Raw genomic sequence first — 57,463 nt, 5'->3', positions numbered from 1 at the left:
CTTTTACTATAAATCACTTAATCTGAGCAATATAATAATATGACTATAAACACTCCTATGTATGTACTTCTCTGACACACATGCCTTCTAGTCCAGCCTCATAAAATGTGATGATGATTTGAAATTTTGCAAGTTTATCACATTTTTTTCCCCACTCTGGAGAGGGGAAAAGTGATTTCCTTGATCTGTGCTTGTCAGATTATTGCTGTGCTGGGTTACACCACTTTTCCAGCTTTCCAGGCAGCTTCAAGCACCTTGAAAAAGAGCTATCCATCATCAGGAAAGATAAATTAATGTCTGAAGGCTGACAGACTCGTGTTTCCTCAGCATTCAGAGTTATCCAAGAGATTAATGTACAGAGATATTTATAAAGATATGTCACTGACATATTTTATGAAAATCCTTTCGCTAGGATTTTTCTCCTGAGAAGCTGAGCAGCCTCAGAAAAGAAATGTAAACAATAATTATCTGATGGCTGTGGAATGTGGTTTGGAAGTTGCTTCCAACAGGTTCATCTTTGATTGGTCTCATGTGAATTGTTTCTACTTGATGACCAATCACAGGTCCAGCTGTGTTGGGACTCTGGTCAGTCGCAGGATTTTATTATTCATTCTTTTGCTGGCCTTCTGATTTCTCCTTTCTCTTTCTTTAGTATAGTTTTAGTCTATAATATAACGTAACGTAACGTAACGTAACATAACATAACATAACATAACATAACATAACATAATATAATATAACATAACATAATATAACATAATATAATATAATATATGTATTATATAATATAATACAATACAATGCAATGCAATACAATACAATGCAATGCAATGCAATGCAATGCAATACAATACAATACAATGCAATACAATACAATTAATATATCAGCCTTTTGAAACACGGAGTCAAGATTCTCACCTCTTCCCTCATCCTGGGGACCCACAAACATGGCCACAAAGATATTTATAATATTTAAGATATTTATAGCACCCAAAGCCAGTGCATTGGTCAGGCATTCACTCACTGATGGGTTGCCCATGCCAAGCGTCCTGAGCTGACCACAGCTGGTGGGGTGAAGTGGCACAGCTGGAGCAGGGCAGATGGGCAGTGCAGACACTTCCTGTGTCATGGAACTCCATGGTGTTGCAGGAGGCTCCTGCATTCACATCTCCTATTCCACTGAGTTTCCCCTCTTTTGAAACGCGCCGCAGCTGCTGCGCAGATCCCCTCCATCACCCAGTGACACATATTTGTGCACGTGCCATAAGGAGTTTCTCTTTCTTGCTCAGCCAGGACAGGCAGGAAGTGATAAGGGCTGCTTTAGTTACAGAGATGCACTCTGCAGCAGGCATGCAGCTCGAAACTCTCAGATAAATGGGGGTTTAAAGTCCTTATCTAAGATGCTCCAAGGAACCGCCATAATAAAGATAATAAATTCCAGAAATAATAATTATTAGCAGAATTCAAGGAGCCTGACCTCAATCCCATGTTGGGTTTATAATTTCATTATTTTTTCTGACTTTGATAGAGCTGCTTCCCTCTGAAACTGGAAGTGTAATCAGAGACAGGGGCCAAATCTTTTGGTCTCCTTATTTATAACTGAGCTGCTCTGAAAGGTCGTATGGGCCCATGGTGATGCTATTCAAACTAAAAAGCAGGTGAGATTTTAGATCAAAGCAGCATTTGCCAAAGTCAGCCACTTCAAATCCTTCTGTGTGGAGTGGCAGGCTGGAGAATTTTACAGGAACACACTCCCTAATGGTTTTTTATGACACCTTTTTCCAAAGACTGAAATGCTGAGAACAGTTTCTAGCATGGTTTCCCGCTCCCATCGCTAAAAGCTATAATTGAACAAATAAAATACCTGACTCTGAAAACACCAGACTTCAATTAAGCTCAAGTCAAAGTGTTTATTGGAACATCATCCCTAAAATCTATTTTAAAGTCACCTGGACACTGAGTTTAATGACCATCTTAGTTGCTGTGTTTGTAGTGTTGTTATTATTGATGCTGCTGCTTCCCTTTAATGGAAAACAAGGCCAAAGGAGGGAATATATCCATGCTTCTCCAAGGAAGAATTAAATCTCTGACCCATGGCAGGGTGAGCCCTGTCCCAAAGAATGTCACACCCAGGCTCTTCCTGAGGATGCAGGGACATGCTGAGAACTCTGAGACAGGGAGTTCTGCTCAAAGCCAATGGCAAACATAGCCACAAAAACAAATTAATAACCACATGACTGCTTAATGTATGTATAAGACACACCTCAATGTTTGTCTGGCTTTGGTCAAGAAGAACTTGGATTTATTAAGAAATTTCCTTTTCTCCAGGGTCTGTAATCATTTTCCAGGTCAGTGCTGCTGACCTGGAAAAATATCTAGTCCTTTCAAGAGAAAAAAAAGACAAATAATCAGTAATTTAGGTCATTTTTTGTAGGAAAAAACCTTCCCATGCCAGGGCAGTTTAGGCATGAAATAACTCTTCTAAAACCAAGATCAAAGTGATTAATGGCAAAACATATTCTATTTGTCACTTCTCTCCAAACTGATTTTTCTAAAGCACTGTGAGCTTTGCCATGGATATCAAGAAGATCAGAATTCAGCCCTCTCCTTCTTAAACAGCATTTATAAGTGGCTTTTTTAGAAGGCAAACACATGTAACCATGCCAGTCCCTAATCTCTTTGAGCACAGAATGTGTTCATTTCCTTGGCAGATAAAATTGCTGTAAAAACCATTTCTTGCAGGGAAGACAGAACAGAGGTTCTGTTGGCTGTCAAATGTTAGTCCAAGCATTCACTATTTATAGACCCATTCAGAAAATCAGACTTCTTAGTGCAGCAAATTATGTCCCGCTCTTGAACTCCAAGGAAAATTCATGAGCCTCCATTTGCTCTCTTATTTCTTATTCCCAGGAAGTACAAGGCTGTCTTGTCACAAGGCTATTTAAACTGTTTGAAAAACATTTTTTTTATAAAAAATTACATATATTGCTTTGTCTGAAGTAGATCATACCACTGTTTGGTGTTCTCCTGGGGAAATGGAAGAGCTTGGAGTGAGCCTTGGAGAAAGCCAGCCCTCCTTCACCAGCAGTGTGACCTGACATGTCTCATGTCAGAAGTGACAGTGACAGCATGGGAGGATCACAAAGAGCTTTATCCTTCAGCTCCTTCCCTTCTTACTGACATGAATGGCTCAATTCACAGGGTTATTCAAAGGTGGAAATGCTAAAGCCTTTCCAAAAGCCTTCTCTTCATCATCAGCATTTTGTGCTTCAGCCAAAAATACCACCCTATACTCAGATTTGCTTTGAAAACACTTGCAGTTTTTGGCTGGCAAGTGTATTTGGACCATCCATTAAGCTTCAGTGAAATCCAGGCAGCCAGTGCTCTCCTGAGAGTTTGGATGCTTGTGTGAGACACAAACAGCCTAAAACCATGTGCATTATCAAGCTGGTGAGCAGAAGGATTCATACACAACCGAATTCCCCAAACTCCCAAATTCCTTTGGCAGCAACAGCTCCTATTACTTTCCACAAGAAAAGTGTAAAGAGGGGAAAATATTAGAAAGTGAGTGTCTGGTACCCACAGTGAGAACCCCAGCCTGCAGCTCTGGTTCTGTTTCTCAGATCCTTTGCCACGTGTGACAGAAGGCAGCGAGCGGGTGGCTGTCCCCCACAGGGCACAGATCAGAGCACGATGACAGTCTGCAGAGCGCAGCAGATCAAGGAGCTCTCTTCCAGCAGCACATCAAGAACACTGGCAATTTTATCTGCTGGTTTTGTGGTGTTCTCTCACTCCGTTTTCCTGTTCACACAGGGGTTTGTGGAAGCAGATAATGTAATGAATCAGTGTTGGTAGCATCGTTACCCTGATTTCTCATCAGTGGATGCTTAACATGGAAATTCATTTTTCACTGTTGAATTTCTACTCTTTTCTTCTTGCTTCCCTTTCCCTTCTTGCCCATTGCTTTCCTTTTCCTCTGGATTTTTGTGCATCCTGAAAATGCACAGACATAAAGTTTTATGCACAAGATCAGTGTTGGAAGGATTCTGCCCTCAGCCAGACACTGAGAGCTTCATCAGTTTGAAAAAGCCTAAACTAACCTCAAAAGAACTACATTCTATCTACTCAGAGACTGATTTTTTAACTCAAAGAAGAAAAAAAAAAAGAGAATAAAAAAGCTCAGATTCACATGCAAACCCATAAGCACACAAGCTAAGTAACATTTGTTCAAGCACTTCCTAAAACTCTCTGATGAAAACCACGTGCAGACAATCAATTATTGGCACATACAAGCAATGCATTCATGGACTCCATTGCTCATGAAGGTTTGCACTTCGACCTCAGACTGCTATCCTAAAAATATTGGCTTCATATATGAGAGATCTGCTGTCTTCACATAGCTATGATTTGCTATGTGAGTGATGGAGAAAATTCCTCGTATTTCCACTGCTATCTGTGCCTGTGTACTTTAAGAAACAATTGAAATTTATCCTGAGCAACTTCATCTCCCTTGCTCTGTATGTAAATGCAGGCTGCCATGTCAGATGGCTTGAAAAATATTTTTTCTACATATGAGTGGTGCATAAGGTGAGGAAGAAATGGAAATATAGCCCAGCTAAATACTTAAAGTTGGACTTAGAATATAGCATGTCCTGGCAGAACATGCTGAATACAGCCTGTGGAGTTGCTTATTAATAGTAATAACAACAACAACAAAATATTGTTGTTACTTATATATAAGAATAATAAATTTTCAGAGTGTTTCATTTATGAAAGCCAGGTTAAATTATAAGACCCATCCTCCTAGGTTCACAAAACACTCAGATTGCATGCAACAGCCACACATGCTCCATTTGATGCTCCCTGTGGTCTGGAAATTAGGATCACAAGATATGCTGGGAACCTGGAAGCAATGGGGACTGCAGGGACTGCTCCCAGCTGGAGTCCCAGCCTTGGCCCGTGCTGGGCCTGCCACCACACATGCAATTAGCATTCATTATATGGCAGTGTTTTTGTGATGTGGGTGCATCTCCACCTGGAACAAGTTGAAAAAGCATAAAAGCCATCAAAGTGTTATCAGATGTTATCAAAATGGAGCCCACTAAAATCTGGACTACATCTGAATTACTGGAACACAGATGACAAGTCCTACATCCCATTAAGAATTTCCTGAGTTCTCAGAATTACTGCTCGTGCAAAAGATGCTTGTGAACAAAATGTCATCCTTTGAATGACAGAGCAGAGGATGAGAGGAATGTTTCATTAATGGCTTTTCAATCCAGACCCTGTATCTTCTTTCTGACACTGTTTTATCTCTCTTAATCAAGGAGGATTCCTTGCACAGACTTTCTGCCCTGCTGTGGCTGCTGGTGGTGAGACCTGTGCTGGAGCCCATCACCCATGACCACTGTGCTGGTTTAAGAAGGGCTCTCCAGCCAAGCTGGCTGCACAAACCTTCCCAAGCCACAGCAACCAGCCCCCACTGTATTTTCAGTCTCAGGCATCTCTTCACCATATTTATGTCTACACAGAAAATGGCTTTTTCCTCCACTGCTGCTGTCATTTCCTAACCCTCCTGCCCAAAGATTATTTTCCACCCCTTCCACTCATTCCTATGGTTGTTTCCCTGTGATTCCCAGAGCAGGGATACCCTGCCCTCTGCTCCTAAGTGCTCGTGACAGCTGCCATCTTGGCCCAATCAAGGGTGATTGATCCAGCATCCTTCAGCATCAAGTGCATTTGATCTGTAAAGCTCTCCAGCTGGGGCTGTAATAACTCATATCCGCTGTGGGTTACACATCAAGCAGCTCCTTCCCCATCAGTCACGTCTTTCCTGATAGAAGAGTTCTTCAATGAAGCCCCTCACATCTAATCTGCCATCTCATGCAGATCCTGATGGGGAAAATTTATGAAAAGCAATATTTTGTACTGCTTTGAAGCAAACAAAGCTGGTCTCCATGTCAATTTTGTTGGATAAAAACTTCTGTGGGCAGAGACTCTAAATTCTTCCAGGACTTAGTCCATGATAAGAACAGTCAAATCATAAATATTTATGCACTAAATGAGCCATTAGTCACTACTTTGTTTCATTTTCATTAGCTGTGACTATATTTACTGTATTTACATTCAGATCCTGCTCTGCAGTGTCACTGTCAGCCCAAAGCTGCTGCTCTGCCATCTGGAAACTGGTTCCCAACTCTGGGTAAGAGAACCAGGACTGGGTATTCCTGTTTGTGGGATCACTGTTCCAGTACACCTGAACAGAAGACATAAATACATTTTTATTCCTGACAATGCAATGTGTGTCCAACTCTCCACCCTCCTTTAAGTTCATGACACAAGTCAAATGACCACTTTACTTTTACTGCAGACTGGTTGTGTGGTGTTGCCTAAATCACAGTTTTTGGTGATATGTTTTGCACAATCAGACTGGACTGGTTTGCCTACCTGGCACACAAATATGAAACTAAATATCTATTTAGGCATTAGGTTTGCTGAGTGGCTTTTTAGCTCTGTAGCAATGTGTTTCTATGCATTCCAGGCATGGAAATCAGGCCAGAGCAGGATGGACAGAATACCTCCTGTCTCTGAGGGATAGCAGGTTGCAAAGGAAGAAAACAAGAACAGCAAAATCTGTAGAGAGGGTTCTCCTCATCTCCCAGTTTAGAATTCAGTGATCATCAAGCCAGAATTATTATCTTTGGATTTAATTGTTTTTAATGTTTTTCTTTCATGGTTTTGTCCCATCTCTCATTGATCTAATGAGAACTTTTAATTGCCACATCCTCCCATGACAAGGAATAGCTATGGCTTAATTATATCTTGTGTGAAGCACCATTTTCTCTTCTTTCTGTTTCTTTTCTTAAGCCTGTCACATGTGGGATTCATTTGTCAGCCCCAGCTCTCACAATGAGAGATGTTTGAAAATCATTCCATCATTCCTTGTTCCCCTTCTCTGAGCCCTTGTAATGTTACACATCTCTCCATCAGACTCTCACCTCTTTCCAGACTAGAGATCTCCTGTACATGTCCTGTATGGAAGTTGTTTCCTATCTTTGTTCATCCTTCACCCTTACCCTATAAATTTTTTCCAAATTTACATATCCTTTGGGAGGTGGAGCACCAGAGTTGTGCACAATATTCAACAGTCAGGTGCCTTATTGGTTTATAGAGGGTAATGTTTATGTGATTTGTTCCATCTCCTAATAAATCAGTTTTTATCCCCCTTAACTGACAGGTTCTATAGGAAAGAAAGCTGTTTACTGCCATCCCTTGGCCATAACTAGAATGATTTGGTGCAGAATCTCTATTGTAAATCCAGCCAAAATTCCCTAAATCCATAAAGTAAATGGGAAGGTATTAAGGTACTGTGCCATTGAGAAATATACAGGGCATAAATTCAGGATTAACTGGTCTCCATAAATGAGATTCCACTGATACGACAGAAACAAATTAAATTACATACAGACCAGTTATTAAAAATATTGACAGGTTTAGAATATCACAAGGAAAACCTTGAGGGGCAGGAAGTGCAGTTATCTGATCCATGCAAATCCTTTCATTGATTTCTGAGAACTCTGACATGGTACCAAAGCTCTACACTGATTTTAATCTGAAGACACAAAATTAAGTAATATGGGAATACTGATATGAATAGAGGGACTTTCTATGTAAGGCCAAAATCACAGCAAACATGACAGAGTTAACTGAAGTTTCTTCCAGCTTCTGCATTTTTTATTTTTATTCTTATAAAACACTTCTCTATTTACTATCAGTCATTATATATATCTTGGATATCATTAATGCTTAATTGTATCTAATTATTAATAAGGATTGAATACATATTGCCACATACATGGAGTGCAACAGACATAAGATGGCATGTAAATATTCTGAAAATCTCAGCTTCAACTGGTAAATTTGCTAATGGAGAATATTGTACATTCTGTAAATAATCAAGCATTTTTTATTATCTAGAGATCTTCACACTTAGTGGGCAAGCATGTCATCATAAGTTAAATGTGGTTAATTAAAGTTAGTGATTTCTTTTATATGAATTATATATTTTTATTCTAAATTATTGGTTTTAATGAGAAGCTATTATTGATAATTCAAATTATTAATAATATAAGCAACATCCTGAAGAAAAAAATTATATTCTCATCTTAATGTGCTCCAAAATTCTATAATTAGAGGTCCTCCCCACATCCCAGTGAAACAGGTGGGTCAGGGAGCTCCCAGAGGTGGAGCAGAGTGAAATGGGGGTGAGGAGTGGGGATCTCTGGGTTGGTGTTCGGCACAGGCTCCTGTGACAGCAGTGACATGGAGCATCACTCCAGGGCTGCAGCCACCCCAGGGCTGCTGTGCCTTCCCCAGACACCACCAGGGAGCAGAACCTGCCCTGAGCACCTCGGGAGCTGGGCCCTGTGGGACACACATTGACTCGAGCACAGACACCCTGAGCCATGGTGGAGCAGGAGTGCTTCCAGCTCTGAACAGATGAGCAATTCTCTGACTGGTTTCTGGACAGGTGGCAGAGATGGGGAAATGTGGTGTCCTTCCTTTCCATGGGACATTTCCCTGAGCTGTGCCAGGTGTGATGTTTGCCACACTCTGCAGCTGGGTCCACACCTCTCCCCCCAGCTCTCTCTGGTGACGAGCAGGGTGTCACAGTCAGGACAGACAGACACAGCCCGGCTGCAGAGAAGGTGGCGGGACAGGACCTTCCAGGAGATCTGGGTCTTGCTTGGACGAGTACTGAAAACAAAATTCCTGAATTTGCTTGCAGTGGGAGAAGGGACAGAAAGGCTGCAGAAAGTCAGAGCTTTGCACAATATGTCAGGGAGAACTGTCAAGGAGAGCCTTCACCTTCCTCATCAGGCAGCATCTGTGATTATTCAGGAGAAGAGTCCCCTTTGCAAAGTCTACCCTGGAGATACCTTCACCAGGTGCCTCCAGAAGTGTTCAGCCATTTCACAGTCATTTCTCAGAGGAAATCAGATTAAAATATGGCACCTGCCAGCCCAAGGCAGAAATGTACAGAAACAATTCCATCTCTTTGCAGTGGCTAGTGCTGACAAGTGAAGGAGAAATGACTGCTCTTATTTTGGATATATTTTCTTTGAAGGCATATTTTTCTCTGCACAAAATGAAATCACCTTTTTATACAGGACAATTAAACGGTCTTGGCCCAGCTTAAAAGCAATGAAGACAATTTCCATGCCAATTATAATGTAGAGGGAAAAAAACAAGAAAAACTTGGGATGCTCTAACTTTGTATCTCCAAATCCAATAGTGGTCAAAGTGATAAAGCAGAAATAAAAGGCTTCCTGAAAATCCATTTTTTTTTCCCATTTTGGAAGAATAGCAGCAGCACAGGAGATGTACACAAAGATAACGAGCACCATCAACACAATGGGCACATCTAATTTTTCTAACTCTTTTCCTATTTTGTCAAAATTCTTGATTACTCTCGACACAGTCTTTTCCCTGGCTAGTTCAGGACATGAACTCCATCTCTCCATGCTTTTATTTCTTGCTGGTTGGGTGTTTTCATTCTCCCTGGCAATTAACATTTCAAAAAGTTCCACGTTGCGGTATTTGACCTGTTTCACACCTGACTGACTTCTCAGCACTTCCATAATGGCCAGGGGCTCGTTGATGACTATTTTAGACTGTTCCCTGGATTTCAGTTCATTCCTTTTGCTGCATGTGGATCCAGAACAGAGTTTAGAGGCAAGAATTTTTGACTGCAGTTTCCTGAACTCGTTGTAGGACTTGGATAAGACAGTTGCAAGGATGTCTCCCATGTCTGTCAGGACCAAGAACATCAGGGGGATCCCAAATAAAGCATACAACATACAGAGACACTTCCCATTCCGTGTCACAGGATAGGTATTGCCATAACCTTGAACAAGAATAAGAAGGGGATGAGAAGAGAAAGAGAGAGATGTGATACATAAAATTGGTAGCAGAAGATATGCCTTTTCCCTAAATCCAGTTTGGGTGTTTATATTTCCTTCCTCTAACATACTGGATATGAAACTCAAGCTGTAAATAATTTTCCATTATAGTGGGAGAAAATTTGGTATTATAGTAACTGTATTAAATTTTATCAACCATTTTTCTCTTAATCCTTCAGAAGACATTGAGTATTCCTTCTCTCCTTTCAAAGACCATTTTTTCCTAGAGGAACTTCTAGGCCAAGTACTTAGCCTGTCAGATTATCATCTCATATGTTGAGGTATGGTTTCCCTCATTTTCTTCATCCATGCATGTTTTCACTTGTGGCTGCCTCAGCCTTTGGTCTGAACCCAGCCTCAGTCCCTGCTTTGCTGTGAGGCACTGAAATATCATTTATTCTTGGTCACTCTCTTCCCCGCAGGCAAACTGGGAAACTCTCAAAGCACTTGGGAAAGATTATTGTCATTATTGCACAAAGTGATCTTATTTACTCTTTTTAAAATTGATTTCTGTGCATTAAAAATACCTAGTGCAGTTTCCAGGCTTAAAAGTTATCCTGAGCCTAAATTTAGCTATGCAAAAATCTTTCCCAGCTGAGCCACTAGGCAGCCTCCCCAGGCAGCAAAGAGATCCAGTTCAGTCCATCAAACTTCAGACTAGATGACTCAATTCTCCCAGAAAATTCAAGGTAGATAATTTGATTCTATCCCAAGGTGATTTATCAGTTCCTGATTCTACAAATAACAAACCCGCTGCAATGGAAATAGCCACCTATTCCATCTATTAACAGCAAATGTTCCGGGCTTCCTACTGATCCCAAAATTCAGGTCAAAATTGAGGAAGCTGCATTAATACTCAGTGCTCTGAAGGCAAAAAGTACTGGCAGCTTAGAAATCAATTTGTTGGGTTGGTGTGTATGGGGATATTTGTCAAGTCCCACGTTAATGGAGGAGGGTAAATACGCCCGTGGAAGACATTTCCCACAATATGCCTTTTCATCAGCTTGCTGAAGTCAAAGCTTTCTGATAAAACACTCCCTTTCAAAAGTCCTTGGCTGCTGTGTTTGTTCCAGGAAATATTCACAGGGCTGAGGATTTTGGTCTCATCCCCAGTGCATCTCTGGCCACCCAGACTTTTGTCTTTAACTGCAAGAAGCTGAGCTTGAGCAGTCACCCAAAAGATGAGAGTGTGAGGTTTGAGCTGTGACACAGCCCACAAGGGCTCTGGGTGAGCTCTCACACTGTTCCTTGTGTAGGATAAGCTCTTTTTAAGGTTTTTCTCTTACAGTAGGATGCATCCCCATGCTGGGATCTTGAGCACATCCTCCTGCAGTGGAGAAATGTCTTTGCAATTTGATACAATGCTGTGGGAATATTTCCCATCCAGCTTTGATTATGACAAATTTGGATAGACAGTGCCTGTACTTGCCAGCATTTGAGAAAGATTAACAAAGGGATAAAAGTAGCTTTGGGAATGAGCATGAGGAGTTGTATTTAGCAATGCAGAGGGAGCCAAAATCAGAGCAGATGTTTCTATTTGATTTAGGTCCTCCTTTGAAATATGAAGTCAGACTGAAAGATTTCAAAGGTGTGACTTAAACACTATCATGTGCTGTTAACCCAGAGAAATGTGAACACGGTGGTTAATTACAGAACCACAGATTAACAAAGCTGAATTAGACATAAGTAACTGAGAAGCAATTGAAAAACAATATAAGTATTATGAATTCCCTTTTCCAGAGAAGAAAACATTACCCAAGAGGACACACAACAGTGGGAAGGATAAGGTTTGAGACTGAAATATGGATATTTCTTTTTATTTCAATAGCTCTGTGAACATCATATAGGAATTCATATTATAGTATATATGTAATGATGCAGTTAATTAGTGTGTACCATCACTAATCACTAAATTGTGACTTGTTTCTGTGACTCAGCTATGTCTCTGCAGTCTGTGTTTGCAGAGCCACTTGCAGACTCAACAGCAATATTCAGGGGAAAAATTCAAAGAGATTTGGGCTTTGGGTTTAGTAGGGGTGGGTTTGTTTGTTTGTTTGCTTGTTTAGGGTGGTTTTAATTCTCTGGAAGAAATTCATTAGAGAAAGCAGCAACAGGAATTTATTCTGAAGGGTGTTACTTTACCTCTGTACTTACCCACAGTTGTGAATACTGTGCAGCAAAAAAAGAGAGACCCAAAGAAATTCCATCTTTCTTTTGGGTTGATAAACCAGACTGGGTCAGCTGTGTTCAAAAGCTGATGGATGTCGCGGATAAACGTCTCATTTTCTGTCAGGTTATCTGTCCAGTTATCTGTCACAGTCACAGCAGGAGGCACAGTGAGTGTTTGCAGACCACCACCCAGGGAGCAGCCTGCCTGCAACCCCAGTCAAATATACTGCAGCTGAGAATTTGCTCATATTGTCTTAAAAATATAAAAATATTCCCCTTCTCACCCTCCCCTTTCAAGCCCCTCACCCCCACCTCTGAGAAAATCAGGTGGGTTCAGTGGCTTTGGTGAAAAAAAGTACAGGGAAAAAAAACATAAAGAAGCAGGACTGAGTAACCAGCTTCCAGCCTGAATGTCCTGTTTCATTTTGGACTTCCCAGGAGATTAGTCTACTTTTGACCCAGAGGCGCCAAGAAATGTGGGGTCAACACAGGGAACCACTATGAACCACTTGGATGTCACTGCCCAGTGCCCTGCTGTGAATCCTGCTACCCTTCTTCCTCCTCCCCGTGGCTGGGCTTTGCTGGAAAGGACATTATTTACATTATTTAATTGCCCAAAACTGATCACTGTGTCAGCACAGCTACCTGAGTGAAACTCCAAGCCTATGTACAAGCCCCATCACAAATCCAGGAGGATTTCTGACCCTTCTTTTCTCCTCTACTCCCTCCAATCACTGGGTCTGGGGTGCAGAACTGCACCTGTCTCCCTCTGAGCATCCCATCACCAGAGGGCTGGCAGGGAAGCTCAGAGCAGGGAAGAGGCAGCTGGAAAAACTTTCTGAGAGAGAGGATTCAACTCCAGCAAACTGCAGGAAATACCACAGGAATGTCAGCTGCTCGTTAAGAACCTGGCAAAAAGGGAGAACACAGGCATCTCAGGGAAATCTGTCTAGGCAGGAACACAAGGACTGGGAAGCTTGCAGTCAAAAATCACAGCTAAAGAAGACACCAGCAGTGTCATTAGCTAGGCAGAGTGAAAATCCTGTTTGCAGGATAAGCTGCTAGTATTTTGAAGAATGTCTTAAAAAGCAAAAAAAAAACTCATTCAAAAAGCAAAGTAATTAATAGCTCCCTGTGCAGATAAGTCATTTTGAAATTCCAGTACATACCTGGTAACTTTCTGGCGAGGCACATCAGCTTCTGCAGAAATGTTCTGTATTCTTCACTTACTGTGACCTTCCGGGTACTTTCAATGTGGGAAAACATGAGAGCCCCAAGAAAAGCATAGATGACAAGAGACACAATGAAGCAGGCATGAGGAAACACTGCCCAAAATATTTTTTTACATGTTGTTTTACCTTGCAGAGGTTGTGATGTTGTTGCCATCCTAAGCTCCTCTTTTATTTTTTTTTTAATATATAATTTTGTGCAGAAGACACAGCTTTTAGAAAGGAAGATAAGAACGTAAAAGCTTTTGCAGCCAAGAAAAGCTTCTCCTGTGAAAACAAGGATTGTTCTGCCTCAGGCTTTCGGATCACATGTCTTTATAAGTGAAGATTGCGCTACAGTCCCCATGGAAAAGCAGCACAAACCCTGAAATACTTCTCAGTAGATGCCACGCCACTCTATCCCTGAATTATTATTGATCAGCCAGCACTGTAATGCACATGGATCACCAGCTCCTATCAGCTTCCACTGGAGCCAACTCGTGCTTAAAGTTCCTTCTCCTGAACAGCAGCTTCCCACTGATAGAGCAGAAACACTTCCAGCTCCCAGAAGGGAAAATGTGCACTGTAAGGAATAGAGTTCTTTAAAGATTTCTCCCAGAAACAATCAGGAACACTTAAAATTAGTCAAAAGAAGGGGATGGCTCTAATTGTTACCCCTAGGCAGACAGTAGAACAATGAATTTCCCTTTCAGAGAACTTACAGAATCTCTCTATACCACTTACTCTTTGTGGAGAGGGTCTTTTGAATTTTAAATTCTTTTTCTCCAGAGAAAAAACAAAATAAAAAGAGTCAAGAAGGTTTCTCCTAGCTCTCACTTGAATAACCTCTTCTTATATAAATAGAAGTTTCAATTGTGAGATTCCCACTGACCTTAGTAAGTCAGGACTGCAAGATTCAGTTCAGAGTTAGTGATCTTTGCAAACTATTTCCAACTTAAAAATAAAGCCTTTCTTTTCATCCTTTACTCTAAAACACAAAGGAGCAGCAACATCCTTTGCTCTAAAACACTTGTTGGAGCAACAAGCAGTATCACTGCCCTTTGCAATTTTTGTGGTGGTAGTAAGAGGAGTTGGACTGTACAGAAAGAGGTATTAAATATTTTATCTCCAGGCATCTTTCATTAAAAATTGAAACAATCTTGTGCAGTCAAGACCTACTGAGCTATGTATATGGAGCAAGTCCACACATCCACACAGAAATCCTACATGCTTACAGTGACTTATTCTAGGTCAAACTCTCAGTAAATTTGATCAGAACATAGTTTATGTTCACCAGTATACAAGCCTCCACTATTAAAAAAAGAGACTTTTAGGGCTAAGACAAAAATAAAACTGTGTGCTTGCTATTTTTCTTGTTATCTGCCTTGTTGGCTCAGTCGTGCTTTTTGGCAACAGATTTATAAATCTTCTTATTGCAGTCAATCTCTGTCTTCATTTTTCCCCCACTGAAACACAGGGTTAAAAACTGCTAATGTCCATAATTAATCCAAAGCAACAGAACTTCCTGAGAGGTTGTGCTTGGAGATAATGTACATAGGTCTGGTGTCCTTTATGCTGGGAATTGTTACAATAGGGACTGAAACATTGGAAATTTGTTTATTACTGTCCAAATGCACGGGCTGCATACACCTGCAGGAGTCAGCACGGCTCTGCTACCCTGCTCTCAAGCAGTACAGTTAAAACTGGGAAAATTTCAAAAGCAGCAAGGATGGCTGAAGGTGTGGACAGCTTTCAGACAAAGAATGACTGAGCAGCCACTGGCCAGGGGGGAAAATATTGAAGAACTCTCTCCAGTCTGCCAGGTGTTCTGGAGGGAGCAGGTGAGGGATCAGCTCTCTGCAGCCTCTTTGAGGACCATCAAAAGGAGCAAAGCAGAAATCTGCTCCAAAACAAAACAGGATTGTTTCTCACATGGCTAGGAAGGTCTTTGCCAAAGGTTGTTGGGTTTCCATACATGAAAGAGAATGGAGAGATGTTTAGAAGAGCAGTCACTAGTGCTGACTACAAACCACACAGGGCTCAATAACCCCCCTGAACTGAAAATAGCTTGCAGCTGTAAAAATAAGATGGGGTACTGGGCAATGAGCCCCTGTCTGAGGCTACACATTCACACTGCTGTTCTAAAAAAGGTTTTCACTGGCCAGTATGGTAATTCTGATACAGTTTGTCCTGCACAGTTTTTCATCTGCAACTCAGATATAAACATATTTTCCACAAAGTGCTTTAAAATCTTCTCAGCCTCCTCCTACACATGGTACTGCAAAGTATTTAGCAATTCCCAGGAGCTTCTCAGCCATTTGCAGCATCAGGCTCTGAGCTTGTGACAACAAGAAAATTTAATAAAAATAAAACCATAAATGATTTTTACATTATTTGCTTAATCTAAACCATTTCCCACTATTGCAGTATTACATATTTGAACTTAGTTGCTTAAAAGCAAATCCCACTAACCACAAGTTATTCCAAATTGAGTTACTGGTACTTGTATTGAGAGAGATTTCTGCAATACACATTTCCTATCCACATTAATGGACAGCAAACCTGCATTTGTCCCAACTTCCATTTCTTTGATTAGGGCAAATGTGAGTGCTCTGTAAGGTGCTGGTTGAAAGGGAAGTTTTTGACCATAGCTGCAAGGTTATACAAATCCAGTAAAAATATATACTTACAATGAAATTACTATTTTATCTGATGTTTCTGAATTACATAGGTTAAACCTAGAAGGTCCTTGTTTGGGCAGAGAGAAACGTTTTTCAATAATCAGTAAAACTCTCCCTGCATTAAGTCATCTGCTATGTTGCCAAAGACCTGCTGTGTTACCTGCTGTGTTAAACACCATTCTGTACTGACAAAGAGTGTAATGTCATCCTTTTTAAGAGAAAATCAAAGTGACCTGAAGTTTGACAGTGCTTTTTAAAAATAAATGGCAATGGATTAAATGGTTTGCATTTATTTACACCTGGCATTGATTCTGATGGGAGTATGGTTTAACAGAGGAACTGAGACCTCAGCCTGGCAGCACTTCACGACAAGGAGAATTAAAAACCTTCCATTCCAGGTTGAATGTTAACAAGGATCATGGAAGATTTGATCCATTGCCTCAATATAGGCCCCCTGGAAAGTCTTTCCAGAATGCATTAATGTACCTTAGCTCCCCCCAGAAAATGAATGTTTTGGTATAGCGGTGATATCACCTCCAAGTACCCCAAAACAGCAAAAAATGAGTAGCAGCAGTAGCTGCACTAAGAAAGCAATCTCAGGGCTGTGTGAGCACTAGATTTGACATAAGGACACGCCACTCGAGGTCGGCTGGGTGGGTGGTGTCAGTGAAGTTTCACTTTTAGCGCCCTCAGTGTCCTCCCACCTCCCACCCACAATGGTTATCCCACTCCCTCCCAGCTCTGGGGCTCCTTGAGGCCTCTCCCTGTGGGATTTCAGCCCAGGAGCAGTGCTGGCCCAAACCCAGCCCCAGCACAGACCAAGACACTTGTGCAGAGCAAATGCACCCAGCCAGATGAGCCACACCAGCTTTTAAGGCGCTCTGCAAATATTTATCTCCTCACAACCCCACATTCCATATTGCCCTGGAATATGAATTCCCCTGACATCTCCCATTCTTAGCCCTCACACCTCACACTGCTGGGATGGAGAGAGAAATGCACAAACTGGCAGCGTAGGGTGTGTTGGATACCCCAGGGGAGTTTGGTTTTCTTTGTATCCATCTTTAAAAGTCTCAGCTTTTGCTTGAGTCGAGTGCTTGAGCTTGTAACCTCTGGGAATATTTGAGAGCACTCAGGACTAATATCCTGACACTACACAGAATGCTAAGTGGATTCAAAGATGTCCAGGACTCTCACCCTGAATAGGAGATTTTCCTATTTCATTGTTTGTTCACACCAAAGCCAAGCAAATGGTCCCATAATTTAATTTACAAGAGAAAAACCACTCTCAATGTGCCCCAGGACCAAGCAAAGCTTGGGTATTAGTTTCTGTTCCTCCTCTTTCTTTCTAAGAGGGATGAAGTCACATAGTCAGGAAACACCTTTAATGGGAGTTTTTTTCACCTGATAACAAAACACAGCAGCAGTCTTCAGTCACTCATGAGTTAACCAGCCCCTTGATCCCCAAATCATTGCCTGGGCAGAAACACTTCACCTTACCCTCCTCTTCCCCAAACCTGAGCAACCACAACAGCCTAGAAGAAGCCAAGCTGCCCCCAAAATGAGGAAATATTAGCTTTTTTCCCTCTGGAACTGGTAACATCTTCTCTCTCCCAGAGCTTCACCCAGTAGCCAGGGGTGCAGCTTATCTGGAGGGTTTGGCTGCTGCAAGGCTGAGGTTTCCAACACAGCAGAGCTCTGTGTCAGCCACTTCTGCTCCTGCTGCTCTCTGAAACATGTGGCAAGTCAGAATACACTTGGGGCTGGGAGGGGAAGCTGCTCTAGAGAGACAACACTCTCCCAGACCCTTTCTAAAGGGCCACCAGCAAAACCAGTGGATAGAGGGCAACAATTCTCAGTCAGGGTGGGGATGGCTTTGCAAACAAAGCCACGTTCCTGCTCATTGCTTTGCATGACTCCTCTGAATGCTGTGGCACCATTTCAGGGTGCTGGAACAAGCAGAAAGGTTGGTGTCACCTCGAGTCACCAGCATCAGACCCCACAGAGCAGGAGCCCTGGGTTTCCAGATAAGCAAAGGGGATTACTGAGGTTCAGCCACAAGTCTTATGCCAAGTCTTTACTGAGTTAATGTAGTGAACGTAATGCTGGTATAGTGGAGACTATCTCAGCACAGTAGTTCATTTCAAGGCAAACAAGCTCCCTGTAGAGAGATCAGAAAGCTGCTTCTGAGGAATTTAATTAACATTAGAGTATGTGAGATTATATGCTGCATGAGAGCTAAGCATCATGGTTCATGTCAGCACTGCATTTATTTGCAATTCTGCACTTCTTTGAGCTGGCATAAAACCCACATAGATTCAGGATGACAAGTCCACTTTGCTCTTAAAAATGCTAATTCTTTATAGTAATGCCACATTACTATTAATGTGGCATTATATGTACATAAGCAGGTGGAAAGAGGGGAATCTTAAACCCCAAATAAAAGAACAAACTTCTAGCCATAAATATCCCCCAGCATTCATGTGATACTGTCTCTGTGACAGGCACAGACACTCTCAAGTCTCAGCATACAAAATACTAAGAGAAAAAAAATCTTAAAATGATCTTCTTTCTAATGTCACATACAAGTTCAGTCAGAGAGAACACAGATAAAAAGTCTTCCTTTGCAGGCTGCAGCATTGGCCAAGTATTACAGATAACATCGAGGTCAGATGTGTATCTGGAAGAGCTCTGAGGTCATTAAGGACTGTAAATCCCCAGAGTGTCCTGCTTACAGCATCCATGGCACTTTATAAACCACAAGCAGGAGTCTGTGAGATGCCCACAATCAGACGCCTCTTTCTGTCTCCTCTCCCTGGCAATCAGGCTGGGCACAGTTTCGTGTCAGTGGCTCGGAGTTTCTTGAGTGTCAGGCTACATTTTCCATCACTTGTTTTCATCCCAATTTTCCTAATGACACTAAGCAATTTCTCTTCCCCTTTTGTGTAAAGTAATCTTTGAAGAGTTCTAACTCCATTATCTTACCACTCATTAGTCATTGTGGATTTGAGGGGTAGAAGACACTTTCACAGATGGGTGTGCCTTGGGACAACATTGAGTGGACACTTGTCTTCAAATTTCTTTCAATTCTGCTGTTTTCCTTTAGCTCTGACCAGGAATACATGAACTTTTCAAATCCTGTCCCACCCATTAATAAACCATTAATTGCTAACCCTTTAAATGTTTTAGCTCTCATGGGAATAGCACTTAGATGCTTTTTAGTGAATCAGAAAACAACATTTTGCCACCTTAGCGGGGGGACACTCTTTCAGGTTCTGGGCCCTTGTAGCTTCACCTATCTAATTAGTTTAAGACATAATTCCTCAATGATGTGATCCTGCCTGCGTTGATGAGTAAGGCCACACTATGAAAGCTCCTCCTGCAAAATATTTTGGGTTGGGGAAAAAATGCATGCAAAACCGCCCACCTTTTCTGAGGAACATCTTACAAAAACTGCATGTGGAATGAAGTCTCTTCTTATATCTTTGTCGACAAGGAAAAATCCTTTAACACTTCTAAGCGAGCCATCTGGGCCCCAAGTGCAATGAACCCTGTGGATTTGCCCAGGGCTCTTCCCGAGAATGCCTGGCACCCAGACTGCTGCTGCTGCTCAGGCTGCTGGGAAATCCTTCTAAATGGCACTGGCCTTCACTTGGGAATTTGAGATGTGAGGCTGGGGCAGCTCAGCTGCAGGATGACTGTATGCTCAGCGAGGGTTAATGTTTGAATCCTGCCAGGCAGCCAAAGACAGCTGGTTGCATCTTATTCAGAGAGATGGGGCTTTAGGTTATGGCTTCCTGGGATTTGTCATTTGTCTAAACAAAAGGACATCAGAAACACATCAGAAATGAAATGTTGAGCAGCTGAGAGACACAGGAGATTTCAGACGAGCCCTGAAGGTGGTTCACACAGAGGAGGAAGCAGGCAGGGCTGGAGGTGGCTGCATGCCCCCATGGAGGAATGAGGGCTCACAGAGCTGGTCCTGAGGAGAAGCACAGCCTCTTGAGTCCTACAGCACCAAGCACCTTGGCTCCACCAACAACAAGAGGGAAGGGGGATGGAGCACAGCAGCCAGATCTCAATCAAAGGGTGTGTCCACATCCAGGGGTCTGGCTAGAAAACAAGGGCCCCCAAACATTGGAGCTGCCAGCAGTCCCCAGCATGGAGCAAGATGGAATCTCTTGACAAGATGCCTTATGGACAATGCTACATTTCCTCCTTCTTCCAGCCTAACTGCTGATGGACAGCTGCAGTGGTAGCCACTCTCTGCTGTCCTCTTGCACATTCCTCAAGAGTTGTTGCTCAGCTCTTATCTCTAACCAGCAGTGCCATGGCATCAGCTCACTTCAGCTGTTGGCTGTCACACCAAACCTGCCAGGAGTTCTCAGCCTCTGTGCCATGACTTCCTTTTCCTTTATTTCCAGAGGAAATATCCGATCACCATGCTGAATACTGTCACAAGGCCATCCTTAGCAGCTGTGTGAAATGCTTGCCCCTAAACTGACCCACACCACATTTGCAGCTCAGCTTCTCTGGCTGAGAAGGCACAACACAGAGCAAGGGCACAAACCTCTTCCACATGTTGTGGGTCTCATCTGGAAACACACAGTAACTGCTTCAGTAACTGAAATTTTGTTCCAACGGTACATAGAACCTCTCTTCTTCCTTGCAGTCAGATGTTTACATAAGCAAAAGTATCTTGGGAAGCGCCCTTTGTAGATTTGAATCTTTCTCTCCCTTCTGAAATGGCCAGAATTTTTGTTCATTAGTTTGAAACTGAGGCTGTCTGCAGTCCAACACTAATAGCAGAAATGTGCCATTTACACCAATTAAGCATTCAACTTAATGCCTTTATATAGCTGAATTGCAGCAGAATTTGGTCAGATTCTGTTTCCTTTTAAACTCATGCAACACAGTTTAATGGATATGAAAGCAGAATTAGCTTTTTTTTTTTTTTTTTTTTTTTTTTAAATAAGCCATTGTAGACATTCTAGCTTTCTTGGGTTATAGAAGATTTCTGCACACACTTTCTCTGGATCTCAAAAGGGGGTGAATCGTGACATAGCCAGAGGGATGGATAAGCAGCCCAAAAACCCTTGTGTGAAGATAGGATAAAGGAGAATGACTTTAAGCTGAAGAAGGGTGAGTTTAGGTCATATATTAGGGTGAATTTTTTTACTCTGAGGGTAGTTAGGCCCTTAAACAGGCTGTGGATGTTCCATCCATGGAAGTGTTCAAGACCAGGCTGGATGTGGCATTGAGCAACCTGGTAGAGTGGAAGGTGTCCCTCCCTATGGCAGGGAAGTCACAAGCAGACCATCTATAAGGTCCTTTTCAACCCAAACCGTTCTATGATTGCACCTTGGCAAAAAAAAAAATCTCTTTTTGCAGAACCCTGTTGCAAAGTGACTCCCAAAGACCCAAATGTGTGCCAGTGCCCTCTGCCCTGGCACAGGGACATGGAAAACCACACCAGAGAGGAGCAGGACCCACTCCTGCTCCCCACCTCCGCCTGCAGCAGCAGCTGCCCGGGAAAGGGCGGCAGTGCAGGGCAAGCTGCAGTGGCATTTCCCAGAATAGCCCCTTACCCTCAAGCGATTCGCAGTTCATGGACTTCACGAGCCCATATTTCTGCGACAAGGAGATCATTTCCAAGCCCTTGAAAGAAGCAGGAGTTCATCGAGGGGCGGCAAACATGTGCGGGGTGCCCGTTATCCACCTCCGGCAGCGTTTCCCAGGAGAAAGGCTGGAACTGGCCCGGGGAGCCGGAGAAGGAGGGAGGAGGGATGGAGGGGCTCGGGCCCGGCCGCCTGTTCCGAGTGCTGCCGCCAGAGAGAGCTCGAAGCCCGCGGGCCGAGCAGCTCCGAAGGGTCTGCGAGCTCCAGGAGGGTCCAGGAACACCGGGCAGCCCCAAAGGGTCTGTGACAGTGGCCAGGAGGGCCCGGGGATACCTGGCAGCTCACAAGGGCCTGGGACAGTGGCCAGGAGGGCCCGGAGACACCCAGCACCTCCAGCAGATCTAAAGGGTCTGGGACAGCCTCCAGGAGGGCCCAGGGACACCCAGCACCTCTGGCAGCTCCAAAGGGTCTGTGACAGTGGCCAGGAGGGCCCAGGGACACCCAGCACCTCTGGCAGCTCCAAAGGGTCTGTGACAGTGGCCAGGAGGGCCCAGGGACACCCAGCACCTCTGGCAGCTCCAAACTGTGACATGAGGGCCCAGGGACACTCAGCACCTCCGGCAGATCCAAAGGGTCTGGGACAGGAGGGCCCAGGGACACCCAGCACCTCTGGCCACTCCAAAGGAGGGCCCAGGGACACCCAGGAGGGCACTGGGACAGTGGCCAGGGGGACCCAGGGACACCCAGCACCTCCAGCAGCTCCAAAGAGTCTGGGACGGCCTCCAGGAGGGCCCAGGGACACCCAGAATCTCCAGCAGCTCCAAAGGATCTGTGACAGGAGGGCCCAGGGACACCCAGCACCTCTGGCAGCTCTAAAAGGTCTGGAACAGGAGCACCCAGGGACACCCAGCACCTCTGGCAGCTCCAAACTGTGACAGGAGGGCTCAGGGACACCCAGCACCTCCGGCAGCCTGCTCAGCCTCTGCAGCATGTCATCACTGTGGTCCAAACTCCTTTGAAAAGCGAGTCAGGGAATGCAAGAGGGATGGAGAGGGATTTTCTGCAAGAGCATGGAGTGAAAGGATGAGGCAGGATGGCTCCAAACTGAAAGATAGTCGTTTAGCTTAAATATTTGGGGGGAAATTGCTGCACACCAAATTGCTGTGGTGATGCACAGCAACAGATTTCCCAGGAAACTTGTGGATGCCCCATCCCGGGAGGAGTTCAAGGATGGAGCTCTGAGCAGCCTGGTGTAGTGAAGGATGTCCCTGTCCGTGGCAGGGTTTTGGAACTTGCTGGTCTTCAAGGTCCCTTCCAACCCCCAAAATCAAAATTTTATGATTTTAAGATTCTGTGCTGTCAGTGCACTCTTACAAATATGCTGGTGAATTCTTGACACCAAATACACACAAACACAAACGTAATCACTTGTGACCTCCCTTACACATTGTTTTATGGATTACCACTGGAATATCTGTCAGTGCTGGGTCAGTTGACCAGATGGATGTTCTTCAGTCAATTTCCAGCTGCTGCAAACTGAAACAAGAGGACAGGCAGCTGCCTGGATATTATGAGGTACACTGGAGACACTGTGCCACGTTGTGCTCACCATTGCTCTCCTGGGCACCCTGGCTCCATTTCTTAGAACTCTTGTTTGCAGCACACCAAAGAGCAGCCCCTGGTTTTGCAGGCAATGGGAGGAGAGTGAGAAAGGAAATCTCTAGAGTTTTGGAAGTACAGCTATGGGGAATAGCCTGCAGCTATCCAGCTAGTTTGAGGAGTGTCATTTTAACCATAAAAAGCTGGAGTTTGTTATAACATTAGTCTTCCCCTGAATCTCACCTGGATCTCACTCATTGCGTGATCTCTAAATTAGAATGAGATGAAAGGAGAGCAGAGACATCATGAGAGCCTACAAGCTCTGCCTCCCTTGCCATGTCCTTTCTCATCCTTCAGATCTCCCCACTGTCACACAGGGCATTCCCCCAGGCTGCCTCCCTGTCACACAGAGCCCTGCACTGGTGCTAGGGATAGAGAACCTCTCCTCTCATGCTGCTGCTCCAGTCTTGCCTGGGCACACAAGAGTGGAACCCTGACCATCTGTGAAAGAAAAGCTTCAGCTCTGCACATGCAATGATGATGAGCTCCAAGGAATGTGCATTACAAGGCCCCTAAATTGAAGCATGGCTGTCCCAAAAGATGCAGGAGAACTGGTGCAGTCCTTGCTGCCCCAGGAGGCAGCAGCTAAACATACTCAGCTGGTTCCTCCAGCTCCCACGGCCCCAGCCAAAATGACAGCTCCTGGGCCTTTTTCAAAACTATCAATGTCCCAGGCAACACCTGGTTTCCTTCAGAAACACCCTCAGCAGGAAACCATGGATCTTCCCATCAGCTGATTTTTGCACATCTTCAAGCCAGCCCAGCAGAGTGGATGCTCATACCAGCACCCAGGGATAATTTGGGTGTTCCTGACACACCTGAAGGGCTCAGAGCCCAACATTCATGCTATGCCTGGTTTAGTCACCTCTGGCTCACTGGATATGCATAATCTTTCACCTTGAAGTCTCTTTAAACACTCCACAATGTCATTACTTTCTTGGAAAATATTGAGCTCTTACAAGAAGACAAATATTAGTCAGGGCATGTAAAGAAATCAAGTAACAATTTTAAAGTAGACTAGAGAATATGTATCATTTCTGACAAGGGTCTCAGTAGAGATCATCTGACCTCATCCTCTCATCTGAATTTTTGACTTAGGGTATCCTTCCAATCACCTTCTGGGCCAAATCCCTTTTCTGATTATTCCTGCCCTATGGAAATGAAACCATATAAAATGAAAGTTAATAATGCATGGTTTATTTCCACATGGATGTAATATTTCGTGGCCTACTCTTGGGATTTTGGCATGAGATTTAAAACAGGATTCTCAACCTAATGGGAAAATATATCTGTCATTGTGGTAAAAACTGTGGAGGAGAAAAACTTTTTCTAAGTAATACTTTCCTTTCTGCAGTCCCTTCTCTTTGCCCAGGGATCAGAGCTGCTTGGACTCCCTTTCCCTTGAGCCACTGTTTCATTCACGTTTCATTCAGCAGAGATCCCAGATGCTCTCTGGAAACCACGGATGCCACAGATGGCAGCACCACAGCATCTCCCTTTGGAAGCAGTTCTGCCTTATGCCAGCTTGGCCAAAGACTGGAAAGAAGCCCTACCTCAAGCCAGGTGGGTGATCACTTCAGATGCCTTCTTAGCAAGCAAAATAAGAGGGGAGGTCTCCTTTTAATATCTGGGACTGAACACCGGCCTGAGCTGCAGCACTGAGCAGTCAGTCCCAGCCAGGAGCTTGGCCAGGGCTCTTCTTTGTGCCTGAGTCCTGCCAGAGGCTGCTGTGACACCAACACAGCCTGGGGACTGTCTCTGTTTTGTCACACATGTGTTGAGTTTCTTGGATTAACCTTTGCTTAATTACACACCTCAGGCTAAACACTTTGAGTGTGATGTGAGGGGAATCTGGCTGACACAGGTCTATTTTTTCCCCATTCATCAATTGTGCTGTGTCACCCCTGGCCCATGTAGGCTTTAGAAGTAAATGCAAAGACTGAATCTAAAAGTCATCAATGCACCTGATGGGATTGCCTGAAACATATTTTTCAGCCTCAAAGCCTTTCCAAAAGTCCATAAAATATAGCATTTCTTGTGTATTTTTTCTAATAACCATGCTAATTTGCCATCCCAGTTGTGCAGATTGCGCTGGGGCAAGAGGTGTTCTGATTATTTCCTTTGTTTATGGTATTAGACTTAAACTATTGTTGATCTTATTGTTCTTATTTGTAACGTGTTCACCTCACTAGGACAGTAATTGTGTCAAGCAAGTTGGAGTCCAATCTGCAGAGCTGAATATTCAGAACTGCAGAAGAAAGGCTCCAATTTTTCAAGCAGCGGGCATATTACTCCTCCATTTGGATTTTTAAATTCTAATTATAGCCTGTTGATCCAGTTACTATGTTGTTTGTAAATCTAAATACAGTTCTCTAAAGCCTGCATTTTATTTCTTAACCTGTTGATGCTTAGCAAAAAACACTGGTGTGCCTAATAGAGCAGGTGGAGCTTAGCTTGCTTGTGATCAAGCTGTATTTTCCTCACTGTATTCCTTTGGATAAGTTTAGGAATGAATGCTTAACATCATACCCAGAGCACATAATGCCTTGGTACCTGTGGACTCAGCAGGGCTGGGGTCAGGATAAAATCTTCTGTTAAATAACATTGGTGAGGATTCCCAGGTGTTTTGGGAGGAGAGGAAAGGCAGTTGGGTTTGGTTTCTCTGCTCTTTGGAAAGTTACCCAAGGTCTTCTGGGAATGGCACCTTAACCATTCCCTCTTACACAGACAATAGTTCTAGTTCCTTCTCTTCTTTTCATGCAATGTTTTCTGCCCTTTCAAGCCCTTTTCTTTCCTCTGCAAGGAAAGCAGAGAAGCCCAAGCCCAAACCAGCAATGTTTCCCAGGAAACATTGCTGCATTTTGTGTGGCTGAGAAGTCTCCACAGCTCTGAGCTGTGAGTGTACCTGCAGCATCCTCCCTCACCTGTAAGAGTAGAGAAGTTTTGAGTAAGAAACTACCATCATGGGTGTTTGCCTGAGTCCATAAACCATACTTCCATCACAACCTTATTTTTTCTTCCAAGTCTTCTTTTAAGCTCCAGCCCCCTTGTGTGCTCCCAAGCATCCAGCACAGGCTTCTATCCAGGCTTGTCCCTGATCTGCTGAGGTGGCCGGCTGTGCCTTGACTGCTGGGCATGGAAATCACCAGGTGCACACCCAGAATTGCCACTGAGTCTTGGAGAGCTCCTCCCTGAGGCAGACACAGCTCCAGGCAGTGAAGCATCATCATTTCACAGCAGTGGGAAGGGCCAGGAAGAGGTTGTGGATGTTTTGACAGGTGGTGTTGGGGAATTAACCCGATTTCTCCTTTCATCCTTGTCACTCAGAATCCCCTGGGGGAGGAAGGGAGGGAGCTGCCCTTCCTGAAGGGAAGGTCTCCTGGAGATTTTCTGCTGAGGTCTCTGCCCATGAGCACTTTGACAGGAACTTGGGATACAGACATCCAAACAATGGACAGCTCCAGCAGGTACCAGCTACTCTTCCCATTGATCCTTTCCATGGGTCCCACAGGGAAAGTCACTGGGGTACAGGTGGTGGGGATGGAAGGTAAAGCCTGTTTGCTCTCCTTGAAACAGCATCTGAGCTTACAGTCTTGGCCTGGGCAAGTGAGGAGCAAGGAGTAAAATGTTTGAAAGATATTTCAGCATTCCAGCAACTGGGATGGGGATGGAATGGGGGCTGGTGTCACACACACACATTTCCATGCTGAGATGGGCAAGGCAGGGTGGTGCTCACTGCTGGGAGGAAAACTGCTGCTTGCAAAGCCCAGATGGGTCAGCTAAGAGGGCACAGTCTTCAAGGCATGGGAAAGGCCTGCCTGTGCTCTGCTTGCATCTCTGTGTCCTCCTGGGTGGGGACAAGAGGGTTCCATCTCCTCCAAGCTGTCACTGAACCTTGACAGTGCCCCCATGAAGGTGTGAAGGAAACTTTTCACTTCTCAGATAGTTGTGACCAATGGGAACAAAATTATTGAGCCCAGGAGCTCTGCCAGGGAAGAGATGAGGGGGGCTGCTTCTGCTACAAGGAATGAGGCAGCAAATCTACTTCCCCAGTCAAGCAGAGTGCAGCATGGTACCCTCGTTGCTGGGAGTGAGGGCTGGCTGGGGCAAATGCTCTTCTTGAATTTCTGCTGGGTTCCTTGGCTTCATCCCTTCTGGAACAGCCTCCTTCCCCCACCCTTAGTGTGCGTGTAATGGGAAGAAAGAGGCTTTTCCTGCATTTAGACATTTCTGCAGAAGCTGACCTGGGAGGTGAGGGAAGGACCCTCACCCTGCCCAGAGGAGAGGCAGCTCCGGTAAAAACTCACTGCCGTGCCCGAGCAACAAGGTTTTTCCAAGGATCCCTGAAAGCCAGAGGGAAAGGATGCGACCCCCTGGGATGTCGTGCTGCCTGTCACCCCCCGGGATGTCGTGCCGCCTGTCACCCCCCGCGCTCCCCGCTGCCGCGGCTGTGGGGTGAAGGTGCTGTGCCGTCCCCAGCCCGCAGCATCCGCCACCGGGAGCGCCCAGCGCCGCGGGCCAGCCGCGCTCGGGGGGACGAGAGGGTGAGAGCAGCAGAAGCAGCCAGAGCATCGCCCCTGCCTGACGGGGGGACGGCGGCAGGGGAACGGGAGAAGAAGCAGGCGCCGATTCCTCGGCATCCCCGCGGAGCCCGCCGGGGCCGCTGCCCGGTGTGAGCGCCCTCGGGCTGGGGCCGCCGGAGCCCGGCCAGCCGGGGCTCTCCGCTTTGGGTCCCCCCACTCTGAGTTTTCCACTCCGAGGACTGGGAGAGGGCGCAAGGGTGGCTTTGCTGCCCCGTGGTTTCGCTGTTTGTCGTACCCGGGAGTGTCCGGGAGAGGCGCGGAGCCGCGGGCGGCTCTGGGCGCACCGGCACCGGCTCCGGGGATGCTCCCGCCCCGCCGCACCCGCGGCCCGGCCCCGATGTGCGCCCGGCCGGGCCCGGAGATGCCTGGGATGGCTGTCCGCCCGAGCCTAGGGAGAAAATAAAGAAAATGAAGCGAAAACACCGCGCTGGCTGCACCGGCGGCGGCGAGGGGGCGGCAGGGATGGAGCCGGGGCAGGTCCTGAGGGCAGGGACGGAGCCGGGGCAGGTCCTGCGGGGCAGGGACGGAGCCGGGGCAGGTCCTGAGGGCAGGGACGGAGCCGGGGCAGGTCCTGCGGGGCTGGGATGGAGCCGGGGCAGGTCCTGCGGGGCTGGGATGGGGCTGCCGGCTCGCAGGTCTCTCCTCGAAACCTCTGCCTGCCGTGGAAGGAGCCACGAAGCTGCCTTTGGGGAGAGGCTGTTGTTAAGCCTCTATTGGGAGCGCAACTCTGTTTATTCTGGGTTTCCAAACCACCTGTAAAATAATAAAATAACAGAAAAGGTGGGCGCAGCTCCGGTCTAAAATCCTGGGAACAAAAGGCCGATTCCAGGCGTGAGGCGGCGCTGGGACCGGCCGGGCCAGGTGCCGGGGCAGCGCCCGGGCTGTGTGTCTGCAGCGTCCCTCGGCCCCATCGAACTCTTGAATTGGCACAAATAAATCATCGGCAGCGTCTGACGGCGCGATTCGGTTTGTTCTGTATAAGCTTTCCTTCCTTTATACGAAAAATATTCTGTATTTCCGTTCGATTATCCTCCGCCACGCTCCCTGCGCTGCTGTGGTACCCAAGGACCGTCGACGACAGAGAAGAAAACAATTTTACGGAGAAAATGTGAGGGGGAAAAAAAAAATCAGTATTTTTTGATTTTCAGAAACCAGCACTGACACCGACTATGCGGAAAGAAAAAAAATAAATAAAGCAAAAGCAAATCTGTCAAAACCGTGTCTCATTTGAGGTAAAATTCGACCAATCATTACAGGGAAAGATTTTAAAGCAACCGGCAAACTGCCAAAAGTTTTTTAAAATAAATAAAAATCCGTTTAATTGTTCAGTGATTCTAAACTGTTTAATATCGAATTGGGTTTTTAGATGCCAGGCAATACTTCCAAATAACAAACCACCACCACCCAAACGGATTTTAGTTGTGCTCCCATGTGCATGTCACATTATCAAGAGAATAAAATGTGCCATGAAGGTTCGCAAAATTCCTTAAACTTGTATTTGATCAAGAAAAATTAATTCATTTCAGTTGTCAAAGAACACGTTAAAGTGTCGTTCCTTGTTTTCTATATTTACCCCTCTCTTTCTTTCTTTCTTTCTTTCTTTCTTTCTTTCTTTCTTTCTTTCTTTCTTTCTTTCTTTCTTTCTTTCTTTCTTTCTTTCTTTCTTTCTTTCTTTCTTTCTTTCTTTCTTTCTTTCTTTCTTTCTTTCTTTCTTTCTTTCTTTCTTTCTTTCTTTCTTTCTTTCTTCCTTCCTTCCTTCCTTCCTTCCTTTCTTCCTTCCTTTCTTCCTTTCTTCCTTTCTTCCTTTCTTCCCTTCTTTCTTTTCCCTCTTACCTTCTTTCTCTCCTTTCTTTCCTCCTTTCCTTCTTTCCTTTCTTTCTCTCCTTTCCTTCTTCCTTTCTTTCTGTCTCTCTTACTCTTTCTTTCTCTCTCTCATTCTGTTTCCCTTTCGGCACTTTCTTTATTTTTCTTTCTTCTTTTTTCTTTTCCTCCTTCTCCTGTCATGAAAAACATGCTTTATACTCTTACTCTACAACGAGATAAAGGAAAAATTACGAACTCAACCTGACATTTATCTCTCCATTCCTAGTTTCCCCTCAGCTGAATAAAACGCAAGCCCAGGGTTTTCCCAAGGTGCCGTGAGATAAATTCCTCACAGTTCTCCGTGGCTCCCGGCCGCGCTGCGGGCCAGCGAGGGAGCCGGGGCTGCGGGCGAGCCCGGCCGGGAGAGGCAGGGAACGGGGAACCCATCCCAGTGTGTGCAGGGGACTCGCAGCCCTAATCCCGCTCCATCTTGGGAGGTGGCACGCACGAAAAAAAAAGGGGGGAAAGGGGTTTTGTTTCCCCATTGTGCCTATGTCCTGAATAGAAACCTCTGCGGCTTCCGCCCGCCCGGCAGCGGCTGTGCCGGGGGAGGCTGGCGGGGCAACGGCCCCGGTACCCCCGGCTGCCCGCGGGGAGCGGGGCCGCACAGCCCTGGCCGCGCTGGGTACGATCCGCTCCCTTCCCGAGGGCCGGGCCGGGCAGGGCAGGGCACGCGTGGGGCGCCGGGCCCGGCGGGACCAGCGGGGGATGCGCGGGGAGCGCGGCCGGGGCGGGACGCGCGTGGGGAGCGCGGGGTGGGAGGAGCGCGCGTGGGCGGCGCCGGCCGCGGGGCAGCCCCGTGGGACGGACGGCGCGGCCGGGCCCGGGGTCCCACGGCTGTGCCCGGGGTCCCGGTGCCGTGCCCGGTGTCCCACGGCTGTGCCCGGTGTCCCGGGACTGTGCCCGGTGTCCCACGGCTGTGCCCGGTGTCCCGGTGCCGTGCCCGGTGTCCCACTGCCGTGCCCGGTGTCCCGGTGCCGTGCCCGGTGTCCTACGGCTGTGCCCGGTGTCCCGGGGCAGTACCCGGTGTCCCACGGCCGTGCCCGAACGGGCCTTCCCCAGAGCAGGGCGGCTCCGGGCTGGCGTCGGTGCGGGCGGTCTCGCATCCTCCACGCACCGGCCGAGGGTGGCGAGCGGGGCCGCTGTGGCCGGGGCTGGGCTCGGCTCCCTCTGGCCTTCCGCAGCTCCTTCTGTGGGGCCCGGAGCCGGCGGAGGCTCCGCAGCGGCTGCGCCCCGGGGCTCCGGCCCCGCTCCCTCCGCCCGTGCGGGCAGGTGCAGCGGCCGGACCGGGCCCCGCCGCTCTCCCTTCGCCGGGGCTGCGTTCCCGGCCCGGCCGCCCCGCGGGGCCGGCGGAGCTGCTGCCGGGCCGCAGTGGGACGGGGGAGCTCCCTCTCCCACCCCGCTCTGGGTCTCGGCTTTTCCCTGTCCCGAGAGCAGCCGGGCTGCAGCGGCGTCAGGCCGGGCGGCGGCACCGCCGACACTGCAGAGCAGGTTTTTGTTTGTCTAGCCCCCTTCTCTTTTTTTCCACACAGCAATTTTTCCTTTTCGTTTTCCTTTGTTTTTTCTTTTTCGTTTTCTTTTTCTTTCTCTTTCTTATTCTTTTCCTTTCTCATTGAGTTTTTATTTTCCTCCCTTTTCCGTCTTCTTGTTTCTTTTCCATTTTTCCATTTTTCCATTTTTCCATTTTTCTTTTTCTTTTTCTTTTTCTTTTTCTTTTTCTTTTTCTTTTTCTTTTTCTTTTTCTTTTTCTTTTTCTTTTTCTTTTTCCTTTTTCTCTTCTTCGTTTCCTTTTTCCATTTCCTTTTTCTTTTCCATTTCCTTTCTCTTTTCCATTTCCCCTTTCTTTCTCCCGTAGTGCCAATTCAGCACAGTTTAAAACAAAGCTATAAACACCAAGCATCGAACGCCACTTTCCCAATGAAGAAGCCAATGAAGAAGTCCCTTAGAGCATCCCCTTCCTCCGGCTGGCGCCCGGTGCAGCGGGATGCGGGGAGAGGAAGAGCCGCTCCTGCCGCACAGGGCAGGGAGCACCACAAGGAGGGGGCAGGTAAACTGGCAGGTATTGCCTTAACAAGAGAAGTTATTTGAAAGCACTAACTCTGCCCATCATCCCAAGGCTGTTAGTCATTTTAATGTACACCCGTAATCTATTTAACAAGCAAATCTGACACAGTTTTTCCAGCTAGCTGGCCCCTGGCCATCCGAGCCCCACCGTGAGTTATGGTTCCCCAGGACCGGGGAATCCAACGGAGCCCTCTCGATTCTCTTTTCCCCACCGTCGAGGTGGTGATGGTTTCGTGTAGTTAATTCTAAAATGCTTGGCAGCTTGCCCGTCAAACCATAAGTGATAGAAAAATGCAAACAAACTCTCTGTTTAATAGTCACAGGACAGTGCAACTAATCCACTGTAAACTGCTAATGGGTATCGATGTCAACAGGTACGCGGCGAGAGCCTGATACTCTGCACTCAATGGAAGACACTTCCCTTCTGAATGAGGATTATGTGCAAAATGCAACTTGGCAGAAGGATCCAAATTAAATTCATGCTTCAGTTAATTCAGATTAATTTTCCTGATTGCCCTAGCACACCACACAACCAAATCCCTGTGTATATTTGCTCCTTTTCTTTTTAAGGAGTTGATACAAATCTCTTCTCCTGGGGAGTGTTGCAAGATGCGTGTGCTGAATATTGTGATTCTCTCAGGCATTAACTAGAGTAATAAAATACCTGAGATGTATTTTTATATCGCTGTTATTACTACAAACATTAGTTTAGGATACTGGATCCACTATATGACCGTGTTTCAGTGTTTTTTCACTAACATGCTGCAAGCAGCATTCCAGCTAATCACCTTAATGGAAATTAGAGAGGAAAATGGTCTATTAGGCTATTTAATCTATCCTCACTCAGTAACATTTTCTTACCGTTTTCAGTCCAGCCTTAAATTTAAAAATAGCCCGTAGGAATTATTCTGCAGTCTCCAGAGGTTGTTATACCAACAGATAGCTCAGAAAAGTGTGAAAATACACTAAAAAGAGGTTACTAAGAAATGTTTTCTGGTGGCCAGCTTTATTTTCTTTCTTTCTGTTTTGTGTTATCCAATTGTTGTAAGTCACACATCCCTCTGACAAACTAAATGTGTTCTCTCTTCTTCATCATGACCCTACTGTGTTTTTAATGTGGGCATTTTGGGGTTTGTTGGGGCTTTTTTTCCCTACAAAAGGTTAATAAAAGAGTGTGAGTTTAGCTCGGGCTTCATTCCAGGCAGCACCTTGACTACTCATTTATATCCAAATTCTTGCTCTTTTTCTTTTCCCTTATTTGACACCTTGACGGCAAACAGCATAATCTTTCTTGCAGATTTATTTTTTCCTCTGAAATGATAGGAGAAGTTGGAAATTTGTTTGCTTCTGCCCCAAGCTGCTTTCTCTGCTGTTTCCTCTATGAAACATTTACATAGAGCTGGTACCCCACAGAGAATAAATGTATGGTACGGCAGCATGTGGGAGCTTTCTGTGGCAGGCTAGTACATTTTATGTCACAGCCTCAATGTAATTTCACCCTCTTACTAAGGGTATGGTCTGCCTCACCCTCTCCTTGGCAAAATTACTCCTTACACGGGGATCTCCTGGCCCCTTCTCCATCTCCATGCAGCCCCCTGTGCTTGTCCCTCCAGCTCTGTCCCCATCTGTGCAGCTGATCCCACAGTGACACCGAGGCCTCCAGCTGGGGGGACACAGCCGTTTTCCGGGGGTTGTTTCATTCCATCTGCTTCCCCCTGCAGTTCCTCAGCTGGCACCACTGGGAGAAGCAGCCACAGCAGGATGATCTGCAGGGGTGAGGTGCAGAAAGTGCCTAACCAGGCTGTGCCACCAAAATGATGTCACGGTGCTGCAGTGCAACTTTCGTCGTCACGCGAAGCCTCTGATGGCGTGTGTGGATGTGAGCCAGCCTGGCCTGCTGCTTTTGCTCAGAGGCTTAGACACAAACCATGTCCCCTCCTGGCCTGCTTGCCCCCACCGGCTGCCCTCTGGTCAGATGACGAGCAATTCCCTCCCCTAGGCTAGATTGAATGCAGTCCAGTAATTGCCTGAGGAACAATAAATCATACATGAGACAAAGCATTCATTTACACCACTTTATTTCTGTAACAATGAGAGAAACTGAAATGGACCATTGTTAAAGATCACTATTTCCTGCTCTGTAATAAAAGTCTCATCTTCCCTGATGCTTGTTTATTTTATAAATGTCTCTGCTTTGGCTTTCATATTTAGCTGCCAGCAGGACACCATTATTCCCTGACAGCATTCTGTTCCTTCTCCATTGTCATTACTGCTGGAGTGATGTTATATTGCTGTGCTTGGCCTAGATGGTGGTACTTTCTTATCCTGCATTTCCCATTGCTTTTCCCATCCAGGCTTCCAATGTGGCACAGAGCAGAGGTGGCAACACTTAAAAAACAATGTTTTTGTGGAGTATTAGCAATTCTGGTTTTGCTTTAAAAAACAACACTTAAAAAACAATGTTTTTGTGGAGTATTAGCAATTCTGGTTTTGCTTTAAAAAACCTCAAGAACAAAACCCCCACTGATTGCTGCTGTTTATTATTGTGTTTCCAAGGCCAGTTGAGAAGGACTGAGCTGAAGTGCATGGGTTGCACCTACACTGCAGAGACCCCAAGGACCAAATGGGTCTCTGCTGTCCCACTTGTGGAGACCACACCGACGTGGCAGAGCCCCACAACCTGCAGTGGACTGTCAGGAAGTGAAAAAAGGCAAAGACCCTGGGACACAAGTGCTGTTTCCACATCTTTTTTTCAAGTGGAAGGTTGTGTGCATCAAGGGGCAGGGGTAAGATCTCAACCCTGATGCCTGTACACCCTCCAAGGGGATGGGCAGGGCTGACCTGTCCAGATCCACACACTTGAGTAGAGCAGAGTGTGTGTAGGGTGGTGAGATGAGCAGTGCCAAGCTGGAAGCAAAGCATTTTGGAGTCAATGGGAGCATTTCCACTCATTTCAAGGACTTGTATTACCCTCTTGAACATCTACAAATGAAAGATACTGTACTCAAGACAACTTATTTTTTAGGGCCACTTTGCCATGCTGCCCATCTGCTTTGTTGATCTCAGAGCATCACCAGCAAAACAGCAAAACCAGCAGCAAAGTCCTGGTATGTACCACACTGCTTCTCCTTTCAAGAGCTAAAATGTAATAATCCCCCCGACTCTCCCATCCTTCAGTCACACACACAACATTCCCTTTAATATTGCTATGTCTCACTTCTCCTTCTTCTTCTTTTCTTTTTTAAACAAAATTCCCAAGTGGAGGTATCAAGGTTTTCCTACAGCTCTGTTTCACTTAAAAAATAATTGGATCGTTATTTTCTATAAGGACCAAACTTCAACAGTAAGTAATTTCTAGAGATGTCAAGTGGCTCAGCATAAAAGTTAATCTTGATCTATTGGTTTGTTAGGTGTGTTTACATCCAACCAGTTAGCTCTCCTTAAACAAGAGTGATTCGAAGCCCTTTCTGGAGAGCATGAAAATGATTCCCCCAGCACTTAGATCCTCAGGGCCATAATCCAACAAAAGCAGGCTTATCTTTAAGCATATGAGTAGCCCTGTCAAAGTCAATGGGGCTCCAGATGTGTTTAAAGATAAACACATACTTAAGTGCCTTGCTGTATTGGAACTCCTTGCCTGTTTTATTTCCATTTAATTTCAATAGAAGGCCTTAAATTTTGTACATAGAAGCAGAGGATTCTTGCTGGATGGCACATTAGAATATTATTTTCAAAGAGGTTGAATAGGGAAATGCCAACATCACAGAAGTAATTTTGAATTATTCAGATGGTTTATTTCAACTGTAATGAATCTATATTGTTTGACTTGTTTTACTTGGGGCTTCAGGATAGAAGCACTGCAAACATGGAATTGAGCAACAAAGCTCTGCTAGGCTCCACTCCAGTGCCACAAGCCCAATATCTCACTTTAGGGAAGTTGCTTCAGCTGCTCAAGCTTCATCTCACCACTGCAAAAATGAAGATTATTAACATTTCCTTTATCTCACTTCAGTTGCCTAGTAAATGCTTGAGCAAGGATTTGATAATAGAAAATGCTGAAAGCTGCTTCTTTTGAAAAAATATAACTGGAAAAAAATATTGATTGCAAACCTGCTTGGGAAAAAAAAAAGTTTCTTTGAGTTTTCCACATGCTCTAGCAATCAAATTGATCAAACAGCAATTTTATGCAACTGTTTCTTAACATTTCAGAGAACGAGCTCTGCTATTCTGGATGACTGAGCTCCAGATGAAAGCGCAGCAGCAAAATCATCGCAGCGAATGAAACTGAGGGAGCTGAGCTTTATTGCCCAGTGCATTGTAAGGGATGATCATCTACATGGCCTTTTGGGTTGGGTGGCTTTGTTTGGACACTCCATCTGCCTGCAGGAGTCCTCTGGCAGGGTGTGTGCTGCCTGCTATGCCTGGCCCTGCTGCGGGCAGGTGTCGCGGCCAGCACAGCAGCAGTGCCAGCACCCAGCCCCGCAGAGCAGCTGGGGTGTGCCTGGGAGGCAGCAGGGTGGAAGGCAGTCAGGGGGGTGCATCACATGCCCTGTCTCCAGATTCTCCTGAGATTCCTCCTGCAGGAAGAGACAGCCTTTGGGCTCATCTATATTTCAGCTGCTCCAGTGACTGCAGCTTCTGCAGAGTCATGGCTGGTGGTCAGACACAGCAGCACTGCTCTGGTTTTTCCTGCAGCTCCCAGCACCCCTGAGCGCAGGAGGGGCAGGGTGCTGTGTCTGCCCTGCCAGAGCTGCATGGAATCATCCTGCTGCACAAGCTGTGGGTGTGGAAAGGGCTGCAAGGCAAGCAGCCTTTCATTCCTGTCAGACTGCGGGCAACTGGATAGATCCCATTTAAAAGGAAGGGGATGGGAGGGAGGCACTCAAAGAATGGGAACATAATGAAATGAAAAGAAATCCAGATGTGGTGTTCATTTGCCTGAAAGGACTGCTGCCTGGGCCTTCCCACGCAGTGCAACAATTGCCACTCCATCTGCTAAGGAAGCAGCTATTCACACAGAGCCGCCTTCCCACGGCACAGCACAGCCCGTGACACCCAGGTTTGCAGCACAACCCAACAGCCACCTGCCAGTGTGGCACTAGCAGCAAGCTTGGGCAGTGGGTGATGTCCTTTTCCCCAGCTGGAAAGACTTTACAGGAGCCAGCATGACAACATGGCCCGGCGTGCCACACAGCATCTCCCCAACACATCTCGTGTCTTGAGGTGACAGAAGGAGGGATTGGCATGATCAGAGAGAGAAAACTCATTCTGTGTAAACATCCACTGACATGTGCTGCTTAATTCAAGGCCAGGCACTGGCCCCTGTTTGGCAGGAGAAGGACTGAGTGGTTACTCTAGGCTGAGGTTCTACAGCTTCTTTTTATTTTTTTCCCAGCTGACATTTAGCTCCTCTCAGTAGCTCAGCTTTCCATTTCCCCTTTGCCATGTCTATTCTGCCAGGAAACTTGCTGGCTGCTTTATTGCCTTGAATGTCCAGCTCTTCTGCTATTCTTTTCACATCTGTACAGTCATTTTTCCTTTTCCTTCTGAATCAGAGCACCACTCCAAACAACCCTGTGAAGTACAGTCTATTATCCCTTTTCTCCACAAAGCGGTTTTGAATTTTCATATGTAATGCGCTATATAAAAATAAAAAACCTTGTCCTGTCTTAATAGCCTAATTCTTAAACAGTTATGGCCTCATTCTCCTTCAAAGTACATAATTTCCATTGACAGCAGTGGGAACACTGCCAACACAATGGTGAATTAGTTCCCATGAAAAAAAGATGCAGATACCAAAAGGTCCAATTCTGCTCTTCATTAGGAGGAAATGAAGGTAGGGTTGACAAAAAAAGATAAAACCAAGACACAAAATAGCATGAAACAGCTTGATACTAACAGGCAGTAGGCTGCTAACTGAGAAGTCGTTGGAACTGACCCTAATATGGCAGGAGTGTGAGTCAAGAGAAATTCAATAACATCAGTAGCACCTGATCCCTGTGGCAAAGCCTGGAGCCAGCCCTCAGAGCTGTGCCTTCCCCTGAGCTGGGGAAGGCAGGTACAGCTGGACCTCACCTGCCTCCTCTCCCCTGGCTTGTGGGGGTCTGAGTCAGGGCCTCAAGAACATCTCAAAATATTTCCAAGTGTTTGTCCTTCACAGCCAGACACCTCATGGATGTTGTCTGTGCCATATTAAAGGGCAGGGAGTGGGTGGCATCATTTCTACACCTGAGAACTCAACAGTGGGGGCTTGGCAGTTATTCAGCTTCCCTGCTGTTTAACAAGTCTATTTTCTGAATATTTTTTCTTTTCTTTGTGGGTGGTCTTGTAGTTGGAGCTTTTCCCTGAGGATCTCACTCCATCTCTCTGGCAAAACTGGGAAAGTATAGCATTCTCTGGGCTTATTTTTTTTCACCAATTAAAAAATAATAACATTAAATAAAATTAAATAAATAATTTCTTCCATCTGTAAAAATTAAAGAAACCATATTTCTTATCTAATTAGTCTGTTTTGGGTTGTTAAAAACCTAAAGAATACTATTTTATTTTTTGTATTACATCTAATCTATCAAGAGCACAAACAGATATGGGGATTCCTGATGTTTTTAATGTAGCATCACTTTTCTTGTGCTATTCAATCGTAAAAACATCCTAGCAATAAAAATAGACAATCTATATACTAGTAATACCAAGTCTTTAGAAACACATTGTTTGAGATTTGTACCTCTCTGCTATTTAAATGAATAACCAAACTATAACTACACCTAAACTCCTTTATATTCATAAAGAGGAAACTATGAGAGTTTGGTAAAAATTGCCATACTTGTGACCAGAGTTTCTGCCTGACAATGAAGCTGCTATGTGCTTCTACTGCTAGAAGAACTGCTCTTACTGCTCCTTTCACACAAAAGTGAGCCTTGGGATCCAGGCAGCAAGATCTGGACTCCAGGATGTTTTAAAATCATAGAGTTGTTCAGGACCTTTAAGATCTTCAGCCACCAACCCAGCAGCAGTACAATGTTCATCATTAAACCATATCCTCAAGTGACACATTCACATTTTTATGAATGCTTCTAGAGATGGTGGAATCATCTTATCTTATCCAGATTATTTCCTTCTGGGAACTGGAAAACATAATAAATCATCTCTCTTGTGCACCCAGAAGGGGAATGCACCTTTGGCCACAGGAGTTTAGTTTCCAAATTTTGCAATCCCTTTGTGAAAGGAATCCGTGGGAGTGCACCAGAGCAAAAGATCTCTTCTTGTTATTGCTCCTCTCCTCCTTGTCCTTGCCTGTGCTTTGCAGAAACTTGAAGCACACCAGACTTTGACAAGCTTGGCTTTGCAGAACCCCACTTCTGAGCTGTCCTCCACATTTAGGATTAATGTTGTCTGCTATCCCAAATGTGCTGCTCTGGCTTTTTCCTACCCCATGCCACCAGTCCTTCAGGTACCTCACAGAGTACCCTGCTCCTGGTACTGCAAGGAAGAACAAACTAAATCCCAAACAGATGCCCCACTCCCCACTGTGAGCAGTGCCCAGCCCTGGGTGTAAGACTCAATCAGGCTGATCATCGTTTTCAACCCTGTGTAACGAGTTAATCCTAACAATGTCCAACTCACTTTAAATTCACACCAAGGTATTTGCCTCAGTAACCTCCTGCAACAGCAGCTCCTGTAGGTGATGAGACGTGTCTGGGCATTTAGTTTTCATTCTAAACTTGCTGGGTTTAAATTTAACCTGAGGCTTATTCACATGTGACAAAATAGAGAGGGTACGATGTTCAGTGCTTGAGAATTTTGGCTTCCACAATCAGGTCCCTTTTCATCTTCTTCTCATCCAAATAATTCCAGTCTTTGACATGTCTTGTGTATTAATCCTAGCAGCTCTGTAACTGTTCTTTATTTTAATTTCTTGAACATTTTTTGACTCTACTATGTACCTCAAGAGAGAGGAGGATAAATAGAATGAACACAGATTTAATGTGTAATTATGGCATAATCCTGCTATATGTCATAAACCAGCTATCCTGATGAGTTTTTGGCATTCTGCTCTATCTTTATATGAAACCAAATAGTCTTCTTTTTTGTTTTTTTTTAAAGCTGCTGGTACAGATTGAGGTAAATCAGACACTCTTGGCTACTGATACAGGTTCTTTTCCCTCACAGATTGCAGGAAATTCAGGGCTTTTCAGATTATTTGAGCTATACAGTTAATCACTGATGATTTACATTCCTTTTCATTTAGCCATGCTCAGAGCTGTCTCCATCGTGCTGCTCACCCTTCCAGCATGCTTAAATCCATCAGGTGAAGTATTCACCATAAAGTGAACTCATCCCAAGCTGACCCACAATCTCCAATGGGTTTTAACAAACCAAAGTGCAATGATTTTTTTTGCCTACCTTTTCCATAATTTTCCATGACAAAATGTTTGGAAGTGCACTGAATCATTATTTTCAGGGCTGCTTCTGAAATACTGCTGTCTTCTGGGTAACAAAATCCTGCCAGCATTCAAGCTACATATTCAGTCAAAAATTTCCTGTAAATGTGACTCTGTTCCCCTTTATGAGTGTACCTTCAAGACCCATAGTTCAATAATTTTCTGTTTAGGCTCTTATTTGTTGGATGTAATCAAAAGGTCCAGGTAGACAAACCTTTCAAGAAAAGATTTGATTTTGTTGTGGTTGTACTTGTGGTTGCTGTTGACATTTTCCATTTCCATACAGGGAACAAAGTAATTACATGATAATAAAGTAAAAACAGCAAAAAATCAAACTTAAACCATTTCAGGAAGATTTTAACTAAATCTGCTGGATGCCTCTGGGTGAGCCTTAGGATGATGTCAGAGTTTCTCTCACCCCAGAGTGAAGGGACAGTTTCCAATCTCTCACATATTCCAACATGACTGTCCTCTGCAGCTTTCCCTGGATCCTTGGAACCATGCTTATGAGTTTTTGAGACACTCTTTGTGTTCAATCTGACCTGACTTAAGCTTTCAAAATCAAAGCACTAAATAGTTTAACCCAAAATGTGACCTTTTTTTTTTTTTTTTTTTTTAATTTGATGCAAAGGTCTTTAGTGGTAAAACACCAAGTATTGGGAAGAGTACAGTTCACATCTACTGCTCTGGACACGTCACCTTCGCAAACAACTCCTCTTGTTTAAACCTTCAAGCTTGCTTTTATTGGCTCTGTGAAAAAAATATGATTGTGAGAGTTTTAGCACCAATAGTAAAGGCTCATGGTCTAACAGCTTTTGAGGTGGTAAATACTCATGAGTGCTCCAGGCAAGCTGGGAAAGCTCAGTCCCCTCTCAGGAGAGGGTGAAATGAAGGCAGGGAGAGTTTGAGTGCTCAGGTACTGCTGATTACAGAGGCAGCCAGTGACATGGGGGAGGCTGAAACCAAAGGCTCTCAGTCTGCTTTCAGAGAGAAACCAGTATTTCCTCTCAAATCACAGTTTTCCCTCATGGAAAGAATCCTGTCTCAGCCCTGTTCAGATGGCTTGTATATGCCATGGGCATGATCCAGGCAATAAAGCTTTGTAATAAGCTACTGTCCAGATTGATAACTGTAAGGAGCATCTCATAATGACCACAACATGATTAGTCATGATACATGTGTGATACCCATGCTCATTATTACCGGCCTCCAGAACAGCACTGCTGAGTCCTGCCAATGTGCTCAGTTTGGTACTGGGAGAGACAATACTGCAATTACTGCCAAAGTATGCAGGAACATTTAGCAGCAGCTGGTTGGGGATTCTGTACCAGGCTGGCAATCAGGAGCACAGCAAAGCATGGCAGGGTGTGCTAGGACTAACTTAGATTATCTGGATTGATGCTTTATTTTAAATATGTCTCTGGGTGTGCCCATTTATTTTAAGCAGTTGTCTTGCAGAACAGAAGGCATGCATGGGGCACTGGCATGAAGAACACAACATCTGCACTGGAGCTGATGAAACCTATTTGGAAACAGCTACATCCCAATTTCATACCAATATTTGATGTTGTTGCCCACTTACAAAGCAGAGATATATTTTCTTTTTCTTGCTGTTGCACCCATTATGTTTGTGAGCCTGTGACATTTCATTTCATGTACATCTTTTATATCATGACCCAAGGGCCCACGTAACATTGAAAAACACAAATGTACCTGAGCATCAGTCCTTGGAAAGTCTGGGGAAGTGCAATTAGAGCTGTTTCTAGCCATGCAGACTACCACAAACATGACAACCTTACCTTCCACTTCACACAGAGAGCTGAACTGAGTCAAAGACTTCAATCCTTTCCTTCAAAGGCAGTGTAAAGTTTCCAGATAGAAACACATCTCTGTTCTTCAAGGATACTGCTGCCCTGTGCGGGAGGAGTCCATTTTCCAGGCTCAGTTGCAGGAGATGAAGGCAATACACACTAGAAGAAATCTCTATTTGAAACAGAGAGCTTAGCACAGGCCTTCTGAATGTCCCCTAAATACACAGTAATATGTACATTTTGAAACTTCCAGAATCCATCTTCTGTTGTAAGGAAATTTCCTCAACAGCAGCGAGTAACTGCAAAAACAGAAGATTATGATTAATTATATTATTAAATATGCTGTGCACTTTGTTTGAGAAGGTGATAAATGTTCCTGATGGTAAACATATTCCTGAGACTTGTGGGAAAGAACCTTCTGGTGAACCTTCATCTTGATAAAGACCTTCTTCCTCTGCACTGACACAGTCACTCACACTGGACAGGAACGCCCTGTCCAAGAGAAATGTAACATTGATGCACAAAATAATAAACTTTTTATTGTCTCCTCATAACAATTCCTTGACATTATCACATGTATCATTATGAGTAACCATCACACTCTCTGCTAATTGGAAATAACCAGGAAGTTGTTCAGCCCCAAGGTACCAGCTCACATCCCCTGTGCTAAACAAGTATCCAAAAAAGGCCTAGCAGGTCCTTGCCAAAAGTATCTGTAAATTCAAAAGCAAATAATCTGAGCCAAAATAATCAGGAAAATTCATGGAATAAAAATCTGCTTAGGGCTATTAAACCCTGAGATAAATCTTTGAGTCAGAAGATCTCTGAACCATGCTTTTTAGCTTGAAACTCTTACTTTTATCAACAAAGAAGAACACAAGAAGCAGTAGCTATAATGTACATCTCTCCTGTACATGAAATAGAGATAAAAATAACATAAATAATGGCAGTCAATGAGAGACATTTTTCATTCTTCTACGTGCTAATGCAAACTTATAAAACTGTATTTGAAAAAACAGAAAAGTCTACACAGCAAAGCACAGCCAGGGAGTACCTGTAGAGTGTACTAAGAGATTTTAAGCATTATTTGAAGGGAAAAGAAGTAACCCTTAATCTGCTTATCCAATGATACACGAGTGTGGATGTGAGAGTGCTGAAGCTACAGACATCCCTGAAGTTGTGACAGTAAGAGAGGGACATATCATGTCCTGAAAGAACATAACATCCAAGAATGATTTAAGCATATTGTGGGGGAAAAAATGAATGAGGATAGGAGAAAGGAAATTTAGTGACTGCTGGACTAAAGAAAACGTTGCTTTTGTAAAGGGTAAAATTCTGATTTTCCCAGTGCTGCTCTGGATGTTGCTATTTGTTGCAGATGAGCGGGCCTCAATTAAAGGAACTGAGCTCTGTTTGGACAGGCTTGTCTGCTCACTACAAGTTTCCCTCAGGATTAGACTCATTATTTGAATTTCCAGACCTTCAACAGTGCTATGTTCATAACGTGTGAAAGCAAATTTAACTGATTCAATTGGGGAAATTCTCTTTACACCACTGAATTCTATGGACAAAAAGATCCTTGAAATGTATTTATCAGAATATGGCACAAGTATAACAAAAATCCCCTGGTCTTTACTGAACTTTGGATCAGGGACTTGTCAAAAAAAAAAAAAAGGCCAGATTATCACACAAACATAATATTTAATCTCCAGATATTCTGTTTCAAACAGTGTAATTGAGTTCAATAGCTCCATGTTTATTATTATGGCCTATGCATAGAGATTACATAAAGAAAACTATGGGGGGAAATGTCACACATACACCCACACACCTATGCAAATACAATTATAATTGCCTCTGTATTTCACAGCAAACCTTTTATGGGAATCACTACGCCCATTGTGTCTAAAATAAAATCCGTTAGGTAAAAATGTTTGTAGCAGAACTTTGTTTTGTTTAGCATTAAACAGCCATGTCCAGCTGGGACTGTTGATGGAGCCTTGCCTGTGCACACACACATGTTTGTGTTTATCTATATCACACAACAAAGCTGGCCTGCTAAGCCCAGCCTATGCTTCAGCCACATTAAAAATTTCCCTAATCAGCATCCACTTGTTGCATTTCCCTTTGAAAGACCAAATCTCTCTGAAATGTATCAGAGATTTCCTGGTAGCCTGTCACCCAGCAGGCCTTTGAGCAGCACTGCAAATCCATGGGGGGAATGAACTCCTTCCATGCTCTGTCTGTAGCTGCATGGAGCCTTGCACAGGGGCTAGGGTTTATTCGGGGCCCCTGGGTTTATATGGCTGCCCTACAATGGGAGCTAAAAACAACAGAGCACCACAGATCCCTGAGATGCACTGGCTGCAAGGAAAGAAGAAACCTGGCCCATAATGAGGATGTTCTATGTCTGGTTGTATGCATAAATAGAGCTGAAATGAGAGGGTTTGATGAAGGTCTTAGGTACACCTCACCAATCTCAATTCGACTTTTCAGACAATGTCAGTATAAATAAATTATGGAGATTTGTGGGAAAATTACAAATATTTGAGATTTCTACTAAAGACAACTCACTGAAATGTACCTATGAACAACCATCTTATTTTTCTTATTTTTCTTATTTTTCTTATTTTTCTTATTTTTCTTATTTTTCTTTTCTTTTTTTAAAATCCCCTTTCCTTTCCTTTCCTTTCCTTTCCTTTCCTTTCCTTTCCTTTCCTTTCCTTTCCTTTCCTTTCCTTTCCTTTCCTTTCCTTTCCTTTCCTTTCCTTTCCTTTCCTTTCCTTTCCTTTCCTTTCCTTTCCTTTCCTTTCCTTTCCTTTCCTTTCCTTTCCTTTCCCCTCTCCTTCCCACCCTCCCCACCCCCCGTTCTTTTCTCGCCTCCCATGAATTTCCTGTTTATGCTGATCGAGCACTGGGTCCTTCCCTCCATTCCACCACCTTGGACAAAGATTGTGTCCCATGGGATGAGGGTGGGTGGTTTTTCCACCAGCAGAGGCAGGATGAGGCCCATGGAGCTGAGTTCTGCTTCTCCCTCCTGGCACCATCAGCAACAAGGCACAGGGCTGGCCCTGCCTGCTTCAGGTGGGTGGAATTCCCAGGCAGGCAGGCAGGCAGGGGACGAGGCGGGGAACAGCCAGCCCGGTGGATACACCGCCATTTGTGTGAAAAATTCTCAGGGAAAATTCTTTCTCTCCCTCTCAGGCCCCTAAACTCTTTGTGAATGGGGCCAGTGCAACATGTGGCCTTTCACCTCGCCCAAGAACCACTGCCAGACAGCCACACTCAGAGAATTGTTTGTTAATAGTCCAATTAGATAATTGCCATCTTTCACTCCTTTTGCTCTACGTTTCCCATAAAGGAATGAATAAGGAGAGAAGCATGAAGAGGGCTTCTGCCCTGCAAGGTGACAAGAAGGACTGGAGCATGCTCTTTGCACAAGGCCATTTGCTTGAATTGAATCATTGTAGCCTAATCAATGGTCTTATTGGATTACTGGCTGTTGCGGTTCTCAGAGATATTGTAGCAGAGACAATGAAATAGCTAGAGTAAAACTTTTTTCTCCTTTAGTGGATCACGCAGTTGAGATTTTTCACGGGCTATCTCTCCCTCTCTCTCTCTCTCTCTCCTTCCCTCCCTCCCTCTCTCTCTCCCTCTTTCTCCCCCTCTCTCTTTCTCCCCCCTCCTGGATCCACTGCACACAAAGCTGGCTTTTTTTTTTTTTTTTTTTTTTTCAATGAGCAGGCTCTGCGAATAGGTTCAGTGTTTGCGAAGGTGCAGAATTAGCAGACACACATGCATGCACACATACACACACACACAGAGGGAGAAGCACAAAAAGCAAGTATCGGGACTGAAATAAGGAGAGGTAGGAGTTTAAGATGGCTGTCTGTGGGGAGATGTGTTAACGAGGATTTCTGCTGGCCAAGATAACCTGCTTCCTTGGAGAGATCTGCTTGAAGGAAGAACTTTTTGGGTGTGTGCGTCCTGGGGATCTGTTTGTTTGTTTACAATCCAGGGGGCTTTTTTTTTTTTTTTTTTTGCTTTTTCTTCACCCCCCCTGCAACTGCATTTTTTCAGCCTTTCCTAGCAGCTTTATTCAGATTTATTTGGCGTGCTTTGGAGAAAGCCACTATATAATCGGGAGGTCAAAGGCAGACTGAAGAAAGTTAATAATGGCTGCTAATGGTGCTAACAATTCAGGGTGAATCTTGTCAAAAGTTGGTGGTTTTTTTTCCCTCTTCCCCACCCTTTTTTTTCTGTCTCTTTTTTTTTTTTTTTTTTTTTTTTTTTTTTTTTTTTTTTTTTTTTCTGGAAGTCTCAGTCTTTTGATTGTGTGTTTCCTGAAAGCAAGACCAATCATTTCAGTTTATTCACTGGCTAAACTCTACTTGATTGGGGACAAGCACACAAACCATCCATTACGATCTGATATATTATCCAAACAATTTAGTGTATTCATGAGGTAACCTAAATGTGGAGGCTGCAAAATTACCCGTAATCAATTGAAACAGCGAGTGCGCGTCCCTCTGTGTGTCTAACAACTACATGTCTCTGTAATAAGGCAGACATTAAATCATTTTAGAGTTGTACTGTTGAGTACCTGATCACTGGGCGCTCTGGGAAGCTGGACAGTCACATTAGGACGCTGGGACTGAGGAAGCCGCTGCTTTTCCAGTGGGATAAAACCCGATCTTCCTTACTCAAGGTGCTTTACAGATCCCCACCGATCTCACCCTAAGTCGTGCAATATCCAGCATAGACTTCGTCTTCTTCTTCTTCTTCTACTCTTCTATAATTTTTTTGTTATCGTTGTTGGCGCTTTTTTTTTTTTTTTTTTTGGTTTTTTTGTTTTGTTTTTATTGCACTACATGTTTGGGAAACAAGACAAAATGGACGTTAGATGCAGTTCAGAGACTGAAGCTAACCGGGTCTCGAAGAACGGACATAAAGAGGGCAAGGAAAGCAAAGGGTCTGAAGGAAATATTTCTACTTCTTTTTTGAAGGATCAGCAAGGGACTTTTTCTGCCTCTGCAGCCACGGAAGGTTGTAATAAAAGTAAATCTAGTTCGGCTGATCCGGACTATTGCAGGAGGATCCTAGTTAGAGGTATGAGTTTGAGGTGTTTGGCGAGGGTGGGGGAAGGTGAGCCCGGGAGATGGGGTTGATTTTGCCGCTTTGCCTGGGGTCTGGCCCTGGGTCCAAAGCCCTTCCTACGGCTGCGGGGGAGAGACCCCGCTCGGGGCCGGGCCGTGCCGTGCCCCGGCCCCGCTCCGCCGCCTTTATCCCGGGGAATTTCCGCCGCAGTCTCGGCGCAAAGTTAAGCCGCGGTTGTTGCTCCCCGGCGCTGCCCCGGAACGGACCGGCCCCGCTCATTGTTGTTTTGTTTTTCCTTTCCTGCCCCGCAGCTTTCCCGGGGTGCCGGTCCCCGCGGGGAGCCCCGCGTTCGTTCCCCCGGGGCCGCGGCTCTGCCGGGCGCGCTCCCTCCGCGCCCGCGCATCCCGCCCGCGGCCGGCCGCGCACCACGGCGAGGGGCAGCGAGGCCCTCTCGGAGGGCAGAGATTCCCTCTGTGCCTCCTCTCTCCGTGCCCGGCAGCCCGTAGGAAAGGGCTGCTTTAAAATAACCACCAGCCTTAAGATAAATGGAGGGATAACGAAGGGTTATTTAATTATTACTTTTTAGTACTTATACGTTTAATTTCCCTCAATCTTCGTCCTTTCTCCAGGCTAAAATAGCTAAATAATCTTATTCTTACTCCCTCCAAAAAAAGAGAAAAAATTACCTGAAGAAATTTCAGTTTTATTAAGGTGCGTTTCGGGGGAGGAGGGAGAGAAGAGAATCGGAACAAAATATGTGGGAAGCAGGCCTTGAAAGCCAGAATTAATCCTTACGCCACTGGCTGACCCAGAGAAGGGTCAGATTAAAATGATGTGATTGTCTCTGATTTAAAACGTACCGAGGAGGTAAAATTACGGCAAGTAAAGTTCCGAAGGCTTTAAGGTAACCTGAATCTGGCTCTAGCTTGACAGTCGTGTTAATGAGATTTGTCCCGCTTTCCTTCCAGTCGGGGCTACCAGAAAAGTGAGGTTTCTGCGGGCTGGTTGGTGCCTTGTTTTCTTTCCCTCCCCCCCTCCTTTTTTTTTTTTTTTTTTTTTTTTTTTTTCCCCTCCTGCTTCTCGTTGCCAAAACCCCAAAGCGGCAGCGGCAGCGGTGCAGGGTGGGCTGGAGGTGTCCCCACGTTCACAGTGGCAGGCAGCCAGGTCGGGGCACTGCTGCCTCCAAAAGCTTTTTTTTTGGAAGCATGAGAAACTTGTTATTAAAAAAATAATAATTAGAAGTGTTTATATTTTGGGGTGGGGGACGGAATGTGTATGGTGGCTACCAGCAAGTCCTAGCCCGGAGCCCAAGAGGAACAAAGAGTAGCCCTGCACTCCAGGCAGGCACAAAGCCTGGCCTGAAGGATCTCTCTCCCCCCAGCTTCTTCCCAGAGGGGCCGTGGGTGATGCCGCAGTGTCGCACTGTGAGCACAATATAGTCAAAGTAATTTTTAAATGGGCTGAGGGGATTAATTATAGAGGCCCGGGCCCCCATCGCCCCCTCCTTCCTTCTCTGTTGTGGGTTTTTTCCCTTCCGTGGGTGCAGTGGCCAGGTGCAGAGCCTCAGTCGCAGGGACCCTGCTCCATCCCGACTCGTGCCTCGGTCCTGAAGGCGCTGGGGACGGCTCTTTCCCTTGGAAAAATTAGAAAGTATAAAAAGGAGGGGGAAATCAGAGGAGGGTTGCCTGGGTATGAAGCTGACTGCGCCTTTCTTTGCCAGATGCCAAAGGTTCAATCCGAGAGATTATTCTGCCTAAAGGGCTTGATCTGGACCGTCCCAAGCGGACCCGCACCTCCTTCACGGCCGAGCAGCTCTACCGCCTGGAGATGGAGTTTCAGCGCTGCCAGTACGTCGTGGGCCGGGAGCGCACGGAGCTCGCCCGCCAGCTCAATCTCTCCGAGACTCAGGTAGCGCCCCAAGGCCGGGGAGCCGCGCCTGCCCTGCCCTGCCCCGCGGGACCCCCCTCCCGGCCCGGGCAGCTCCGTGCCCTGCGGGGCCCAAGGACGCGGCCTTGCGCGCCTCCTGCGCCCTCAGCGCAGCCCCCGCGGGGCGAGGGGGGAGGCAGCCCCGGGGTGCCCACGCGTGTCCGGCCGGGATGGAGCTGAGGGGCTGCTGGCTGAGGAGTCCCGGCTGGGGACCTCTAACTGCGTGTGTCCCTAAGTGCGTGTGTCCCTAAGTGCGTGTGACCTTAACTGCGTGTGACCTTAATTGCGTGTCCCTAAGTGTGTCCCTAACTGCGTGTGTCCCTAACTGCGTGTGTCATAGCAAGAGGAACTGCTGGCCAAGGGAGTCCCTCGTGTCGCCTCACCCAGCCCCTCTGGGCTCTCCCCGCGGGCGAGGAGGCCCGAGGGCCTCGGAGGGAGCTTGGCCACGAAGCCAAACTCCCGCCGGACCGGGAGCTCCCCCAGCTCCGGCCCGAGGAGATCCGGCCCCGCCAGGCTCGGTGTGCCCGGCTCCCCCACCTCCGGCCCGAGGGGATCCAGCCCCGCCAGGCTCGGTGTGCCCGGCTCCCCCAGCTCCGGCCCGAGGGGATCCGGCCCCGCCAGGGTCGGTGTGCCCGGCTCCCCCAGCTCCGGCCCGGCCAGGCTCGGTGTGCCCGGCTCCCACAGTTCCGGCCCGAGGGGATCCTGCCCCGCCAGGCTCGGTGTGCCCGGCTCCCACAGTTCCGGCCCGAGGGGATCCTGCCCCGCCAGGCTCGGTGTGCCCGGCTCCCACAGTTCCGGCCCGCAGGGATCCGGCCCCGCCAGGGTCGGTGTGCCTGGCTCCCCCAGCTCCGGCCCGAGGGGATCCGGCCCCGCCAGGCTCGGTGTGCCCGGCTCCCCCAGCTCCGGCCCGGCCAGGCTCGGTGTGCCCGGCTCCCACAGTTCCGGCCCGCGGAGAGCCGGCCCCGCGAGGCTCGGTGTGCCCGGCTGCGCGGAGCCGCCGCCCCCGGGCGCGGAGATTTCGCTGCTGCGGCCGGGGAGAAGCGAGGGGAGGCCGAGCCGCTCCCAGCCCAGGCATACAGGCGCTCAAAGTCGCAGGGAGAGACGGGCACCTTACCCCCGGGCTGCCGGGCTGGAGATGTTCGGGCTGGGCTTTCCTGGGTATGAGAGATCCGGCGATGGGGCTGAACTTTGGGCCGTATTTTGAGTCCTTATATGTCCGAAGGGGAGAATCGCTCCTGTACCCTCCAGGGCAGAAAGGCCGGGGACCGACAGGAGGCCTAAAACTGTGTGAGAGCGCAGGGAAGCATCCAAAAGTCCAAACTTAAAGCTGGTTTCATATTTCCACAAAACATCATATAACAGTAAATTCCCCTGATATGATAATTAGCTTTTTCTTTCCTTGCCGCATAGGAGTGACAAGTTGAACAGCTTGTAGGTTACAGAACCTGCCATGGGTGGGTTTTGTAGTGTTTTGGTTTGGTTTTGGTTTTGTTTGTTGTTTTTTTGAGTGACTTCCAGAATTCCTTTTAAAAGTTGAATATTATTTAAAATTATTTGGGGATAGAGAGAGAGCGTTCAGTTTGGAATACGGGGAAAGAAGGTCATTGCTGCTGCTACCCCCAGGAAGGGCAGTCGGAGCGGGCAGCGGCTGCTGGGAGCCGCGGAGTGCCCGGGGCTCCGGCTGAGCCGGCTTAGAATAAAGCGGTGAGAAAGGGCTGGCTCCGTCTCGCGGAGAATTCCCGGCCTGTAGTAAACTAGGACGAAGTGAGAGGTCTGGTTAAAGATGCAGAACGAAAGGCCCCGGGGTCACCCCGAAACCGGGCCCAGACAGAGGGTGCGGGGGGCTGTGTCTGTGAGCGCGGCTTTGTGCGTTTGGGAAGCGCTCCCCGCTGCCAAGTGCCTGTGCCCCAGCCCTCCCCCGCAGCCTCCGGGGGGGCACCTGCCGGGGGGCGCCGCTTCCTCCCGCCCCGCTGACCCTGCCTCTCTCCCCGGCCCGCAGGTCAAGGTCTGGTTCCAGAACCGGCGCACCAAGCAGAAGAAGGACCAGGGCAAGGACTCCGAGCTGCGCTCGGTGGTGTCCGAGACCGCCGCCACCTGCAGCGTCCTGCGGTTGCTGGAGCAAGGCCGGCTGCTGTCTCCGCCGGGGCTGCCGGGCCTGCTGCCGCCCTGTGCCACGGGCGCGCTGGGCTCGGCGCTGCGCGGGCCCGGCCTGGCCGCGGCGGGCGGCGGCAGCGCGGCGGCGGCTCCGGGCGGCGGCGGCGGCTCCCCGCACCCTCCGGCCGCCAGCGGAGCCGCCGGGCCGCCCCCGCCCGCGGCGCTGCACGGAGCGGCGGCCGCGGGGCACGGGCTGTTCGGGCTGCCGGTGCCCGCGCTGCTGGGCTCCGTGGCCGGCCGCCTCTCCTCCGCGCCCCTGGCCGTGGCCGGCTCGCTGGCGGGCAACTTGCAGGAACTGTCGGCCCGCTACCTGAGCTCGTCCGCCTTCGAGCCCTACTCCCGGACCAACAATAAAGAGAGCGCTGAGAAAAAAGCACTGGACTGACTCTAAGTACCTTCCCCCTATTTATATTTATAGTCTCTATTTGTGGCGGTATTTATGGGACGGGCGGCCCCGCTCCCGCCGCCCCCGAGCCCCGCGGCGCGGCTCCCTCCGCGGGCCGGGGCGGAGCGGGGCCCGCAGCCCGGGGCAGCCGGGGCCGGGGCGCGGCGGGGGCTGCGGGCGCCTCCCGGTGCGCTCCCGCTGCCCGCGGTCCGTCTGTCCGGGCGGGAGGGGCGATCGCGCTGCTCGTTCGGTCGGGAAGGGACGCAGAGGGTCAGCGGTCGGGCCGAGGGTCGGCCGGGCTCCCCTCCATCGGCTTCGGCCAATGCCGAGCGAGGGAGCGGGGTTTCGGAGAGAGGAGGACGGAGCTGCCAGGTGATGCCCGTTTTGGGGTGGTTTTTTTGTGTCCCCCAGACTCAGTGATTTCTAAGCACAAAGGTTTTGGGGCCCCACCTGTGGCCCCCGTTTACCCCCACACTCGCTGCACTACAGCCCCGAGCGAGCCCTTAGCACCAGTCAGGAAATCCTCCAGCAACTTTTCTTTTTCTTGGTAAATCTTGGATGTGGGAAGAGCCGAGACTGACTGAACGTACAGTCACGAATAGGGGAGACAGAAACCAGTGGCTGCAGAAATTTTGCGTAAAATTGTCTCTTCCTTTGAGATAACACAACGCCCCCCTTTTTTTCCCCTTTTTTCCTTTTTTTTTTTTTTTTAATTTGAATTCCAACGGGCCTGTCCCGCGGAGCTTATCTGCAAAAACAAGTCTGCAGACAAATCATGGAACTCACAAATCTATTTGTATCTAGATCTGTTGCGATCGTAATTTTAATTTTTATTGCTTTATTTGATTTTTCCAAATAATTTCAATGTTCATCTAAACACAAAAAAACCCTGTAGCCTTCCTTCCTCCTAAAATAACCCTCTCGCATATCGCTCATACTTCATTTAAAACGAACGTAAAATATAAAAATCGTATCTTTTATTGTTATTTTTGTACTTTAAAACACATCTATGTAACAAACTTTTTTTTTTTCATAATTCTTACTGCTATTTTCTCCACAAACATATGTATTTCACCTTTTAGTATTCTGGATCGAATATTTTCTGTTCAATTTCGGTACTTGAATTTGCCACAAAAGGGATGCTGTACTTAGGTAGTTCTTTGGGGGGAAAAAATATTTACTTTGGTTTTAAGTTTCTTTTCTTTCTTTGAACTTTAACACATGGCGTTTACAAACTGTATAAATACGTGCCACCAAACTGTAACCAAAAAAGAAAAAAAAAATTACGAAAAAGTGGAATGGTTGCTGTAGAATATAGAATTAACTATAGACCAGAACTGGACAGAAGGAGCTGGATGAAAAGAAAATAGTAATTTTATTGTAAATTATTTACGTCTGAAGTTTCTAGGCAACTAGTCGAAAAAATAATGAATGAATCGAGCGCTGAGCCCTTGCTACTAACTTTTGTTCTGAATGTTTTGGATATTTGGATGTTTTGTATTTATGTGGTGAGAGTGAAATATATTATATCTATATGATGACGGAATTAGGTGTATTTTCGTCTTATATTTGTAGCACCCAAATTGCCTTCATTTACACATGCACTGAAAAAAAAAAACAACAAAAAACCAACAAAATAACAACAAATCCCTATCCCTATTTAACCTGCCCGATTTTTCCTGTTTTTAAAATTAAATTTAATGTTTCATTTTAAGCGGGGGGCTGTGAGATCCACTTCCTAGAGGGTGATTTCCCGGCTGGGGCAGTTTGGGGCATTCCCAGTCCCGTGCTCGGCTCTGACCCAGCCCTTGCAGATCTCCCTGGCCCGGGGGCTGATCCCTGCCCGTGCCCGTGCCCGTGGTGCTGCCGGTGCCCCGGAGGTGCCCACCCTGCCAGGTGCCACCCCGTGCAGGGCACTGCTCACCTCCAAACCGTGCCGGGCCAGGCAGGCACTCCTGAGTGCACATCCGTGCGTGTGTGACAATGTACAGATGTACAGGCACACGTAAAGACACTGCTCAGCTTGTGTGCACAAATACAGATATTTAGAGGGGTTTTCTGAGCAGCTCTTGCTTCCATTCTGGTTGGCAGCCCAGCCCTGAGGGTTTTTACTGGGCAGGAGTGCAGGTTTCCCAATGCCCTGGCTCCCCAGGCCGTGCCACCTGGGCAGGGTGGCACCTGCTGTCCCCACAGCTCTGCCCTGCCCTCAGGTCCCTCTGTGGCCTCCGCTGGGCTCTGCCACAAGCCTGTCCCAGCCAGGGCAGATGCACTGCTCCAGGTTAGGGGGGAAGGATGCAGTGGTGATGCTGATTTGGTTGGTTTTTTATGAAGAGTGTAGAAATGATCTGGGGAAGGGCAGCCGGGGTGAAGGAGGGGATCGCAGGTGACATTTGAAGAGGTGACATTGAAACTGCTGGTCAAGACTGGAAAACTTCACGGGGAGGGAAAAGTGTTGTATTAAAAAGAAAAGAGCTGAATGTGACAGATCTGCCAGGGAGATCTGGAGGGAGAGGGTGGTTTTCAGTTTGTGCCTTGCCTGGACTGCACAGCATCACCCACAGCCCCACACAAAGAAGGGAGCCCTGGCCTGGGCTGCCTTTGGGAATTCCCTTCCCAAGGAGGGAATTGTCACCACCCAAACCCTCCCTGGGCTCCCCTGCCAAACAGGGGGCTGAGCTGTGTGATGAATTTGTCCTGTCTTGCAGGACCTCCCTGCAGCTGAGATGGGGCCATTTCAGTGTCCAAATTCGCTGCTGCGTTGTGAGCCATGGGAACAGCAGCACAAACGTGTTCTGACAGAGCTGGCTCAGGTGCCCTCATCTAAAAAGAGGATTTCCCTGCTCCTCTCTTTAACCAGAGACTGCAGGAGCATTCCTGTCCCCTCACACAGGTGCCACGAGGCTCTTTTTCCCTGGTTGCTGGCCTGATCTGCAGTCTCAGGGCTGGAGCTGTGGTCAGTGTAAGCTCTCTGCTCCCCTTGTAAAGCAGTTTAAGCCAGCATCAGGCTAAATTGCTGACACAGTAGCAGAAGCCCTTGTTTTACAGCTTTGCAGCCCTCAGTATACATGTGAAGAGCTAGACATTTTTATTCTTATTACTATTATTATTAATTATTTCTGAACATTTAAAAGAAAAAAAAAGAAATAAATACTTCAGGAAATTTTAATTTCTTTTTTTTTCTTGTCTCCTTCAAATTCCATCTGTCGCATATCAGGGGCTGCTTGTGGGCTGGGGTTGGAGCAAAAACCAGAGGCTCCCCAGTCCTGTGTAGGGCTGTCACAGTTCTGTTTCAGTCTCTGCTTGTGACTCAGGCCAAAACCTTGGAGCCCCACAGGGAGGGAGGCAATCGGTCATTTTCTTTAAAATTTTCAGCATTTCAAAAGCACGGGGTCCCTGAGAATCAAAACACCCTGGTTTCTACAAAATATATTCATTTGCATTTCTGTAAAAAAAAAGAGGGAATACCACCTGTGTTATTGCATAGGAAAAATTAAAAATCATTCATACACACATCTACATATACAGTGAAGCTGAATATAAAAGCTGGTTTAGTTTTTTTGGTTAGTTGGTTCAGTGGGGTTTTTTTGTTTTTTTTTCCAACAACACCAAAGCTGTTCTGAAGCTGTGTGCTGCCCAGAGACACTACTTGCTTGTTTGCACTAAAATGCTGATTTTCATCCTACTGGAGCAATGAACACAAGCCACCTTCCTGAAGCTATTTGCTGCTGAAAGGTTTTGCTGCATTTCTTGCTGTATTTTTATTTGTGGCCATCACCGGGGCATTAGAGCTCAATCAGAGAAATATTTCGTTTATGCAGAGGGAGCATGTGTGAATGTGAGGGGGGCAGGAATATTCAGTAGGAAAGCAAATAAACCAAGTGTAAATCTATATCTGGCATGAATTTTTAAAGGAAATCACAGAAGGATTTCTGTGGCAGTTGGACTTCCCCAAACTTTTCCTTAGCAGCAGCTACACATAGGGCTTAGGATTTACAAAGATGGAGTGCAGCATGGGCTATTTAAATTTCTTCATCTGAAGGAATTCATCAACTCAAGGAGTATTTTCACAGTTACATGGACAATATATCTTTCTCTGTGGCTCTCAGGAAGGAAAAGCTCCCAGGATCAGCTCCAGAGCACCCAGGGAAAACACAAAACAATGCTAGCCAGGTACACATAGGGAAAAGAGAAATCAGTCTATTTAGAGGATATTTTCAAAAGCATTTGCCCACCCACTTAACATAGACCCTGTTTTATTTGCTGCTCCTCCATATCCCTCATGCCAGGGATTAGTGCAGCCTCTGACCACTCTTTGCAATCCTGCCCCCGTTTGCAATCCTGCCATCAGCCCAAGGTACATGACCTTGTGACATGGAAAAAAGCACACCAGGTCTCTGATTAACTTCAGAGTATTTAATTACTTTTAAGGAAAGAAAAACACTTCCAAAGAATAACTCTTGAGCAGAAGCAAGTCACAGCCAGCAGCAAGTGTTTAACAAAATTACCAGGGAAGCTAAAATGAGATCAATGCATGTGATGCTGTCTATGCAAAAGCCACAATATAAATTGTGACCCTGGGCCATGGCTGTGGCCAAAGTGCTGGCTGGCAGGGGCTGACCTAGGACACTTCTGACTCAGGTGTAAGAACTCTCTAACAAGCACTTTACTCCCCATCTTTCTGCTTCTTATAATTGCTGAGCAACTTAAGCACAGTATTTATTTATTATCTTTCTATATGTAGTTGTTAGTGCTCATGCTGTTCTTCATCTCTGTGTAAATGACTGACTCTGGTTTGTATATTAAGTCTTAAAATTTTCTAGTGGAGTGCGTTCTACAGTCAGTCACACACAGAACAAAAATTATTATATTTTGTATATGTTTTCTATTTTTTGTTGACATGAATTGCCCCAAGTTCTGTCATTAGAATTAGCAGAACAGATGTTCCCACCTTCTGCAACCACATCCTTTTTAATTCTTTTACCATGTTATCTTTTTTTTCCTTTTTCATGAACAATCAAAATAATTTTAACTTATTTTCATACACAGTTCTTGCAAACTGCACTTAATATAACTGTTTGCCAAGAGGTGCTGCCTTTTTTTTTTCTTATTCTCCCTGTGGAAAAAAATAAAGTAATAAATTCCCAGAACTTTTTTCTCTTCAGCTATCTGTAACCCATTCTTCTGTTTGATCTCCCTGCTGTGAGCAAGAATGAAAACATCACATCAGTATAAGGATTTGCCCAGAACACAAACCTTTACTTGGCACTTAGTGTCATTGCCAATGCAAGAAAACTGGATCACAGGCCTCATCTGATGAGATGCCACGGCCTGGGTGAATAAATTGGTTTTTTTTATGTTTCAGCTGAAGCAGAAAACCAAGGAACCAGATGTAGCAGAGGGCAAATAAAAGAGTTCAATCCACACAAGGTAGGTCCACATAGTTTGTCACAGAACCAGGCACATCTACCTGGCAGAAACCTCTTCTTACAGCTCTCACAAATGAGTGGTTTGGCTGCTTGAAGAAACATCACCAAAGGTATGGGCAAAACCAGGGTTTAGTATGAATTTTTGGAAATGCAGCTTGACATAGTTTGATGGCAAGGTTCACTCTACAATTTACTGCACAGGTTAAAGTGTAAAAAGAAAGATCAAATTAAAAGCAATTTGAAATTATTTGTATGGAATCTGGTAATGCAAAAGCAGGTAAAGGTGTGAAGGATATGGATGCAAAGGGGTTTAGCAGCACTTAATCATTGAATTCTTTAACATTTACAATAGTGATTCAGTAGGGCTCACTACAACAATTGCTTAACCATAGATTTGAGACACTAACATTCATACC

The 57,463-nt window shown here is 46.1% G+C and overlaps 3 protein-coding genes across 3 annotated transcripts; 2 read left to right on the top strand and 1 right to left on the bottom strand.

The window, feature by feature from the left end:
* Positions 1 to 9,101: 9,101 nt before the first annotated feature.
* On the bottom strand, positions 9,102 to 13,517 carry KCNK18 (potassium two pore domain channel subfamily K member 18). The gene is made up of 3 exons (XM_058810898.1): positions 13,301 to 13,517; positions 12,117 to 12,272; positions 9,102 to 9,907 (listed from the first exon to the last, which is right to left on the bottom strand). Exons 1-3 carry the CDS (start codon positions 13,515 to 13,517, stop codon positions 9,102 to 9,104), a joined length of 1,179 nt encoding a protein of 392 aa, XP_058666881.1.
* An 8,111-nt stretch (positions 13,518 to 21,628) lies between these two features.
* LOC131561623 (collagen alpha-1(I) chain-like) lies at positions 21,629 to 22,573 on the top strand. Its single transcript, XM_058810985.1, has one exon. The coding sequence runs from the start codon at positions 21,629 to 21,631 to the stop codon at positions 22,571 to 22,573; it is 945 nt and encodes a 314-aa protein (XP_058666968.1).
* Positions 22,574 to 46,930: 24,357 nt separating this feature from the next.
* Positions 46,931 to 51,621, top strand: VAX1 (ventral anterior homeobox 1). Its single transcript, XM_058810824.1, has 3 exons — positions 46,931 to 47,168; positions 48,877 to 49,064; positions 51,082 to 51,621. Exons 1-3 carry the CDS (start codon positions 46,931 to 46,933, stop codon positions 51,619 to 51,621), a joined length of 966 nt encoding a protein of 321 aa, XP_058666807.1.
* The last annotated feature ends 5,842 nt before the right edge of the window (positions 51,622 to 57,463 follow it).

Source organism: Ammospiza caudacuta, chromosome 9 (genome assembly GCF_027887145.1).
Source record: "Ammospiza caudacuta isolate bAmmCau1 chromosome 9, bAmmCau1.pri, whole genome shotgun sequence".
Lineage (NCBI taxonomy): Eukaryota > Metazoa > Chordata > Aves > Passeriformes > Passerellidae > Ammospiza > Ammospiza caudacuta.
This window is presented reverse-complemented; position numbering and strand designations above follow the sequence as displayed.

Coding starts and splice junctions, on each gene's coding strand:
- KCNK18 (XM_058810898.1), bottom strand. CDS start 13,517: ATGGCAACAACATCACAACCTCTGCAAGGTAAAACAACATGTAAAAAA. Junction 12,273..13,300: donor CCTCGCCAGAAAGTTACCAG/GTATGTACTGGA, acceptor TGACTGTGACAG/ATAACTGGACAGATAACCTG. Junction 9,908..12,116: donor CACAGTATTCACAACTGTGG/GTAAGTACAGAG, acceptor TTCTTGTTCAAG/GTTATGGCAATACCTATCCT.
- LOC131561623 (XM_058810985.1), top strand. CDS start 21,629: ATGGACTTCACGAGCCCATATTTCTGCGACAAGGAGATCATTTCCAAG.
- VAX1 (XM_058810824.1), top strand. CDS start 46,931: ATGTTTGGGAAACAAGACAAAATGGACGTTAGATGCAGTTCAGAGACT. Junction 47,169..48,876: donor CAGGAGGATCCTAGTTAGAG/GTATGAGTTTGA, acceptor TTTCTTTGCCAG/ATGCCAAAGGTTCAATCCGA. Junction 49,065..51,081: donor TCAATCTCTCCGAGACTCAG/GTAGCGCCCCAA, acceptor CCCGGCCCGCAG/GTCAAGGTCTGGTTCCAGAA.